The sequence below is a fragment of the Prionailurus bengalensis genome, chromosome D1, assembly GCF_016509475.1.
Source record: "Prionailurus bengalensis isolate Pbe53 chromosome D1, Fcat_Pben_1.1_paternal_pri, whole genome shotgun sequence".
Classification (NCBI taxonomy): domain Eukaryota; kingdom Metazoa; phylum Chordata; class Mammalia; order Carnivora; family Felidae; genus Prionailurus; species Prionailurus bengalensis.
In genome coordinates this window covers 108,252,830-108,313,777 of record NC_057346.1, presented here as the reverse complement: position 1 = coordinate 108,313,777, position 60,948 = coordinate 108,252,830, and the positions used below count along the sequence as shown (strand labels likewise).

At 54.9% G+C, this 60,948-nt stretch overlaps 1 protein-coding gene across 14 annotated transcripts; it reads right to left on the bottom strand.

Moving 5' to 3' along the window:
- Nucleotides 1-9,978: 9,978 nt before the first annotated feature.
- On the bottom strand, nt 9,979-26,942 carry SLC22A11 (solute carrier family 22 member 11). Of its 14 annotated transcripts, none has more exons than XM_043581570.1 (10): nt 26,205-26,941; nt 24,625-24,728; nt 20,864-21,018; nt 20,595-20,763; nt 19,487-19,610; nt 18,415-18,530; nt 15,241-15,455; nt 14,131-14,269; nt 12,940-13,143; nt 9,979-11,674 (listed from the first exon to the last, which is right to left on the bottom strand). In XM_043581570.1, the coding sequence occupies exons 1-10, from the start codon at nt 26,604-26,606 to the stop codon at nt 11,611-11,613; spliced, it is 1,692 nt and encodes a 563-aa protein (XP_043437505.1). In that variant the 5' UTR covers nt 26,607-26,941; the 3' UTR covers nt 9,979-11,610. The 14 variants fall into 14 exon arrangements, 13 of the variants coding, with proteins under 13 accessions (XP_043437505.1, XP_043437506.1, XP_043437501.1 ...); XM_043581571.1 differs by having other exon boundaries at nt 14,131-14,239; XM_043581566.1 differs by lacking the exon at nt 9,979-11,674 and adding an exon at nt 11,983-12,397 and having other exon boundaries at nt 26,205-26,942.
- Nucleotides 26,943-60,948: the final 34,006 nt, after the last annotated feature.

Sequence of the window (60,948 nt, the reverse complement as noted above, 5' to 3'; positions counted from 1 at the left end):
CCTGGGGAGCGACCTTTCACAGCAAAAAGATGAGGTTTCAAATGGAGCCCTCGGTCTCCCATTTTTGGGGGCCCAAGAGGAGCATCCAGCAAAAATGGGTGGTTTCGATCACGGCGGTGGGCGAAGAGAGGGTCACAGAGCGGAGGGCGAGGCAACTGGGCAGAAGACAGAGGGGAGGTGGTGTCGCGGGAAGGCTTGTCGTGCCCCGAGCCAGCCTTGGTGAGTTTCAGGCGTTAGGAGCCTGCGGACCGTCCGCAAACGGGCACCGGCCAAAGCTGTTCGCCAACGTGGGTTTTTTTTCTCGGACCCGGGGATGCGGTGTGGACATCTTTCTGGCCGGATCGTTTGGCAGGGTTTTTTTTTTTTTTTTTTGCGATTCCTCCCAACCCCCGATGTCCTGTGGTGACAGCAGCTGCCTCTGGTCCCAGGCCAGGCAGGAGAAAGGGCAGGCAGGACTGCTAACCGTCAGTGACTCAGCAAATTCCCCAGGCGGCTAAATTCCCCAGGCCGAATCCAGGCGGGCGGCTGGAGGAGGAGGCGGCAGCCAGAACCCACTGGGTTTGCTCATGCCTCCGGGGTCCCCAGAGTTTCCTTTTCATGTGGCCTCTGAGCCTCCACTCTCAAACCTCTTCCCTTCCCTCGCCTCCACGGGCTGGATTCTTTAAGACAGGATGGCTATCCCGGGACAACACTCTGGGTCGGTCCCTTTGAGGATGTCTGCTAGCCTCCAGCTTGTCGCCTTTGCCCAAAGCCTTCGCTGATACCCTGGTGCTTCAGAGCCAAGGCCAAGCCACCTGGAGCCCTCCTCCCCCCACCCCCACCCCCACCCCCATCATCAGAGCCCTCGCTTAGCTGCCTCTTTCACGTGGCCTGGGCCCGGTCCCCACTGAACACGCCTCGTTCCAGAAATGCCCCGCACCCTCTCTTCCCTTGTTTGCTGTTTCTTCTGTCCAAGAGCCACTGCCACCAACCCCACCAGCCCGAGCCCACCCCTCCCTCCAAGCTTCTCCCCTCCTGCCCCTGCACAGCTCCGTGATAGCCCTGCCCCTGCCGTGGTCTCGAGCTTTTCTGTTTGTCAGATAACGGGTTACATGCCTCCTAAGGGCCGGGTCTGAGTCATCGTGTCCAGGAAAGTGCCTAGAACGGGAACAGGCACGCAGATCAGAGCCCAGGGCAGGGCAGGGCAGGGGCCACGCGGTCTCCATGGACTTGGCTTGATGAGCTTCTAGTTCGCCACCTGGGGAAAGAGCATCATGGACCCCCCCCTCCCCCGCCCCCAACCTCACAGGGTCGTTTCCAGGACAAGAAGTCGTGTTCTCAGAGGGTCCTCACCTTCTCCAGAGACCCCCCCCCCCCAGCGCACACGGCGGTGTTTAGAGTTCCAGCTTCTCCAGAACGTCTGAGGATCCGGTCTCCCGCTTGTGTTAACTTGTTCCAAAATGCTATCCTGGGCAGTTCTGAAAGGCTGGAGCTTTCCTCGCTGGACAAACACAGCGGCCCCTCTCCTCCTCGTCGCCAGCCAGATGTGCCCCAAACGTGGCCACGGGCTCAACTCAGAACTCCCCCCAGCACAGCTGAGAGACGCCTCGGCGTTCCATGACGATGTCGCTTGGGGGGATGACACCCGATGGTCGCTGAGTCTTTACTATGTGTCGCACACGGTCCTACGTTCTCTCCCTGCGTTAACTCGTTTAATCCTCCGCACAACCCTTCCAATTCGGTATTCCAGTCTTACATCCATTTTTACAGATGTGGAAACTGAGGCTCAGAGAGGTGAGTCTAGGCCACCCAGGTACTCTGTGGCAGAATCGGGGCTCCAACCCAGGTCCGTCCAGCCCCAGCAGCTATGCTTTCGACTCTATTTATTTATTTTGAGGCGCGAGGGAGGGGAAGAGAGAGAGCGCGGGCAGAGAGCATCCCAAGCAGGCTCCACGCTATCAGCCAAAAGCCCGGCTCGGGGCTCGAACTCTCACACCGTGAGATCGTGACCTGGGCTGAAACCAAGAGCCAGTGGCTCAAGTGGCTGAGCCACCCCGGCGCCCCCGCTATGTTTCCAACTCCTGAGGTTGGCCGAAGGCTGGAGGGTAGCAGAGGAGGATGCTGGGAAGCCACTGAAAACTCCATGGCAAGCGTCCCAGCCTCGGCGCCCCTGTCCCTCTCACGGGGGCCCCGCTCCCCTCCAATGAGCGGCCTTTCCCCCCTGTCCTCTTCTCCCTGAGCGCCAGGGTCCCCATCTCCTAGCTCAGCACCTCCCTAGGGGAACCCCTCCTCAGTCCCTGTCAACCACCCTCCCCCCCCCACTGCCCCCCTCACCGGGGACCAGGAAAAAGATCCCTTTTCTTTTCTATGCTGCCAGCTCAGCCTCCCATCCCACTGGACCAGATTTTAGCTTTACTTTAATCTTGCCAAAAAGCTCAGTAAGCGGTTTCCTCGGACAGAAACGGGGCCTTCCCCAAGCCGACTTCCAGAGCCACCCCCAGAACAGCCCGCGTCTCCCCCCCCCGGCCCCCCCACGGCTTGCCGCACCACGAGGGACCTGCCTCGTACCCAGGTGGCCCTCGTCCACAGAAGCCCTGCTTCCTGTCCCTTGCCTCCGAGGCCCAGGAGCCCCCCTGGCCCATTGAACAAATGCGCTCTAAATAGGTCAAGGAGAGCGCTGGGCAGCCTTCCTTTCACGTGCCTGGCGGAGCGGGCAAGTCTGGCCTTCCTTCGCCAAAGGGACTTCGCTCTCCTTGCTGCGTCAAAAAGATATTTCGTGTTAAAATTCAACAGAGAGATGTTAACCAGCCGTCGGAATAAGGCTCGTCAGAGCGCGGGCTGCTCGGACGGGCTGAACTTTGCCTCGCTCTGTGGAGGGTCTCACCCACCGCTGGCAACCACCGGCTGGCACATTTTAACAAGGTTGGGTGCAAACACCGCCCCCCCCCTGCCCCCACCGGTGCCCGGGGCCCTGCCTCGGGGGGCCCCCAGAGCTCAGGATTCCAGCATCCTTCCTGAAGAAGGCAGAAGCAGCCTTAGCTGCATTTTAGGAACACCGAATCCTCTAGCAGGGCCCCGACCCTGTTTGGTTTTGCGAGTTGCAGCCTAATGTTAGGAGGAATCATTTTAGGCGGATGCCAGGACCAGCTGGGGGGAGGGCGCGGGAAGGTGTCCCGCGGATTTTGGCAAAATCCCTCTCGTTTGGCCGGAAAGCACAGCGGCGGGATTTGGCCGGCAGCGGGCGAGCACACTGGGCGGTCAGGAGTTTTCTTTTCTGCCTCTGGGGACGGGAAGCGCACAGCCTGCCATCGGAGTAGCCAGCGCCAGCCGTGTTTTCAGCAAGCCCACGAACTCCCCCCAAACGAGAGGCAGTTAGGCACACAGCCTCTGGAACAGGCCGCCTGGATTTCGAATTCCTGTTCTGCCCGGGCTGTGTGGCCTTGGGAAAGGAGTTGAACCTCTCTGTGCCTCAGTCTCCTCCTCTATAAAATGGGGGCGAGAGTGGTTCTGACCTCGCAAAGCTCAGGACAAAGCGAGTTGGCGCGGATCACCTGTAACAGTCCCCAGCAGGCGTTAGTAATGTCCTTTTTTTTTTGTTTTCCTGGCAGTGAGGACTCGGGGAGACACCTGGGCTCCCCTGGAAGCTGACCTGAGAAGGGTTCATGGGCAGCCGGGGTTGGCCCCGAGTCAGATCAAGCGGGGATAGATGCTGGCTGAAGGACAGGCCCCGACACACCGTGGAGTGACGCTGCTGTAAATCTGGGTCAAAATGTGATTCATCTTTTCACATACGGCTGATATCTGCTTGGCCGCTTTAACGAGGAGCTCTTACTTTTCGAGAAGGAACACCTGTGTGGATGTGAGGGCGGCTGGACCTTCGGGCTCACTCCGCGTCCAAGCTGTTTGAACAAAAGGCAGGAGGGGGCGGGGGTGCGGAAGGAAGGTCGGGCCTGCGGGCTCCTGGTTACGCCGCGTCCCCTTTGGCGTCTCTGTCTGCCACGGGGCTTGCGACTCTTCCTCGGTGGCTCTGCTCGAGGGCTCTGTAGCCTAGAAACCTCAGGTCAGTCTCCAGCCTTTATCTGCACACGCTCGCACACACGTATGCACCGTCGGCCTCAGCTGGTGAGGGTTGAGGAGACGGAGGCCGCGTTTGGCCCGCAGCGATGAGACCACCCTGGCCTGGGTGGGGCTGGCCAAACCTCTTGCTCAACCTCCGAGCACGGAGACGACTCCCCAGCTGGTATCGTCTGAGTCTGCGCCTAATCAAGAAATGCCACTGATCGCCGTACGCCCTTGAGAATTCTCTGGGCCAGGCAGAAACCTCGGAGCCGGCCTTTGGACGAGAATCAGGTGGCCGGCCTCCGGAATAGAGCTTATCCTCCTTTCCAGTCGAAGCCCTTCTCTGGAGTATTGGCCTTTCGAGCCACGAGCAACGGCAGCCAAACTTGGGTTTTGGTAACGGGAGGAGGGGGCGCCCTGGCGGTGTGGCGCCTTGGGGCTGCAATACTACCTCTGTCCCCTGCTTCTGCTTCTCTCGTGGCTCCGGTCTCGCTGCACATCTCTTTCCTCCACACACAGTGGAGAGCACGGCGGCCAATGCCCCCAAATGTCAATCTTTGCTGCTTCACTCCCAGAGAAGGGCCGATTGATTGATTTTCTTTCTCCATTTTGGCTAGAGACACCCTGGGAGGGGTTTCTGGGGGGCCCAGTGAGGGCACGTGGCGCCTCCTGGACCCAAAGAACACAGTGCCTCCCAGTGATGCCATGGGGGGCACGAGGGACACGGGCAGGGAACCCGATCTCATGTCTGTGCCCGGAGGGGGAGCGGAAGAGGGTATTTGTGGGTGGGTGCGGGGGTCCCTGGAGACTTGGCCACCCGCTAACCTTGGAGGGGGGGGGGGACAGGGCTCTAGACTTTCAGCAGGTGGAGGCAAAGGGAACATTGGAATGTTCTCTTTGGCCTCTTCGTGCTCTCTCTGCTCCCATTCATTCGTTCACTCACTCATTCATCCAACAAACAGTAATTTACAAAAATACCTTGAGTCAGGCCCTGGAGCAAAGTTCTGGAGACGTCTGAGAATAGATCAAAAGCGTTCCCGCCTGTGAGGTATAGGGAGGGGGGAGGCGGAGGCCCAGTGTCAGCACACCCACCAACCGCTAACCCTAGGAGGACAGATTCTAGGAAGATAATGAAGGAAATCGGGAAGGCAGGGGAGTAACGGGGAGGGGTGGGAAGGGGAGGGGTGGGAAGGGCCACTCAGCTAGCAGGGGGGACGGCCTCCCTGAGGAGGGACGGGTACTCACACCTCGGCTGCCAAGGGGCCAGGGGTTAAAGGCAGAGCAGAGCAGGAGGGGAACAACGCGCGTGAGGTCCCCGTGGTGGGCAAGGACCTGCCAAGTTCATGGTGCCGTGAGCCAAGTGAGCGAGAGGGAAGCTGGCGGGGGGGGGGGTTGGGGGTTGAGGAAGGTCCTAGGGGTCTCGTGAGAACCCACGGAGGGTGGGGATCCCCTGGAGGGTTTCCTGTAAGGCATTGGCACGAGCCCTGGGGAGCACACGGCGGATGGTGTGTGCGGAGGGGCGGGGCCACGAGTGGCAGCAGGGGCCAGTGAGGAGCTCCTGGGGTCCCCACGGGAGAGGTGACAATGGCTTGGGTGGGGGCGAAGGTGAGGACAGACACGGATCGATGGGAGGTACATTTTGGACAGGGAGGCAGTGGGACTTGGCGACCAGTTGGTGACAGGGAGGCTTTAAGCACAGCTCCTAGCTTTCTGGCTTCACCACCGACTGGATATGGGGCCATCTAGGGTCTGGGGGAAGGTCACAACGTCACTGTGGGCCGTGTTGAGGTCCCGACACCAGGGAGGCGGCCCAGGCGGCTGGGGGAAGGGTCCCGCTCACCACACAGATGACCCCAGTCCTGGGAAGGCTGGCCGGAGGGGCCTGGGAAGGTCCGGGTGACCGCTCTGGCCACGGTGTCCTCATGTGGCTCCTGACGCAGCTGGGAGGGGGAGTGGCTTGGCTCCTCTAGACACACCTGGTGTGGCCCAGATGCTGTGTTCTAAACAAGAGAGCCAACGTTGAGTATTTTGGAGATTTCACATAAAAATTGTGACTTAAGGGGCGCCTGGGTGGTGCAGTCGGTTAAGCGTCCGACTTCAGCCAGGTCACGATCTCGCGGTCCGTGAGTTCGAGCCCCACGTCAGGCTCTGGGCTGATGGCTCAGAGCCTGGAGCCTGTTTCCGATTCTGTGTCTCCCTCTCTCTCTGCCCCTCCCCCGTTCATGCTCTGTCTCTCTCTGTCCCAAAAATAAATAAAAAACGTTGGAAAAAAAAAAATTGTGACTTAAGAACACTTGGGAAGTTTGGCAATCCTGGGCTCAAAGCTTCCGGGCGACGCTCTCTGGGCCCCGAGTGGCCTCGTCGCCCCCCGCCCCTGCCCCCCTGGGACTGAGCCCTATCCTGCGCCTGCCCACCGGACTCTCCCCTCCACCGCCTGGTCTCCCCAGATGACTCTGCCCTGGGGGAAAAGGTGTCACCCATGCGGGTAAATCCCCACCAGGTGGGCGAGCAGAAAAACCTCGGTCTTCCTCGGTTCCTCCCGTCTTTCAAGTTCCATCCTGACCTTTCAGCAAATCCAAGGGGCTCCATCCAAACCCCACCCTCCCTGCCACCACTTCTCCGCACAGGGTGCCGCCGGCACCCTGGGGACACAACAGCGGCCCGGACGGGGCTCCCCGCCCCCAGCCCCGCGGCCCTGTCCCCCCTTCTCCGCTCCCAGGCAGGGCCATCCTTCGGAATCTCCATCAGGTCACGTCAGCCCAAACCTTGCAGGCCCCTTCTCGCCCGGCATCCGGGCAACACTTCCCACCACGGCCACCAGCCCCGGAAAGACCAGCCCCGTCACTTGTGTGACCGCAGAGCCACCCGGCACCTCGCACTCACGGCCCCGGGGCTGCAACGGCCTCTGGCCACGCACGTGTGGCCTTCGGGCCTGGGCTGGGAGCTGTCTCCCTACAGATAACGCGCCTTCTAGGCTTTCTTTCAAGCTTAATAAACGTGCGAGGGAGTGAAATGCGGCCGCGCCATCTCCGTAATCAGGAGAAATGAACATACCCATCACCCCAGAGTCCGTGTGTCGCCACTGACTTCGAAATCCCTCCTTCCCTCCCCCACCCTTGGCTTGAGCACCCGCAGATCGGCTTGCTGGGCCCCCGGCTTCGCCTGCGTTTTCTAGCACTTCTCATGCATATATTTTACACGAATTGTAATTCGTCGCATAGACACACTGAAATCTGTCTGCTCACCCGTTGATTGACGTTTGGGTGGTTTCCAGCTCCCGGAAGTTGCAAACAGAGCCGCGAGGACCGTTCACGTGCAAGTCCCCGGACGGGCTCAGTCTCCCATCTCTTCTGGGAAATATTTAGAAGCGGAGCAGTTGGGCGGCACGGCTGGCGTGCGTGTAATTTTTTAAGAAGCTGCCACCCTGTTTTCCAAAGTGGCCGGACCATTTTGCATTCCCACAGTCGCCCCACAATCTCCTCAACACCCGGTCTTTTCAATCTTTGCCATTCGGGGTATGTGGTGGCATCTGTGTGGTTCACGTTTGCCGATGTGACGCCTCTTTGCACGCGCTTGCTTGCCGTCCGTGTATGCTCTCCGGTGAAGCATCTGTTCAAACCTTTTGCCTGTTGAAAAAAACTTTTTTTTAACGTGTATTTGTTATCGAGAGACAGAGCCTGAGCAGGGGAGGGGCAGAGAGAGGAGGAGACACAGAATCCGGAGCAGGCTCCAGGCTCCGAGCTGTCAGCACAGAGCCCGACGCGGGGCTCGAACTCGAGAGATCGTGACCTGAGCCGAAGTCGGAAGCTTAACCGACTGAGCCACCCAGGCGCCCCTTGCCTGTTTTAAAATTGGATTATCCTTTATATTACTTAAAAAATGTTCTTCCCAACGTTTATTTATTATTTTTTTTTTTTAGAGAGAGAGAGAGAGAGCACGAGCTCGTGAGCAGGGAAGGGGCAAAGAGATACAGAATCCGGAGCAGGTTCCAGGCTCTGAACTGTCAGCCCAGAGCCTGACTCGGGGCTCGAACTCACAAGCCATGAGATCATGACCTGAGCCAAAGTTGGACGCTCAGCTGAGTCACCCAGGCGCCCCTAGAAATGCAATAGATTTTTGTATCTTGACCTTGTATCCTGTAACCTTGCCAAGCTCATTTCTTGGTTCTAGTAACATTTTTGTAGATTTCTTAGGATTTCCTATAATTTTGGCATCTGCAAATTAACAAGTCTTGTGTCTTCCTTTCTTATCTATTTCTTGTCTTTTATTGATCTTTTCCTTCCTTATTGCCCTGACTAGAACCAATATTGAGAAGTGGTGAGCTTCATTCCTGATCTTGACAGGAAAGCATTCCGTCTTTCACTATTAAGTACGATGTTACCTGTAGGTTTTTCACAGATGTGCTTTATCGGGTTGAGGAAATTCACTAGTTTTCCTAACTTGCTGAATGTTATCAGCAATAGATGTTGAATTCTGTTAAATGCACTTTCTGTGTCTATTGAGATGATCATATGATTTTTCTTCTGTAGTTTGTCAATAATTTGGTTTGTTAATCTTGAGTTTTGAATGTTAAACCAACTTTGTATTCCTGGGATTAACTCCACTCTGTCATGATGTATTGCCCTTCTTAACATAATGTCGGATTTAATTTTCTAAATGTTTGTTAGGAATTGTTAATGTCTTGGGGGCATCTGGGTGGCTCAATCGGTTAAGCATCTGACGTTGGCTCAGGTCGTGATCTCGCAGTTGGTGAATTCAAGCCCCGCATCGGGCTCTGTGCTGACAGCTCGGAGCCTGGAGCCTGCTTCGGATTCTGTGTCTCCCTCTCTCTCTGCCCCTCCCCCGTTCATGCTCTGTCTCTCTCTGTCCCAAAAATAAATAAACGTAGAAAAAAAAATTAAAAAAAAAAAAAAGAATCGTGTCTTAAAAAAAGAATTTTTATGTCTATGATTATTAAAAATACTGGTTTATAGTTTTCTTGTTATATCTTCTTCTGATTTGGGGATTAGGGTAATGCCGGCCTCAAAGAATGAACCGGCAAGTGTTATCTTTTGTTTCAATCTTCTGAAGGATTTGGGTATCACTGGTATTATTTTTTTTTGCTTAGGTGCTTGGCAGGATTCATCAGGGAAGCCTTCTGGGCCTGGAGTTTCCTCTGGAAAGGTTTCAAACCACAACTTCAGTTTCTTTAACAGACTTAGGGCTAATGATGTTATCTATTTCTTCTTAAGCAAACTTTGCTCATTCGTATCCTTCAGGAAATTTGTTAATTTCATCAGCGTTGTCAAATGTGTGGGTAAAGTGTTGCTTGTAATATTCCCTTATCATTTTAATGTCTGTAGGGTTGGTGATGATGCTTTCTTTTTCACTCTTGATATGTAATGTGTATCTTTTCTTCCTCCCTTCCTCCCTCCCTCCCTTCCTCCCTCCTTCTTCCTTCCTTTTCTTTCTTTCCTTCTTTTTTTCCTTCTTTCCTCCTTCCCCCCCCCCCGCCCCCGATCAGTATGTCCAGAGATTTATACATTTTATTGACTTCCCAAAGAACCAGCTTCCGGTTTCACTAATTTTCTGTCTCATTTTCTGTCTCTCTGATTTCTGTTTATTTCCTTTCCTTTACCTACTTAAGTTTTAGTCAGCTCTTCTTTTTCTAGCTTTTTAAGGTGGAAGCTGGGGTATTTGAGACTTTCTTCCTCTCTAATATAATCCCCTAATGATACAAATTTCCCTTGAATCACTTCTCTAGCTTCATCCTGCAAATTTGGATATGTCCTCCCTCTTTTAAAATTCTCATTCAATTCAAAATATTTTCTAATTTCCTTGGCGATTTCTTCTTTAGCCCGGGGGTTATTTAGAAGTATGTTTGAAGGAGTTTTCCAGATATCTCTCTGTTACTGATTTCTGATTGATCTCCATGAGGATCCAAGAACATACTTCCCATGATTTGAATGTTTAAAAATTTATTACATGCGAAGCAAGGCTAGGGACCCGTAGGAGCCTGTGGGCGGGGGAAGTGTGATCTTTATGATGAGACACCAGAGGATTTTAAGCAGACGGGCAGCATGATTTGAATGGTGTTTGATTAGCCTGGTGGGAGTCGGATGTGACAGAGGGCTGTGGGGATGCCCGGGGTGGGGAATCCACGGCCTGAGGTTTCCCTGGGTCGCCCGAGGAGTGGGCAGTTGTCTAGAGGGTCTGGATCTCCAGGGAAGGGTGTGGGAGTAACGATGTGACAGGGCTGCTGATGTCAGGCCTGGACGGCTGGAGGTGGGGGGTGAGGAGCCCTGGGTGCGGCATAGAGCCCTGGACTGGGAGCCGGGCCAGGGATCGGCTGTGGGACTCTGAGCTGGTCACTCCACCTCTCTGAGCTTTAGTTTCCTCACCTCTAAACCAGGGGGTCGGCCTCAGTGATCCCACAGTTTTAGCGGCACGGGCTGCTGCCCCCACAGGGAGGGTCTTTATGTGAATTAGGCGAAGGCGACCCACTGAGATAGACAGACAACCAAGGGGTGCCCTTGTGGTGTAAGGGCTCAGATTAAAGCCTGATGTTATGGGCCGCCTTGACAGGTAGGGAATCCAGGAGGGTCTCGAGTGGCCGAACTCCAAGTCCCGCCCCTCCTGCTCCCGCGGATAGGGTCCCGTGGCAAAAGCATCAGTGCCCTGTCAATGGGTGGGATTCCTCAGACAAGCCGATCACATCCTCCCCCGGGAACCAGGGGTCACTCTGCCTTCTTGGTGCTGCAAAGCCTTCCTCCCACAGCCCCTGGTGGTTCACGCTGTTCCTGCGTGCAGCCCCACGCGCCTTGCGTGCTGCATGGAGCCACTCGCCCTGAGCCGTGAACACCTGTGAGCAATGAACGCTGCTGGCCTGAGCCGTCCAATGTTAGGCCATCCCCATAACCATGGGTGAAAAGCCCTTCCTCCCCAACGGAGAAGTAAGAGGGGATGAAAACAACTCCTTTCTGCGCCGGCGGAGCCCGGGCTGGATTTCAGCCCCCACGTGCCTCCTTAGCTGGTGTCTTGGGCAGTGCACAACCTGAACACCGGTACCCGGCAGCCCCGTTAGCAGGTGCTATTTGTTGGACTCTCAGCCGTGCTAAGATCTGTTAACCCTGCCCCGTGGAGGAAGGTTTCATGATTGTTTCCATTTTACAGATGAGGACTCTGCAGAGGATGGGGGAGAGATTGGAACCTAGGTCTGTCTAGACCCTTCCCTTTCTGCCCTGTGATCCACTCTGGTAGCCTGGAGGTGAGAAAACTGTGGTGTCCGGGTCAGTGAAGTGTCAGGAGTTCTGAGCGAAGGTGTGGAGACGGGAGCCTGACGGGGAGGAGAAAGGACCCGTCTTGTTAGTGGTGTGGACTCGATCAGCCAGCCGGACTTGGCTCTGCAGGGCTGAGGTGGGGGGAGAACAGAGGTGAGGGGAGAAAGCAGCCTTCGGCCTCAGCGCCCAGCCGCCCAGCCCCGGCCCCGCCTAACTCTCAAGGTTCTTCCGATTTCTTCCACGCTCAGTTGGAGAGGAGGCGGTTCCCTCCGTGGGGATCTTTGGCCAAAGGGGCTCCACGCGGGCAGAATTTCTAGAACGAGGTACTTTCGGTAACGACCACCTCTCGCCGGTTGCCCTTGGCCGCTGCCGATTTCCTAGGATAATCAAAAGACAGAGTGGTGTGTGGTGACATGGCTGGGGGGCTTCAAGTCTCACGAGCACGTAAGCGCTATGAGATCACGGTTTTCTTTTCCGCCGCGTGCCCCATGCGGAAGACAGTGCCCGAAACACAGTAGGTCCCCCCCCAAAGTGAAAGAGTAAGTTAAGTCCCGGCTTCCCTGCTTCTTGGCTGAGTGTCCTTCGGCAAGTTACATGGCCCCTCTGTGTCTTCATTCGCTTGGCAGTGAAACTGAACATAACAGTACCTTGTGGGGTTGTTGTTTGGATTAAATGAGATGCTATATTGAAACAGTAAGATGCTATATTAAAACCCCGAAGCACCAGCGGTTATTATTACCTATTATTAGCATGACCTTGGTTCCGGCTCAGCCTGTGGGCTCCCCAGGACCACCCTCACCCAGGACACAGCAGCCACACTCCCGGGGGCCTGTGCTGCGGGCCAGGCGCTGTTCTCCGCGCTTTAACATAATCGCTTCAACTTGAAGACCTCTCTTTGAGCTTGGCTGGGTTTTGTGTTGTTTCCTTAACGCCCATTTTATAAATGAGGAAGCAGAGCGTAGTGGTGATTCTGGCCATGAAATAAACCAGAGGAACGTTTCCTCACTTCTGTTCCCTCCAAGGACGACGTGAGACTAGCATGATCTCTTCCCAGAGGGTCGGAGAGAAATGGCCTGTTCATCTGCCTGGGCCTAGAGTTCCTAGCGGAAGATTTAAGGAGCGCGGTCAGGGCCGGCTCCGTCCTCGTCCTCGTGAGCGAGTTTGGTAAGAGAGGTGAGTGGGCGCCTGGGGGGTAGGGATTCAGTCCCAGGCAGCCTGGCTGCGGGTCAGGCTCATAATCATCCCGTTTTCCTGCCGAAGGGACAGGGACGATCGCTTTCTACCTGCGAGACCCTGAATCAGCCCCTGCGTCTCTCCGAGCCTCCGGTAAGCGGGGTTGGAAATCGTCTCTTCCTGGCAGCGTGGTGGTCGTAATGGTTACGTGGTTTCAGACGCAAGCCTTGAGGCGCCCGGGTCGCGTGCCCGAGGCACCGGGCACGCGGTCAGCACGCAGCACGCAGGTGCCCTCTCGCTGACGAGCCCACAGCCCATCTCCTGCCCTCCTCGTCCAGCACGTCTCCCTAACCCCCTTGGGCTGTCCCGTCCCGGGGCTGAGGGGAGCCTGTCCCCACATCTGCAGCCCTGCCCCGCGACATCCTGGCAGCCCGGCCGGGGCGGGGGGGAGAGGGGGGCGGTCACTCACTGGTTCTCCAGGTCCTGGATGGTGTCGGGAAGTGGAAATCCCTGGGTCTCCGGGAGGAAGAGCAGAATGAGGCAAGAGGTGATGGGGAGAGCGCTGTAGACCACGGGGATCAGCAGGGGCAGGCTGTGCTGAGTCATCCTGATCAGGGGGTCTATCACAGACCCTAGACGACCTACCGACTGCAGGAAGCCATTTGCTGTCATCCTGTGGGTGGAGAGGGGCCCAGACCCTTGTGGCCGCCGCCACTTTCGAGAAGGGGGCTTTACGGGGTGGGGTGCGTGGTAGCATCTGGCTGGGCCAGGGGAGGGAAAGCTGGGATAAGGGAGGCACACAACGACAAGGTCTCTCCCTGCACCACCCTCTCCGTGGAACCCACATGGATTTTCCCATCCAGAGCGGGGTCTCTGCTTCCTGAGAACAACCAGGGTCTTTCTTGGATGCTCCAGGGCCCACCCCATTTCTCCTGGTCTTCGGTAAGTGGGGGGCTTGCCTCAGGCCTCCTGCTAGGCCCCTGAGCTCTCAGCTCAGGCTTTCTATGTAACATCAACAAAATCAACACACGAGGGTCCACACCACGAGTGGAAGGGGGGACGTGAGAGGGTGAGGGTGCGTGAGCACCACGATGCGGGAAAGAGCCCTGGGCTAGGGCTCTAGGGCGCTGGGTCCAATCTCACCCCTCCGCGAGTAGGTCCTTGAGCCTCAGTTTACCCAACCGCCCGATGTGGGGATGGTTTAACTCTACACCACTGGTTTTCCATCTGTGGCCCGTGGTGCCCTTGGGTTGTTGCAAGGTGACTCAGGGCTCTCTTGGGGCAGGGAGGGGACAGTGGGAAGCAAGTGGGGGGACGGAGGGCACTTCACTAGGGCAGCTCTTGGTCTCGCTGAGGGTTCTTGTAAGATTTCACCCGAACAGAAGGTTCTGGGGTTCAAAGCAGTTTCTGATCACTGAGGGCCCCATGACACCACGGCCTTCCCGGCGGAGACTCTGGGGGAATGCTGTTCTGGGAGCCCCGGCTGAGGATGAGCCTTTGGGGGAAGGAAGGAAGCTGGGGCCAGGGGCCTCCTCACCCTCTGCTGTGTGAGCCCCCTCTTTGCCCTCCCCGCTGGCCTCCCCAGGGACGTCCCCTCTGGCACACCCGGGGCCCGGGCCCCCTCCCCGGCCTCCAGGGCACAGCCCGCGGCCCAGCCTACCGCAGTGAAGTCGGGTAGAGTTCAGGCTTGTAGATGGAGACACAGGAAAAGATGATGCCAAAACATCCCTTTCCCAGCACAGCAAAGACCGTGCGCAGGGTCTGCCAATCTGGGCAGAGGAAGAGGGTGACAGTGGGGTCTGCCCGAGGGGGTGCCCGGTCACCCTGGAGAGGAAGGGCTGGGTTCCCCCGCAAGGCTTCCTTGACTGCGCCCAGGTGCCCATGGGGGGTGTGGGCAGGATGGTGGGTGGGCTGGGGGTGGGGGCGGGGCCTGAGCCCAGCCAGGCCTGGGGTGGGCCAACCTGGGGTGGCTCCGGAGGGCTCTCAGCACCCCCTGTGGGTACTCTGGCTTTCATGGGAGCCCTAGCCGGGAAGCCGAGGCCCTTGCCACACTCGGCCCGTGGGCTGGGCCTCAGCTTTCCCGCCCACATTTGTAACGCAGAGTCGCATAACCCGTCCACTGGCCTTTTGCAAGTTTTCTGCTTGTTTGGGCTCCTGGCAGACGGTCCGCCCCAACTCAGCCCCTCCTGGACGCTGGCCGCCCCTCTGCCTCCCTCCTGGCTTTGCTGCCACTGCCTGTCCCTGCCCCTCCACCAGCCTCCCTGCCTGGAGCCATAAGAGGAGACTTGAGAGGCTTTTTCAGGGCATTAGAGCCTCATTCAGCAGGAAAAGTGTAAGACGAGGGCCCTCCAACACTCTGCACACAAATGCCTCTGGCTTCTTTAACAAGGGAGAAGAAAAACCCCAAGGTGCACCAGACGTGGGGTTCCTGCCTCCCTTCCAGCAACCTAAAGCTTCTCACGGCCTCCCCCTCCTCCCACCTCAGCCCCAGCCTCTGGTCTGAAGTCTGGCCCGCGCCCGGCCCTGTCGCTTGCTAGCTGAGTGACCTCCGGCTCCTGGCTTCGTGTCTCCGAACCTCAGTTGCCTTGGGGGGGAATGGGTGGGGGGCCGATGTGGGGGGGGTTGGATGGGGGCGCCATGTTCTCGGGCCCGGGGAGGGGAAGGACCCAGGGGGTGAGCACAGTGGGCACAGCCAGGGAAGCCAGTGGCCCAAGCTGTCGGCCACTCGGCCCACTCGGGCCGCCCCTCCTCCAAGCTGCCTCGGCCTCACCTTGTGGGACCAGTTTGTTGGCCAGTATGGAGAGGCCAGCCACAGCCTGGAAGCTGGCCAAGGTTGTGCGGCGGCCCAAGAAACTGAGCAAGAAGGCGGTGATGGACCGGGCCAGTAGGTCCACGGCTCCAAAGAGAACCTGGAGGAGGAAGATGTCATTCCCCAGGTTTTGCAGGTCAAGGACCAGCCCGTAGTAGGATGTCACTTGGGAGAAGCTGCAGGAAAAAGGCTGAAGTCGGGTCCTTGCCCCGCAGACGAAAGGGCACCCGTACAGTGTCACCTCACACCTGGGCCGTCCCCAGAGGGCACAGCCAGCCCGGAGGGGAGCGGGGCGGGTCACCAGCAGAGCCCCAAAAGCCTGTCTGTCAGAGGCAGGGCGAGTCTCTCTAGAGCCAGCGGAGAACGGAGAACGGAACCCCCCCCCCCCCCGGGCTGACTGGGCTCTGGGGGGTCGAGCCTCAGTTCTGGCGCTAGCCCTCTCTGGCTTTGTTTCCCCGGCACGGCCTAGAATCACGACCTGGCCCTTTCTGGCCCTTTTCCGGACGCCGGTTTCTTTAGCTCTGAAAGGTGGGAGAAACAGTGGAAAGAGATGGGCTGGGTTGTCCCTCTCTCAGGGTGGAAGGTCGTATTTTCCCAGCCTCTGGGGGTGCTGTCCCTCAGGTGCGGAGAGCACCCCATGACACAGGCCAGAGGGGCCACCCCAGCTCCTGAGTCCTCCGTGGGTTTGCCGGGGCCTTTCTGAGACTGTCCCACAGTGATGGCACCCTTGCCCCATTCGCTTTCTTCCCCCCCTCCCCTCCCGTCCCCTCCCCCACCCCGCCTCCCTTCCCATTCCTACCTCCACCTCTCTCCCACCCCCTCCCTGCCCTCCCTCCCCTCCCACCCCCACCTCCCCTCTTCTTCTCCCTTTCACTCCCCTCCCACCTCCTCCCCTTTTTCCCCCTCCCCTTCCCTTTCCTCCCATTCCTCTCCTCCCCTCACCCCTCCCCTCGGCTTCCTCCTCCCCTCCCTTCTCCCCTTCTCTGCTCCTTCCCCTCCCCTTAGCAGGCCACAGGAAGGGATCCCAAGAGCCCTCTCTCCCAAGAGCTTCCTGCTCACTGACGTCCATCCCAGGCCTTCCGGGTGGGGGGGGGACACGGGAGGGACCCCCCTGCACAGGTTCCTCAGTAGCTGAACTTACAGTAGCTGGGTTTCTGAAGTTTGGATGTTGAGTTTGGATCCACAGGTGGCCACAATATGAAATTGTTCCCCATCACTTTGCAAATCTGTCCCCATCACTGCCTCAGGGACTCAGGGACACTCCTCCCAGCACTGCGCCCCGAGCCCCCAGCTGCACACAGAAGCTGTGGTCCCCTAGGAACGGCTTCATGGGGGAGGGGCTCAGCTCTGGCTCAAAGTAGCCGGTAGGTGACAGGGGACAGGGGAAGTCGAAACCCACCGGGATCGAGGCTTCCCAGCTCGTGATTTGAATAACAAAGCAAGCCAAGCCAGCTGCTGGGAGAACTGAGGAAGCCTTGAAGGTTTCGGAAGAATGGCCCTCGGGGCACCTGGGTGGCTCAGTCGGTTAAGCGGACTTCAGCTCAGGTCATGATCTCACAGCTTTCGAGTTCAAGCCCCGCGTCAGGCTCTGTGCTGACGTCTCAGAGCCCAGAGCCTGCTTCGGATTCTGTGTCTCCCTCTCTTTCTGACCCTCCCCTACTCACACTCTGTGTCTCTCGCTCTTTCTCAAAAATAAATATGGCCCTGGACCTTCGGGGCACCACCCCACCACCCGGCCCTCCTTCTAATTTGTCAGAAAAAAAAAAAACTTAAGCCAGGAAAAAAAAAATTCAATCTCTGTTCTAAGATGTAGCAACTATTTGCCATGAGAACCCATATGTGGTTAAATAGAGCATAAAATAAATGTTTTCCTAATCTTTAGGGGTTTTCTTAATGTTTAGTTTTTTTAAATGTTTATCTTTGAGAGAGACAGAGACAGAGCGTGAACAGGGGAGGGGCAGAGAGAGAGGGAGACACAGAATCCGAAGCAGGCTCCAGGCTCCGAGCCGTTAGCACAGAGCCTGATGCGGGGCTTGAACTCATGAACTGCGAGATCGTGACCTGAACTGAAGTCGGATGCTCAACAGACTGAGCAACCCAGGCGCCCCCCCTGATCTTTAGTTTTATTTCAAGATCAAGTCTCCATCAAACCTGACCCTCACTTCTTAGTATGCTCTCTGCAAGTCCCTTGAACTGAATTTGTCTTATTCAGGGGCCTTCTCCTGGTCCCAGGTGCCCTTGGGCACCAGGACAGGGCCTGCTGGGGAGTCCGTGCTCAGTGTGGGGCCTGGCGGGCCACAGGGGGCAAGGAAGTAGCTCAGCCAAGGTTCAGATGTCTGCTCTGGCCTCTTGGGCAAGTTCCCTGCCTGCTCTGGGCCCTGCTTTTTCATCTGTAAAGTGGGGATATAAATGAACTTGAAGTAAGTGGGTGGCCAGCCGCTGGTCAGCCCTTGAGGAGCGTGCCCCCCCCCGCCCCCCAGCCATCGCTGGTCCTGCAGCTCGGGGGACACGGGCTCTGCCTCTAGCCTGGGCTTAGTCCTCCCCTGGTCCTGCCCTATAGCTGGCTTGAGCTCCCATATCCTCTCCCCAGGGCCTGCCCTCTGGGGGAGCTGCCTGTCCCGGCCAGAACCGGGCCTCCTGAGGTCGGTGGGAGCCGTTTCTCCCTGGACACTGCAGAGGCACTTTTAGGCAACAAATTGGAGCAAAGGAAACCCGAGCAAGGCAGAAGGACCCACGGCCGGCCGACTGACCGCACGGCCAGGTTGAAGGTAAACAGGCCTGTTAGACGACCCACCTCCAAATATCCATCAACCCCAGCTGACCAATCAGCTACTTACTACCAGGCACAGGTAGCGAAGAAGAAAAATTCTGTATGTTCCCCCTACTTCCTCTCCTTCCTCTCCCCCCTCCTCCCCCCCCCCGCCAACGACACCCCCCCCCCCAGCCTCCTTGGCGACAGTCTCCCCTTTGCCTTCCTGCCCACTGCTACCTTGCCATGTATTCAAGAAACTTCTATCTCTTCTGTTCTGCCTTGGGTGAACTGTGTCACTGGGGGCCCTACCCCACCCCCGGCCTCCACGGGCACCCCCCCCTCCCACCCCCCCCCCAGCCCTGTGTCTGTGAGGGACAACATACAACACCAGGGACATGATGCAGGTCCGCCAGCGGAGCGTGGGCACGAGAAACAGTTCCAGCACCGACCTGCGGCCCTTCTCAGAGGTCATCTCTTCCTCCATGCTGGACATCAGCACCTACGCACAGGGAGCACCAGATGCCGTGAGTGCCGGGCGTCGGCCCCGCCCCCACGCCAGGGCACCGCGACCTCGACCACAACAGAGTGAGGGGAGGGGCCTGGCCTTGGCTTCTGGAGAGCCTCGGGGTGGGGGGGCTGCGATGGAGGCAGAAAGGTCTCTCTCTCTGGCCCCCTGGCCGAGCTCCCATCTGCAGACTTGGCCCATAGTACTCTGAGCCAAGGAGCCAGTCTCGTGTCCCAGCTCTGGCCCTCTGAGCTGTAGCCTGCGGGCTGTTCTGCTCTCGGTAGGTGCCATACAAAGCCCCACCCACCCCCCTTGTTCCTCGTGGCTGGTGTCAGGGCACGCCTACTCGGGCCACACTGGCTCCCGACCGCACCCAACTGCCCATCCAGACCCTTCCTGACCTTCTGGGCCCTGCCTGCCCTGTGCTCAGCTCAGCCCTGGTCAGTCACCTCCTCCTGGAAGCCTTCCCTGATCCTCCCACGCCCCTCCCCACGGCCCTAGGCTGTGTTTTCTGGTTTCTGGCTGCACCCCCCCCCCCACACCTGCTTCCTTGAAACAGTTGCCTTCAGATAAGCACGGCCAGCTGTCCCCAAACACCCTGAGAAGCCCTGCGCAGTGAGTGACTATGTCACGTATGTGGATTAAAGAGGCGGACAAACGGGGTGGGTGGGTCGCCCCTCATATTGCTGTCATTGGCGGTGGTGTTGGTGATGGTGATGGCAGAGCGGGTGGTGACAGTGGGAATGATGTGGCGGTGACAGAGATGGGCAAGGTGACAGTCATCGTGGCGAGGTGGATGTTGGCGTCTCGTGGAGCTGTGGCTGCGGGAACCCGTGGTGTCGATGGAGGTGGCGGTGGCGTGGCTAGTTTGAAGTTGGTCCAAAGACATCGGTGGCCGTCCTCTCCCGGTCATGTCCCACACTCTGGGGTCACCAACAGTAGCATCTCACCTCTATGGTTAGTGACTTTGTGGCTTCCTTGTGGCCATTTATCTTGGCCACCTTGTGGAGCTCCTGCAGCCCTTGCTCTGGTTTGCCCATGATAATGAGCCATCGGGCAGACTCTGGAAGCCACCTGTTAAGGAAACAGATGCTTGTGGGGGGGGGGGGCCTCCGCCTTCTTCCTTCTGCTTCTTCCCAGCCTCAGGGCAGGTGGCAGGGAGGAGCGGCTCCTGGATGAAAAAGACTGGACTTTTCCCAGCCCGGAGGGCCTCGTCCCCGTTTGCGGGGAAGCTAAGAATTTCCGGAAGGCAGTGTGGCATTGTGGTGAAAAGAGCCAGCCTGCCTGGGTTCAGATCCTGCCTCTCTGCTACTCGCTGGGCCGCACGGCCTCGGGTGAGTCACCGAACCTCTCTGGGCGTCAGTCCCTCCTCTGAAAATGGGGGTAATTGTATCATCAAAACTCCGTGTGGTCAGTGGCGTTTGGTCTGTTTGATTTGCTGACGTGTCAGATCAAACCTGAAACCACGTCTGGCACGGGGGCAGCAAATACTTGAGAATGAATGAATGAGTCCTTCTGACTCTCCCTACCCCACGGTAGACTCCCCTGGGCCCAGGTCTACCCAACTCCGGTAGGCAGAGGCGAGAACTCCAGGCGCCATGAACTTGTATCTGCCTCCCTGTGTCTCTTCCCTCAGCCCTCACCCAAACAACTGTTTCCAGACCCCAGGGAGTTTCGCGACACCCAAAATAATAGCGAGGGTGATCTCTTTTCGTATCTGCTGTCAGTCCTCGCCGACTCGGAGCCCACGGGCCTGGCAAGCAATGTGAAGGCTGCAGGGGGCGGGGCCGGTGGGTGCCAAGGACGGGGAGGGGCCGGGGGCCAGCAGTCCGGACGGGAGCCTCAGACCTCTGGCTAAAACGCCCACCCTGAACTCCGAACCCCCATGAAGTCTCCCTCAGCAAGGGCTCGGCACGCATGGCTGCCCTTCGTGGCTCTCGGCATCTTGGGGTCCAGGGCCAGCCAGGGTGGCGGGGGCGAGGGGCACCCTGGAACTCCAAGTCTCCCTCCTGGTTAGTGATGTTCTCCCCAAGGGAAAAGGCCCCACACCGTACTGACCAGCATATCAGGAAGATGGCAAAGAAGGGCGTCGACACGGCCACCTGGAGGGTGCGCCAGTCCCGCAGGGTGAAGGCCAGGGCCCCCAGGGCCATCTGGCCCAGGCTATAGAAGCATCCCAGGATTGTCATGGTGACAGCCCTCCTGCGGGTCGTGGTCCACTCCACCACTGAAAGGTGACGCAGGCATCCGCAGGTAAGGACCTCCCCTCCCCACCGCACCCCCACCCCACCCCACCCCGGTGGGAGCAGGCCAAGGTGGGGACTCACGAAGCATCCCCGAGGTCATGATGATGCCGGATATTGCAATGGCGCTCAGAACCCGGAGGCCACAGTAGACGAAGAAATGGGAAACGAAGATCACGCCGATATTGGCCAAAGCCACTTGTAGACAACACAAGTTCAGTATCCACTTCCGCCCAAACCTGGTCGGGAGACAAGCACAGTGGGGGCCTGGAGGGGGCCCCTGGGGGTTCGGGCATAGGGGCCAGTGCCTCAAGGTAACAGAGGGTTCAAGAAGGCAGGGGCACCTGCTGGGGCATCTCTGTCTCCTTCCCGGATCTCCCAGGGGCATGCTTGGCGGGGGGGGGGGGGGGGGGGGTGCTTATTACAAAAATGGCAGACGCCTTGGGGCTCCTGGGCGGCTTAGTTGGTTAAACGTCCGGAGTGTTGATTTCGGCCCAAGTCATGATCTCACGAAGCGTGAGATTGAGCCCCCACCCTGCACTGTCAGCCCGGAGCCTGCTTGGGATTCTCTGCACCCCTCCCCCCCACCCCGCCTCCGGCCCGTCCCTCCCCTGCTCATACACTCTCCCTCTCTCCTCTCTCAAAAATAAATACACATTAAAAAAAAAAAAAAAAAAAAAAAAAGGCAAACGCCTTGCTCTCAGGGGGCAGCATAACCTCATGGTCAAGGACGCGCTTTGGCTGGAGCAGCTGGGAGGCTCAGTCGATTAAGTGTCCGACTCTGGCTCGGGTCATGATCTCGCGGTTTGCGAGTTTGAGCCCCACATCTCTCTCTCCCTCTCTCTCTGGCCCTCCCCCACTCATGCTTTCTCTCTCTCAAAATAAATAAATGCACTTAAAAAAAAAAAAAGACAGAGAACAGGCCTCGATTGAATCACTACGTTGTGCACCTGAAATTACATTACACGCGCGACGAGGCATGTGGACACATTGGAACTTAGATCAAAACTTTTAATAAATGGGCTTTGACCTCAGAAGCCTGCGTCCGAGTCCGGCTCTGCCCTTCCTGGGTGGCCTTGGGCACAAGACTCCACGTCTCCGAGCTGCAGTCCCCCCATGTGTAAAACAGGGGGTACTCACGGAGTTCTGAAAATCAAGACACCGAGCAAGGGGGCGGTGCGGCCAGGAGGCTGAGCGCATGTGGCCTGGGGCAAGGCGGCCAGCTCCCGGCCAGTCTGTGCAAGGGGACCAGAGCGCCCCACACCTACCGCCCCGAGGCCAGCTTAGCCCGAAACCTCTGCCTGCATTTAGCTAAAGCGTGTGGCAGTCTGACGGGAGAGATGCGCGCAAAGCTGGGCCCTGCCTATCCGAGCGGGGTCCCCAGGAACCGGCCCGTTCGGCCCAGATCCGGGGCGAGGTCTGGATGCCGACACCCGGCCCTGGGCCCAGGCTCGCTGGGTCACCTGCAGACCAACTGCGATTTGGCTCCCTGTGTGGACAGCCCCCGGGGACTGAGCCATAGCTGCACGGCAGCGGGTCCCCTGGAAGTGCCATTTGGACCACTTCTCTCGCGTGCAGCGCAGCACAAGGCCCACAGGTAACGACCTTAGCAGAACCCCAGCACGGAGCGCTGACCCCGTGCCAGGCCCTGGCCCGAGCTCCGCGTGTGAGTAACTCACTTTATTATCACAACAACCCCATGCATAGGGCCGGGTCCCCACGCACAGGAGGAAACTGAGGCACGGAGGAGCCACCAATCTGCCTTCTAGGAAGCTCGGGAAGGACAGGTGGGGCTTGGAACCCAGGGGTCAGACCCCGTAGCCTGCATGGTCAGGGGAGTGAGTCGTTCGTTCATTCACAAAATGACTGAGCACACGCTGGATGCTGGGGACACAGCAAGCAAGCCCCTGCCTTCTCGGAGCCACCTGTTGTGGGGACACGCACAACAAACGAGCAAGCAAATGCTGGCCGAGTGGGTGTGGTGTTTGAGAAAGGAAGGTGCAGCCGTGGGGCCCACGGGGCCTGAGGCGGGAGAGCCGGGAGGCCTCTCTGGGGAGGCAGGCTGGAGTCAAAGCCGGCATGCTGGGCACGGAGAAGCAACTGTGGGGAGAGTCTTCTGGGCGAGGCACGGCCACCTCAGAGCTCTGCAGCCAGGGTGCCGCGGGGGCTCCGGAGGGGCTGGCACGGCTGTCGGGGGTGGGGAGAAGCCAAGTGCCAAGCAGGGGTGGGTGGGGAAGGGGGCGGTTAGGAGCCATCTTCGGTGCAGTGGCCCTGGGGGACTTCAGGCTGCGATCAACCAGATCCGCATACAGGGTTTTGCAAAGACACTCTTGAGTGGAGGCCAGAGACCCTGGAGGAGGCCGGGACCTGCCTGGGGCAAGAGAGGCGGGTGGGCGGGGCAAGGGGACTTTCAAGGAGGAGAGGCAGGGGCTGGGGGGAGTGTGTGGCCGGGCCTGAGGAAAGGAGAACAGGGTGGCTTCTAAGGTTGGGTGTGGGCCCCGGGCTGGGGGCTCTTTTCCAGGGTGGAGCCTGGTGCGCAGGGGCGGGGTGGGGGGGGGCGGCGGGGGGCGGTCAGCAGCTCAGCTCTGGCCGTGGCAAATGTGAGCCTCTCCCTCATGGAAACTCAGAGCAGGCAGTGGGGTTTACAAGCTGAGTGGGGGCAATGTAGACACCGCAGACCCCGGAGCAGCGTCTCAAGTAGCGGGGGGGTGTGGCTGGACAAGAGAAGGTGCGGGGCTAGGTCCTGGGGCGCCATCTCAGAAGGAGGGTGATGGGGGGACGGGGGAGGAAGGGCAGGAGGAGGGGGAGGCGGAGTTCTATTTCACGGCATGCCACGTACTCGGAGTCACAAGGGGTCTGTTTCTCCTGAGAAGCTTCTGGGCTCCCTGAGGGCAGGGACTGCACAGCACCCGTCACACAGTAGGTGCTCAAGAAGTTTGGCGTAATTGCCAAAGGAGAGAGCGTGGTGTCCAAGGGAATCTCTCAGAGCACAGCTTCATCCAGCGTGGGGTCCTTGGCCGTCACTGCCCCCTGGGGACCTGGGTCCTTGGCTGTCACTGCCCCTTGGCTGTCGCTGCCCCTTGGCTGTCGCTGCCCCTTGGGGACCTGGGTTCTTGGCCGTCACTGCCCCCTGGGGACCTGGGTCCTTGGCCATCGCTGCCCCTTGGCTGTCGCTGCCCCTTGGGGACTTGGGTTCTTGGACGTCACTGCCCCTTGGGGACCTGGGTTCTTGGCCGTCACTGCCCCTCGGGACCTGGGTCCTTGGCCATCGCTGCCCCTTGGCTGTCGCTGCCCCTTGGGGACCTGGGTCTTTGGCCGTCACTGCCCCTTGGCTGTCGCTGCCCCTTGGAGACCTGGGTTCTTGGCCATCACTGCCCCTTGGGGACCTGGGTTCTTGGCCGTCACTGCCCCTTGGGGACCTGGGTCTTTGGCCGTCGCTGCCCCTTGGGGACCTGGGTCTTTGGCCGTCGCTGCCCCTTGGCTGTCGCTGCCCCTTGGGGACCTGGTTTCTTGGCCGTCACTGCCCCTTGGCTGTCGCTGCCCCTTGGGGACCTGGGTCCTTGGCCGTCACTGCCCCTTGGCTGTCACTGTCCTCTGGGGACCTGGGTCCTTGGCCGTTGCTGCCCCTTGGCCGTCACTGCCCCCTGGGGACCTGGGTCCTTGGCCGTCACTGCCCCTTGGCTGTCGCTGCCCCTTGGAGACCTGGAACTCACATCTAGACCCCCGGTCAGACCAAGGGAGCCCCGTCTCTCCAGGAACGTGGACATTCATGGGCCACTTTTGTACATCTGTCCCCACAGTGCTCATTCTGTTGAGGAGGAGCCAGGAGGACAGATGATACTCACCGGTTGGAGAGGAGGCCCCAGGAGAAGGACCCTATCAGCAGCCCGGTCATGTAGAGGGATTGGCCGATGGGCTTCAGGCCCTTGTGGTCACACACTAGGTCCCACTGGAAGAGAAAGAGGGACAGCAGCTTGGCTCAGGGCACGTGGAATCGCAGGGCCTGGGTGGCAGAGGGAGGTCCGGGTCGGGAGCTCCCAGCCGGGAGCACCTGGTCAGCCTGGGTTTTGGGGGGCCCCAGATTCCTAGGGCCAGGTGACAGAGGTGGCAGGGGTATACTGGCGGGGCCTTGGCTCTGTACTTGCAGCTAGCTGAGTGGCACATGTGTGACTGGCCACCCTGAGTGGATGGCGGCGGTGGGCAGTGGCTGAACCACAGGCTGGGCTTCTAACTCTGCTGATCGCTGGCTGGGTGAGCGGGAGGGGGGGGGGTGGGTTTCCGGCCCCCGGCCGGGCCGTTTCCTCACCCAGAAGCGGGGCCCTGAAGCTGCTTCCCTCGCGGGGCCGCCAGCACCGTGGCAGGAGCCCCTTGCCCCCCAGGGCGAAGGCATCTCTAGAAAACGCAAAGCGGATCCCCTCAATTCCCTGTCCCAAGGCCTCCAGTGACTTTCCTTTGCTCCTCACTGACCTTCCCCACACGGTGGCCCAGCCCCTGACCCTTTCTGGCCAGACACGCCGGGGCCCCTCCCGCTCCTGCGACACCCCAGACCCGCTCCTACTCAGACCTCTGTCCCAACCGGGCTCTCGCCCCACCTTCCAGTCACTTGCTTCCTCGTCGCCTAATCCGGGCCTCGTCTCCGGAGAGGCCTTCCCCACCTGCCTCTCCCTCCGAGCTGCCTTTCTCCTTTGCAGAGGCAGGACAGGACATGCCGAAGACCCGGCTTCTAGCTCCTGCCCGCCTGGCTTGAGTCAGGTTCCAGTGCACTTGGGCTGTGTGTCCTGGGCAAGTTACTTAACCTCACTGTGCTTCTGTTTGGATGTATGTGTTAGATGCAGACGACAGTAAGAGACCCCCCCGGGAGATCGTAGTGACCCGAAGGGAAAGCACACGGAATGATGCCTGCCACTTAAAGGAGTTTGATCTCCTGTCAGCACTAGTTTAAATATTGACCCGTCTGGGGCGCCTGGGTGGCTCAGTTGGTTAAGTGTCCGACTCTTGGTTTCGGCTCAGGTCACCATCTCATGGTTCATGAGTTTCAGCCCCACATCGGGCTCTGGGCCGCTTGGGATTTTCTCTCTCCCTCTCCCTCTGCCCCTCCCCGACTCACTCTGCATCTGTCTCTCTCAAACAAATAAACAAGCTTAAAAATAAACAAAGAAATACATAAGTAAATAAATAAACGTTGGCCGGCTCTGAATCTGCCCGCGGAACGTCAGCTCCTCCAAGCCTCCCTGTTTATCCAGATCAGGGGGTCAGGGAGGTCTGACTCCGCTCACTTCCCCGTCGTAAGCAGTGAGTCAAAATGTGTTGAGGGAGTAGCATCTAATTTAACAGTGCTGATGGAAGCCGTACGATCCTTCCAGGCATGGGGGGGTGGCCATCGCTGGCCCCTGGGGAGGCCAGGTCGGCGGCGGGAGGCCCATACCTCTGACACGAAGGTGGAGGTGAAGGTACTGCGGTCGTAGACCCAGCCGTCCACGCACGGCTCCGTGGCGGCCTCGCTCCAGTTGGTGGCCGTGCCGTTGGGGTCCAGGAGCTGCCACTGGGGTTGGCGGAAGCGGCGACACGGATGGGGCTCGTTGTTGGGGCCCGGGGGGATGGAGACGGTCAGGAGGTCCTTGGGGCCCAGGGCCCCGGGGACACCGGCCTGGGCGGTGCTGTTGTCCAGGAGGGGCACCCAGCAGCGGTGGCTGGGCACGGCGGCCGAGAAGTTCTCAATGAGCATGTGGGAGGGCACCAAGACGGAGGGAAGGAAGAGAGTGAAAACCTGCAGGGCCTGGAAGAGGCCCACGCCCCCCGCTCGGTCCAGGAGCTCGGCGAACGCCATGGACGCAGCTACGGGCGGCCACGGCGGGTACGGAAGGGGCCAGGGAGCCAAGGAGTGATCCGCTGCCGTCGGGAACCGCTAGCAAGTGTGGGAACCCTGGGTCATCGCGCCTTCTGCCCTGGCCGGCCTGCAGCGGGACAGGGACAGCAGTCTGGCAACCCGGCCAAGTCAGTCCTGAGATGCCCCGGATGCTTTGAAGAAACTCCTCCCGACTCTGTTTCCAAGAATGACTGCCCACCAGTCTGGGCACCAGGGACAGAGCTCGAGGTACCCAGGCTGCCTGGGGCATCGAGGCCACGTCGTTTCTCTGGCTCCAGCACCAAGAGTAAAAGGATGAAGCAAATGTTTAAAAAAGAAAAAAAGGAAAAAAAATAAGGCCATGGGGTAATGTTACTGAATTACAGTTGTGGAGGAAATACCAACTGGGCTGTTGCCGCGGTTAAAGTTTAATCTCAGCGTGGGCTCCTGGGCCAGAAAGTCAGGTCTAGTTACCCAGAAAGGCTTCTGCAGCTCTCTGCGGGTGGCCTCCTCACATTCCTAAATCCGAACTTCCAGATTCCTCTACACGTGGCCCTTGAAATCAGGGAACCGCTGGCCTGACTTTCAGCCGTGCTGGGACAATTTCAGGCCGCTTTGGCTAAAGCACGGAGGTGGGGACTGGGCAGGGCCCTCTCTCCCTGGGCTCCGAGGCTGCAGGGAGGCTGGTGGGAGGGCCCCAGCCGGCACTCAGTTCCCTCCTTGCCACCCGCCAGGCAGCAGGGGAGACCAGCTTGCAGACCCACTATTTTGGGAAGCTTCTATTTCAAAGTTCCAGGTTGCCTTTGTTGGACTGGAGGCTCCGCCCAGGGTGGAGAGGGCGGCTACGATCCCCTGACATCCCTTCGAAGCCCCCGGTTGGGGCCTGGGGAAGTGAGTGGAGTCATACCTCCCTGACCCCGCTTGGTGTGAGGAGGGGCGGAGGCCCCCCCCCCTTCCCCAGCACCCCACCTAGGCAGAGCCTCTTAGTAGCAGCTGCTCCTGGCCCCGAGGACCTGCTATGTGCTTGGCTCCGTGCTCACCCTGCGGTCGGTACCCCTCTCACGCGCCCCTTGTAGCAGCCCGGGCGAGAGTTGGTGCTAATTCCTCCGGACGAGGAAACCGAGGCTCAGAGAAGGCAGGCGGCTTGCCCCAGGTCACGCAGCAGAGTGGGGACGGGAACCAGAGGTCAAAGCCCAAACGCGCTCTCCAGTGGCCCTGGCCAGCTGCCACGTGGCCTCTAGCCCCTCGTCGTGCATCAACTCCCAGTTTAGGGCTGGAATTCAGGATGGGGATCAGAATAGGGCCAGCCAGGGAGCCAGAAGTCACCTCCGGGGCTGTGAGGGCAACCGGCTGAGTCAGTTCTGGAGGGAAGTCTGGGAGGGTGCTAGAAGTGTGGGTGTGGAGGGGATAGGTGTCTGGGCCCCGAACTCCCCAGAAGGCTTGGACAACCCCGGCCGCTCTGGCACCCAGCCAGGAGGCCGAGGAGCGGGGCTTCTGGGCCCGGATTTCCAGGCCAGGGCTGCCTGCCTCCGTACCCTGCCTCCCAGGGCAGGAGCTCATTATGAATTTTAAAATAGCAAGTGGAGAGCGGTGGAGAGAGAACCGACCTGGGCGGGCCAGGAGCCGCAGAAGCCACAGGCGTTTTGGCTAAAACACGCAGTTTCCCAGGTCCTGCCTTGAGGGGAGGTCCCGGAATTTGCATTTAAAACTAAGCTTCCCGGGGGCGCCTGGGTGGCTCAGTCGGTTATGATCTGGCTCTGGTGATGATCTCCCGGGGGTTCGTGGGTTCGAGCCCCGCGTCGGGCTCTGTGCTGACAGCTCGGAGCCTGGAGCCTGCTTCGGATTCTGGGTCTCCCTCTCTCTCTGCCCCTCCCCCGCTCACACTCTACCTCTTTCTCTCTAAAAAAATAAATAAACGTGACGAAAAATAAAAAATAAATAAAAAGAAGCTCTCCAGGGGATTCAGCTGCTCGGGAAGCGCGCCTCACTTGGAGAGTTGGGCGGCTAGAGGTCGGTCGCCACCGCTATGGCCACCGAAACCCAAGGCATCTGTGAGAGAATTGTCGTCTCTTTCCATTTACCCTTTTCCATATGCTAAAAAAATGTTCTCTTCTCCCCTGCCCTTTGCCTGTCACGGAAGCCCCTAGGCTTTGCTTACAGCAGAAGGTCAAACCTCCCGGATTTGCCAGAAGGCTCCCGGAATCTCCAACTGACTGTCTGCATCCAGGCCAAGGAATTTTTAGATTTGTATTTTCTGTTTTTCTGGGGTTGCTGGGGGCTGGGCTTGGTGCAGCTGCGCCGCCACCTGCTGGTCGTACCCGGGACTGCAGGATTCCCGGCACCCTACACATCCTTCCTTGGCGGAAGACTTCCCAAGTGGAGGGGGGCTCAGGGGCTCGGGGGCTCCGGGGAGGGAGGCAGGCAGCCTTAGGTCACAGCTGCCAAGCCTCCAGAGTGTGTCATTAAATCGATTCGTGTAAAGTGGACCCCTGGTTCTTATAGAACTAGGATTGCCATTGGGCTGACTTTTCTAGACAAGGGCTCCACGTGGTAAGGTGGCAGGAGGGGCCAAATGACCTCAGGCAGTTCCCTTCCCCCTCTGACCCCAGGGTCCTCAGCAATAAGCGGAGAGCTTCTGCTTACGGTGGTAAAATTAAACGGGATAACGAATGTTCGCCACCACCGTCGGCGTGGCCATCTGTCCCCCTGTGTCCCGCTTCCTGTGTCCTTTTCCGCGTTTCAGATCCAGCTGGGCCCGCTGGACGTGGCAGAGCCTGGGAGCAAGAGAAGGTGAGCTTCTCCCCTGGGTTCACACCGCAGCCGGACTTCAGCTTGAGAAAGCTTGGCTTGCTTCCCTCCCTGGAAGATCTCCCGGGCCTCACACGCTATAAAACCTCATCTTTGCAAACTCTCCTAAGTTCAACCAAGGGCCTTGGCGGAGGAAGAGGGATAAAGGCAGCGTCTTCACGCAACTCCCCTGTCCTTTCTTGTCCTTTCTCTGCTTTTCCCCTGCTCGTTCTCTCTTTCTTTCTCTCTAAAAAACAAATAAATAAACATTAAGAAAAAAAAAAAAAAAACATTCCAGGGGCGCCTGACTGGCTGGGTGGGAGGAGCGTGCGACTCTTGATCTCAGGGGTTAGGAGTTGGAGCCCCACGTTGGGTGTAGAGATTACTTAAAAAATAACATCTTAGGGGCGCCTGGGTGGCTTGGTCGGTTAAGCGGCCGACTTCGGCTCAGGTCACGATCTCGCGGTCCGTGAGTTCGAGCCCCGCGTCGGGCTCTGTGCTGACAGCTCAGAGCCTGGAGCCTGTTTCAGATTCTGTGTCTCCCTCTCTCTCTGCTCCTCCCCTGTTCATGCTCTGTCTCTCTCTGTCTCAAAAATAAATAAACGTTAAAAAAATAAATAAATAAATAACATCTTAAAACAAAAAAAAAATTCCAGAAGTGGTATTGCTGGGTTCAAGTGTAAGTGAGCTTGTGGCTTTAAGAGGCACCCCCCGCTGTCTTCCCTGGGGACACAGCCACTGCTACTGTCCCCAGCTCCCTAACTCAGCGGGTTACTACAGGGTGTTGCCAATATCATGGGTGATGAGTGGTAACAGAGCATAGTTATATTTTCCATTTCTTACGAGAGAGGTTGAGCAACTTTAATGCATTTCTGATGTATTTGCATTTCTTTTTCTGGGAACTCTTTCTTTATGTCCTTTATCTATGTTTTGACTGCAGTTTGTGGTTTCCATACCAATTTCTAGAAGCCCCTAGACACTGGGGGGCGGGGAGGGGGTTGGCTCTTTGCCAGCTTTTGATAAAAGTTGCCAACGTTTTTTCCAGTCTGTCTTTTGATTTTGTGGCTGTGCTATTGTTATCGGTGTTTTTTGCACGTAAACAATGCTTTTGTAACCGAATTTTCCATCTTTTTTTTTTTACTTGGCTTTTGGAATTTATGTCGTGATTAGAAAGGAAGGCCTGCTCCTCTCCATGGTGATAAAGGAATTCTTTCACAGTTTTTAAAGGATTTTATCTATTTCTTTTTTTAAGTAATCGCTACACCCAACGAGGGGCTTGAACTTACAACCCCAGATCAAGAATTGCACCTCTATGGTTTGGGGGGCTTTTTTTTTTTAAAGTAAACTCTGTGCCCAACGTGGGGCTTGAACCCATGACCTCGAGATCGAGTCCCGTGGTCCACTGAGCGAGCCAGGGGCCTCTGAACAGCCATTCTTGATTTAAAAAGACAGGCCATGGGGCGCCTGGCTGGCTCAGTCAGTGGAGCATGGGTCTCTTGATCTTGGGGTCGTGGGTTCAAACCCCACGTTAGGCAGAGAGTTTACTTTAAAAACTCTTTTTGAAAAGGGGCGCCTTGGTGGCTCGGTCAGTTACGTGTCCGACTTCAGCTCAGGTCATGATCTCGCGGTTCGTGAGTTCAAGCCCCGCGTCGAGCTCTGTGCTGACAGCTTGGAACCTAGAGCCTGCTTCAGATTCTGTGTCTCCCTCTCTCTCTGCCCCTCCCCTGCTCTCTCTCTCTCTCTCTCTCAAAATAATAAATAAAACATTAAAAAAATCTTCTTTAAAAAATAGGATGCTGAATTTGCCACATGCCTTTTCAGCACCTATGAAGGTCACGATATGACTTTCCCGATTAAACTCGTGAATAGGGTGAACCACATTAATGAATTTCCTGAATCATATTCATGAACTTTCCAAAAACTGCTGACCCATCCTTTCATCCAGAAGGGAACATTCTAGACAAGTTATGCTATTCCTTTAATGCACTCATGGGTTCTGCTTGTTAAACATCTTTCCTTTGGAATCTTCCCACAAATCTTTGCGTGCGGTGCCGGGCTGTGTGGTTTTCTACCCCACCTCCCACCCTCCCTCTTTCTTTCCTTCCTTCCCTTCAGGTTTGGATACTGATGGTATACACACTTGATTGAAAATAACATGGCTGTGTTTCCTTGCGCCCTGCCTCAGTTTACATACTTTTCTCCCTGCCCCTGCCCGCTTGAACCATTGTCCCATAAACCACTGTGGTTTAACAAGGTCTTGGGAGGCTCTGGGATGGGGAGGAGAGATAGCGGAAGAGAGGGTGGGCCCAGCCTGCGTTTCTGGGAGGCAGGATTTTGACCAGACAGTCTCCTGCCTGCGCTTTATTCCCTCGCGTGGGTGCGGGCCGCCCAGGGCTCGTGTGCAGGGTTCTGTCCCCTTCTCCGGTGTGCCTTCCTCACCGTCCGCCCATCTGAGCTCCGGATGCAAGAGCTGTAATGCGTGGGGAGGCTGCTGGAATCCTGTCGTGACCCCCCCGGCCTTGTCCACTGGCCCTTCTCCGAGTGGGCGGCCTGACATCTGCACCCTCGTCTCTAGACCCTGTGCAGGGGATTCTATTCGGACAAAAGGTCTTTGCAGACGTGACGCAGGGATCTGCTGGGGAGGACGTCCTGGGTCATCCAGGTGGGTCCTAAATCCGAATTGACACCTGTCATGCATGGGGGCCCCATGTAGAAGAGAAGAGAGAGAAGGGAGAGAAAGAGAAGGTCACGGAAAGACGAAAGGAGAGATCGGAATTACGCAGCCACCAGCCAAGAAGCTCCGGGAGCCCCCGGAGACCGGCCGATGACCCCCGCCCCCCCCAGAGGCTTGGAGGGGGCATGGCGCTGCAGACACCCTGATTTGGGACTTCTGGCCTTCAGAACCGTGAGAGAATAAACGTCTGTTACCGTTTGTGGCGCTTTGTTCCAGAAGCCCTGGGAAACTCGTGCACACGTTTATGCATTCCGCTTAGTTCTTGAAATTGCTTTCCAGCAGTTTCCCTCCACTTACCGAGACTCCGATCCTCAAGGCAGTGAGAGAATTTGTCATCACTTTGGCTCCCAAACGCATATTAAATTCCTAGCAGGGGTCAGGCCCCATGCCAGGCCCTGGGGACCCGAGATGAATCAGCAAGGAGGCACATCCGGGGGGGGGGGGGTCGGGGGGACTGCTGTAAAACAATCATCATGACAGTCTGATCACGCAATGTCAGCTGGACCCGACGGTAGGGGGGACTCGAGGCAGAACGGAGAGGGTGCAGGGTCTGAGGGCAGAGCAGAGGAAGTGGGATGGGTGTTCTAGAAAGGACAACGCGGGCAAAGGTCCTGAGACTGGGGGAGAGAGACGGAGAAGAGGGGCTGGCCCCAGGAGGACGTGGAGGGCAACACGGAGGGACTGCGGGACCAGCATCTCCAGCAAGGGGGTGACGACATAGGTTTCCAGATCGGAAAGACCTTCTTGGCCACGGTGTGGGGAGGGACTCGGACGAGGTGGGGCCGGTGGAGCCAGCCCCCCAGGTGAGGAAGCATAGATTCAATCGACGTGAGGAGGTGCACTGACGTGAGCCACCCACAGCACGGCGTGCTGGCCTTGGCAAAATCTCTCCGGATAAGTGTTGTGGTTTGTTTTGGTTTTGGTTTTTTTTAATTTTTTAATGTTTATTAAATGACCTCGGGGCTTGAACCTGTGAACTGTGGGATCATGACCCGAGTCAAAATCAAGAGTCAGACGCTTGGGGCACCTGAGTGGCTCAGTCGGTTGGGCGTCCGACTTCGGCTCAGGTCATGATCTCACAGTTTGTGGGTTCGAGCCCCGCGTCGGGTTCTGTGCTGACAGCTCGGAGCCTGGAGCCCGCTTCGGATTCCGTGTCTCCCTCTCTCTCTGCCCCTTCCCCGCTCATGTTCTGTATCTCTGACTCTCAAAACTAAATAAGCATAAAAAAAAAAAAAATAGAGCTGGACGCTCAACCGACTGAGCCACCCAGGCGCCTCTTAATGTACAACTTTTTATCTTTAATGTACAATCTTCTGAAGATCCTGACGGCAGGCACAACATGTCAGAAATTTGAAGTGTCTCTTTTGGGTAACGGGGCAGCGTCCTGACGTCTGAGCCCTCCCAGCAAGCCCAAGCCCGTCTTGGTCACATGCTGGATTAAACTTGAAGCCCGTCAACCGTGGGTTAGCGGCCTTCCCCCCACCCCACCCACATCTTCTGCCTCCAAAACCCTCCAATCTCCGAATCTCTGCGGATGGGGAGGGCTTTTCCAGCTTGTTTCTGAGGACGGCCCACACCTGCTCTGGCCCTGAGCCGATGTCTGGGGCTGCTCACCGCCGCGCAGGGCTCTGCGACGGCCCTGGGGCCTTTACCTTGACCCCAAATGAATCTGTGGGGAGCCAAGGGCCAGGGCAGTGGCCAAGAGGATGCTGAGTTATTTGCCCCGAGATAACCAAGGGTTTCGCACCCCACCCCCGGGGCAGTAGGGATCTACAGCCTGGCTGGCCTACTAACAAGGCTCAGATCTGCTGTTGGGCCTACGGGAGGGCACGGCACCTCCCTCAGAGGCCACAGGGTCAGCTCTGTTCCTGGTGGACTTCCCACGGGTCCCCACGTCACCCTCAGCACAGCAGCACGTATGGAGCAGGAAACCGAGGCTTCCCTCTTCCCTCGCGACTCAAAGTATGGTCCGTGGACCACGCACGTCAGCGTCATCCAGGAGCCGGTAAAAATGCAGAATTTCAGGCCCCAGCCCAGACCTCCTGAGTCAGAATCTGCGTTTCCTAAGACCCTCAAGTAATCTGTATGCCCGCTCCAGGTCAAGAGGCACTGGCCTGGACCGTTCTCCGTGGCCATGGCTGTCCCACCCTTCCGGCCTCCTCAGAGAGGGTCCCCAAGAGGGGCTTTGCCGCAATTTACGCCACGGCCTCCCCACCAAAATATAAGCTCCTTGGGGACGGCAAACTTGCCTCGTGCTGAAACTCCCCAGCGCCCAAGCCCTGCTTGTACACAGGAAGCCCCTGTTTGCTGGAAAAAGGAGGGGCAGCGTGTCAGAAGGCACCAGACTGCAGAGGTCTACACCACGGTGACTTTCATCCTCTGCCTCATCAGACAGTGGCGCAGGGAGACTGGATGGCACGCGGGGGCCGTGAGCTGCCTTGCCCCTGCCGGTGACAAGCTAGGATTTGCTCTTTGCACAGAGAGCCAAAGAGACAGATGCCTGGGGACAGGTTCCTCACTGGCCCCCCTCTCCCATTCTCCCCAGCGCGCACCCCCTCCTCCCCTGGCAGCAGGTAGGTCCAAACTCAGCTCCTCATCCAGCTGCGGATGGAACCCGCACAGCCACTTCTTCCCCAACTCGGGAGCTCGACTTAAGGAACCTGCCCGGTGGCATCGCCCAGGGGACACGGGAGGCCCGAGGCCCTGCTTCACACAGGTCTCTCGAGCCTTGTTATCCGGTTTCCCGGGGCTCGAAGGTGGGCGGGAGGTTCAAAATGCTTGACTGGGCGCTGGATTCTCTCCCCCTCCCCAAGTCCAAGTGCACTGGGAAGCCGAGAAAAGGCAAAGGAGGGAAGGGGTGTGTATGAGATACGAAGATCGCGGACGGCTGAGCAGGGAGACCCACAGACTGAGGCCCGGTGAGATGTCTGAACTACCAGAATAGGAACGGGTTTCTACGCTGAGATGCCACCAGGGCTCTTGCAATGTATAGGAGACCTTGACCCTCCCTCCCTCGATCACAAGCCTGTCTTCACCTGCAAAGGTGAACAGGGCAGGTGTGGCCCCTGGCACACCAAAGCTCAGACGAGGAGACAGGGGGGCACCCAGGGAGGCAGGAAGTCACGGCCACACCGCAGCCACGGACGCGGGGCTCTGGATCCCGACGGCCCAGGTTTGCCTCCGGCTCCACCTCTCACCGGCTCTCTAACCTCTCTGGGCCTCAGTTTCCGCCTGTGTGAAATGGGAGTTATGATAGTAGCTCCTGTCTCGTGGGACGTTTCGAGGCTCCAGGTAAAGCTTTTAGGCCGTGACTGGCACATAGTAAGAGTCAACACCACATAGGTATTTGATACGGACATAAATACGGTGATACATGCTAGAGATCAGGGACATGGGAGCATCAGGAGGTGCCTGACCCTGCTTGTGGAGCCGAGGGTCCTGCGGGGGTGTGGGAGACCCCCAGAGGGCCAGGGTGTGGTCCCTGGTTTCAGACCCAGGTTCGCTGAAGCAAGAACCGGGCGTCCTCCCCGGGACCAGGCCTTGGCCGTCCGCCGTCCACCCAGGGCATGAAAACGCGTCAGGCAGGCCGCCCCGGGGCCCTGGGCTGTCACACGCTGTCTGGGTGTTTCACATTTCATTAGGTATGTTGCTGTCACCCGCAGCCTGATTTCCTTTCGGCCCATCACGCTTCCTCAGCCCCGAGGCCAAGGGCCAGGGCCGAGCTGTGGGGGGGGAGGGTCCTGAGGGGCGAAGGAAGTGGATGGAGGGCCGTGGTATCATCCAGAAGCGTGGAGGAAGGTGGCCCGTGAGATGGGCTGCCGCCCGGACTCCGAGTAGAAACAGGAAGAGAAGCTGGGCATCCGGGGCCCAGGCAGCCAAGAGAAGGGGCTTCAGGCCAAGTGCCCTCCTCAGGGCCTGTCCTTGGGGACATGGGGTGGGGCCAGTGCTCCCTGTGGGAAGACATCCGGAGGGGGTGGGAGGACATCCGGAGGGGGTGGGAGGCTGGAATCTCGATCTCCGTGAGGCCCCCAAGAAGAGGACAAAGCCGGGTTGACCTGATGATTCTCCTCTTAAAAAGTTCCATTTCCTGGGGCGCCTGGGTGGCTCAGTCGGTTGAGCATCCGACTGCGGCTCAGGGCATGATCTGACACTCCGTGAGTTCGAGCCCCGCATCGGGCCCTGTGCTGACAGCTCAGAGCCTGGAGCCTGCTTGGGATTCTGTGTCTCCCTCTCTCTCTCTGCCCCTCCCCCGTTCATGCTCTGTCTCTCTCTGTCCCAAAAATAAATAAACGTTGAAAAAAAAAAAAAGAAAAGAAAAGCCCGAAAGAGGACGGTAATACGAGGAACTCCCGACCCAGCAGGAGACCATCACCTTGCCCCAGAGCAGTGATTTCCACACTTCTGTCATTGTTGGCGTCTCTCTGACTTCTGTCACAGCTTCAGAGTCTTTCTGTTGCTCTTTCTTTCATTCATGCTTCCCCCCCCCCCACCCGCCCCAACAGCTGACTTCTAAATAACGTAGCTTCCGCGGGATGTCAACTACCAGAACTGGAAAATCAGTATCACTTGTCGCAAATACAAGGAAACTGTAAAAACACATCCTGTGGAAACAAGGCAAACATTACGATGTTCTGGCTGGATCCCCCGCCTGCCAAGCGCTCTGGGCCCCACCGGCTTTCTCTTTGTTTTTAAGAAGAAGGTATTAGCAAGGACGGGACGATTCTCTCACTTCATCAGATGGTTGGGGGGCGGGGAGGCTGAAAGAGAGTAGATCCAGGAACAAACTTCTTACCCTGTGAAGGTGCATAAAGAACTCCCCCTGGGACATCACCCTGCCACCCGGAATGATTGTTGCGGGGCCCGGCCTGCCAGAGGTGGGACTTTGGGGGGGGCACTACCAGGGAGTGGGTGCAGAGGCGGAATCCGCCGGGCGTGGGGACAGTCTCGGGCGCCCCAGCACCACAGACTGAGCAGGAAGGGAGGAGCAGGGCACCAGGCGAGCCCAGGACTCTGGATCGTGGCAGCTGAGCGCACACCGACTGAGTCTGGACCACATGTAAATACAGAAGTCTCATCTAGTAGCTGCAAATGGCCTGGGGCAGCCAAGCCACAGCTTCTGCGGCAATCCACCCCAGACCGCCAGGCCGTGGTCTGTACCTACCAGCTTCCCTCGTTTTTGCCCCCACTTCCAACTTGAGTCCAACCAAAGAAAGCCAAATCTGCTGTCCTAACCAATAGGACTCTGTTTTGGAAACCGGCAACAGGTGGAGTCTCACTTTATCACCGAGGGAGGGACGTGGGGCCAATTATTTAACCCCTTTAAGCCTAACTTGCAGCGCCTGGAAACTGAGAGGCAAACATTAGCCTCCTCTCGGGGCTGCTGGGGGGTTTCCACGAGAAAATACATGTGGCACCCGAAGCACAGAGCTCGGCCCCTGAAAACCCCCGGTGTCCGACTGATGGCGCTATTGGGTCTATGTTAACCTGCCGTCCAGCAATCCCAGGGGCCGAAGGGGCGGTGGTGTTTGCTCCCAACGAGGAAGTTGAGGCTGGAGAGCTTCATGTGTCTCCCTGGAGCCTTGGAGTGGAGCTCTGTGCATTCCAGCCCAGAGACTTTTCCAGGTCACTCCTTTCTTTTTTTTTTCTTTTAATGTTTATTTTTAAGCGCCAGCGTGTGTGAGCGGAAGAGGGGCAGAGAGAGAGGAAGACGGAGAATCCCAAGCAGGCTCCATGACGTCAGCACAAACACACTCTCTCTCTCGAACCATGAGATCATGACCTGAGCCATGAGATCATGACCTGAGCCGAAGTCGGACACTCAACCGACTGAACCACTCAGGCGCCCCCTCCAGGTCACGTCTCCACCTCTCCAGGGTCTGTCCTGAGTAACACCCCCCAGAGAAGTCTCTGGTTCCGCCTCTCTCGCCTGCGCCCTGCCTTCCACGGATTTGTCTACGTGGGTGTGTATGTTCTATTTTTCTTCCTTTTTACAAATGGTAGCCTCTGGCCGTTTCCACCACCAATATTTCTTGGAATTCATTCCCTATCAGGGTACCTAGAGCTTTCTGATTCTTCGCGAAGCCCGAAGAGTACCCTGCTGTATAGACGTACGTCATTTATCTCCTACAGACGACTGTATTTATAGGTGAATTCCCTGGAGATGTGTGGCCAACTTGGAGGGCATGTGTGTTTGAAACAACGAGCCGGTTGCCATTACAACAGACGATCTGCCCAGCTCACCACCAACCCGCACGTGTTGCCTAGTTTCTTGTTTCTTGTTGATTTGCAAATGCTCTTTACATTTGCAGATGTAGGAAAAGTAGGGCTACTGGGAGCAGGCGCCCTTGTTTGTGACATGAGTTACAGATATTGTCATTCTGAGTAGCACTTCTAACCTCCCTGCTAAGACCACACCCTCTGCTCACTCTCTTTTTAAAAATTCCCACAGCATCTCACCCAGTTCTTCGCCCACAGTAGGTGATCAATAAATGCTTGTTGATTAGACCGATGCTGCCGAAGCTTTCTTTACTCATCGTCTTCGTTAAGAGGCCCTAAAAGCGTGGCCCCTACCATTTGATTTTATGTAGTTATAAATATATACTCATACTCCTGTTCTAGTATCTTGAATGTAATAGAAAAGCTTTTTAAGAAATGGAAATTAAAAAAATAGTTTAATGTTTATTTATTTTTGAGAGACAAAGAGAGACAGAGCGCGAGCCAGGGAGGGACAGAGAGAGAGGGAGACACAGAATGCGAAGGAGGATCCAGGCTCTGAGCCATCAGCACAGAGCCCGACGCGGGGCTCGAACTCACAAGCCGTGAGATCATGACCTGAGCCACCCAGGCGTCCCTAACATTTATTTATTATTGAGAGACGGAGAGAGACAGAGCACGAGCCCAGGAGGGGCAGAGAGAGGAGGAGACACAGAATCGGAAGCAGGCTCCAGGCACTGAGCTCTCAGCACGGAGCCCGATGTGGAGCTTGAACTCACAAACCAACCGTGAGATCATGACCTGAGCCGAAGTTGGACGCTTAACTGACTGAGACACCCAGGCGCCCCAAGAAATGGAAATTTAAAAGAATGAGCTAAGAATAAATACAGGTGGAGTTGTGACATCACATCCCGTGCCCCAGAAACCTGTCTTGCACCCCCCACCCCCACCCCATGCATAGGACCCTCCTTTGGAGACCTCTGGACCTGATGCAGTGATAAGGACACACCGCGTCTACTGAGAACTTCAACTTAACCTGGACATGAATGGCTTGTCTCCCCCAGGCTAATGCCAGGTGCCTCTGGGTTGTGGGGCTCCCCGGACCATATCTGCCATGAGCACAGGAAAAGGGTTGCTGTTGCAGAGAAGGAGAGGTACAGGAGGAACCAGTCTGGGGTGCCACAGCCCGGGGCCCCCAGCGTACGGGGCACACCCATAGTGACAGGTGATGATGCCCCACCACGGTGGCCTGGGCCCCGTTTGCAGCCTACTCCACTACTGGAAGGAAGCCGGAGGGACAGGGCCACGCTAGGGACAGACGGGCAAAGAAGAGGCCCGACGTGCCCCTGCCAGGCCCCAGGGTGTGCTGCCTGCAGACACAGAGGGGCCCAGAGCTCATGACCTTGTTGGCCACAGCCGTGGACAAGGGCACCATCGTCAAGTTCAGGAACTCTGCACCAATGACTGAAGGTGGATACCAAGGAGTTCCCCACCAAAGGTGAGGTGTCGGCAGCTGCTACAGAAGATGATGCCTGGAACCCTCAGGCCTCCCACTCAGCCCAAGAGGTCAGCAAAGGCCCTGGGGCCCCAGGGCTGGAGCCCCGGCATCAAGGAAAGCCAAGAGCAAGGAACTCTCCCTGCAGGTGGACCAGTTTGCTGTTGCTCCGGTGAAAATAACCACCAATATGGCGGCTTACAACAATACCCGTTTCTTCTCTGACACTCCGGGGCCCAGAAGCCCCCAATCCGTGTCCCTGGGCTGAAATCAAGGTGATGCCGAGGATCTGCTACCTCTTACGCAGTGGGGCTGGGGGCGGGGGGGTGGCAGGGAGCGGATATCTGTTTCCTCACCTTTCCAGTTTCTAGAACTGTGTTCCCTGGGTCCAGCAGGGACCTGCTCGGGTGCTTACATTGCCCCTTTCTTTCATCAAATCTCTCTCTGCCTCCCTCTTCTAAGGAGACTTGGGATCATATTTAGGGCCACCCGGATAATCCCTTGATCTCAAGGAAATTAATTTAATCACATTTGCGAAGTCTCTTCGGCCGTGTAAGTAACCTTCGCGGGTTCCAGGGATTAGGGCATGGGTATATTTTTGGGGGGCCATTATTCTGCTGACCACAGAAGACAGCACCAAGCGGACGAGAGGCTTCAAAGACGGGGGTAGGGGTGGGGGTCAAGGAGTGTCCACGTTCGTCTCTTACAGACGCCGCGAAGCACGGGGGCAGGGACCCTCGGTGCCTCCCAGGTCTCTGCAGTGGCCCAGTGGCTGCTTTGGAGAGTCCCTTCAAGTTAGGGGTGGGGACGGGAAGGCAGGAGGCTGGGTTGGGGGCTCACATGACCCCCTGGTGGGCAGCACCCACCATACCTATTGTCCCTTTTGTCCCGGACATCGACGGGTGGGTGACCTCTAGGTCATCCTCCCTCAAGCCGCCGGTGTCTGACTCCAAGGAAGTTTCTGGTTCTTGAGGGCAGCTTTGGGTGGAGAAAAGACTTTCAGAAATATTTTATTACTTTTCATCTTTATTTATTTTTGAGAGAGAGAGAGCGCGCGAGCAGGGGAGGGGCAGAGAGAGGGAGACACAGCATCCGAAGCAGGCTCCGGGCTCCGAGCTGTCAGCACAGAGCCCGACGCGAGGCTCGAACCCACAAACTTCAAGATCATGACCTGACCCAAAGTCGGATGCTTAACCGCCTGAGCCGCCCAGGAGCCCCAGTACTTTGGTTTTTGAAGCTGGTTCTTCAGTCCTAACCTTTTGTTGAGCTTTTAAATGCAATTTACAAAGCCTAGTCTATGAATAGATCCAGACAATTTTCATGATCATCTTTAAGGCGAGCTTTGATTAATGTTTGTACCATTTACCTACTTAGTTAATTAAACTCCTTTAAACATTTTAAGCTGCAATCAGAGTTTATTATATTCCATTTTCTAAGTTTTTCAATTATCTGACTAACAAATCTTCCCAAGTCCTTAAAGCGATTCTTATCAATCAGATACATTAAACTTACAATTATGGGGATTTTTAAATATTCAAAAACTGTTTACCAACCTAGTAAGGTTCCACCTTTCAATCACAGCTCAAAGTCAACGACTTGAGCACATTTAAAATTAGAATCACAAGTCCGATGTGAACATTCAAACATACTCAGTTCTCTTAAACTTTCTAAGTCCTTAAAAGGCCAGAGATATAAGGGAGGTTTCTGACCTTCTCACAGAAAGATGAATATAACGGTTCCGATCTATTCCATCATACACTCCACTCGATTCTAGATTTCCCTGGGTTAAAACTCTTCCCCAAACAGATCTGGGGTTTCCTTCTCGGTTGGACGAGGGTCCCTCACGTTCTGTTTCAACCCCCAACGGCTGTACAGGGAGTCAATTCTGATGTGAGTTTTCTTTCCATTTTGAGAATAGTGTGAACTATTCATCGATCGTCCTGGACAAGGTTTCCGGTTTGGAGCCGTCGTGAATAAAGCCGCTCCCGGTGACATCCCGGTGACTGAGACGGTGACGTCTCAGTGGGCATGCACACGCATTTCTGTTGGGCACACCCCCGGGGTGGGGGTGGGGGGGACTTGCGGAGCCCGAACGAGCCTCTCGCCTTCCCAGACACGGCCGAACGCTTTCCCAAGGCGTGCACCACCGATCTCTTAGGACTCGGGGTCCCTGCCTCAGTTTCCCCTCTGTCTGCCTTGCGTTGGTTGTCCTCCCACAGCTCACAGATCCTCAGGTCCTCAGGGTTTGGAGTTTGGAACTGCCCCCTGAAATCCTTGCCACGTTCCATAATCCCCGAGCTGCTGTGTGCCCGGCACTGTGCTGACCCAGGGGGGAGCCCGAGTTGGGTAAGGTCCTCGCGGGGAGCTGGGGCAGTGAGGCAGGCAAGCCAGCCAGCCACTAAGGACTTCACGCGGTCAGGACCAAGACTGACATACGTACCCAGGGTTATGGAGGCCCACAGGGCACCAAGCCCATGCCCCGTGTCAGAGGGCACGGGAGTAGCCTTAGGCGGGGTCCCCAGGCATCCAGCATCCTTTCGCATTGTGCCCGTTGAGGGACCACCCCACCCCCATGTGGTCCAGTCCAAATCAGTTTCTGTCGCATCCGCGGGATCCTGGCTGATCCTGAAGATTTCCCAGGGACAGCGACAGACAAGCCGGGCCCTGAAGGATTAGGAGTTGGCAGATGAGGGGTGAGAGGAAGGGTGTCAGGCAGAAGGAACCACATCTGCAAAGGCCCAAGAGGCAAGAAGGCACCGGAACGAGGGCGGAGGGTGAGGGGGTGGGATGCGATTCTCTCCACACTCTGGGAAACGAGGTGAGAATCAGCCGCGTGTCCTGAGGGGCTGCTCTGTGAAGCTGGGGGTGTAGGGCTGCCTCCTAAAAGGTCACCCAGAGCCCTCACAGAATGTTAAACAGAGGAAGAATGACTTCCTTCGGAAAGCTCATTCCGGCCACACTGTGGTGGGCCAGATGGAGGCGGGAAACCGGCCAAGAGGCAGTTGGGAGGGACTGAGGCCAGGCGGACCAGCGGGGACGGAAGAGGACTGTCACCGGGGCATCGAGGACTTCTGCGTCAGGGGAGGAGGGTGGGGAGGAAGGCAGTGGGCCTCCGCCTGGGGCCCTGAGGAAATCTCCTGGCTCAGTTCACCACAGAGCTTAGCTGACAGCCATGCCCTGAGCCCAACAAGCCGTGGCCTTTCTCGAAGGTTCCCAGCTCTGCCCTGCCCCCAGATCCCCTTCCTTTCTCTCACTCCCTGCCCCACGCCCACAAGTTGAGTCAGCTGCCCTTCACCCGGGCAAGCGACATACCTGGTCCTAATCCCGGAAAGAAACCTGTTAATGTTCCCTTACATGCAAAAGAGGCTTTGCAGATTTGACTAAGGACCTTGAGATGGGGCGATTATCCGGGATTATCCGGTGGGCCTGAAGTCATCACAAAGGTGCTTATAAGAGAGAAATCGGTGTGAAGACAGAAGCAGAGGGACGTCTGAAGCTGCCACCCTGCTGGCTTTGAAGACGGAGGGCTGCTTGGCGCTGGACGAGGCGGGGAACTTCTCCCCTGGAGCCTCCAGAAGGAACTGGCTCTCTTAGCGCCTTGATTTTACCCAGTGAGACTTCAGACTTTTTTTTTTTTAATTAATGCTTACTTATTTCTGAGAGAGAAAGAGAGAGAACGAGTGGAGGAGGAACAGAGAGAGAAGGAGACACAGAATTGGAAGCAGGCTCCAGGCTCCGAGCTGTCAGCACAGAGCCGGAAGCGGGGCTCGAACTCACGGACCGCGAGATTGTCACCTGAGCTGAAGTCGGACGCTTAACCGACTGAGCCACCCAGGCGCCCCATCCTGCTTCAGACTTTTGACCTCCGGAACTGTAAGATACATGGGGTGTTGCTTTTCAGCTGCCAAAGTGGTAATTTGTTACAGCAGCGGGAGGCAAGTAATACACCAGAGTAACAAAAAGCTTCATGTCTCCACCAACGGGTGTGGACTCTTTGTCTCCATCCCCAATCTGTGTCCCCCATCTGGGCCCTGCAAGGCAGCACCGCGCCCTCTGCCTTCTCTCTGTGGGGTCAGGTAGGGGTGTGGCCAGCCAGTCCTGCCGGGAAGGTTGGACATGCCCCTCCCCCCACCACGCCCCCAAGGCTAACGGATCAGCTCTCGGTGAGAACTGATCGGCCACCTCTGGGAGTTCGAGCTGATGTCTTTTTGGTTTTTCCTTGCACCAGTGCCCCTGGCGGGGGCTCTGTCACCCCTATAACCCCACGGTAAGTAAATCCAGACACTAGTCCATGCGGGGACTTGAGCCCCCAATTTTATACCCAGCCCAAGGACAGCGTGATGATTCCAAACCGCTTAGGGCAGTCCACCGCATGTAGAAGTCTGCCGGGGGGGGGGTTCCTGGGGACCCTCATTTCCCGAGGCTGCCAGGCACCCCCTTCCCCGGCGCCTTCTTCCTGTTCTGAAAGCAGAAGGGAAGCCGGGCACTAGGGCGGCCACCCTGTGACCAGGAGGTGACAGGTGACGATTCAGGCGGCGGGTGCACAGAGAGGAGTGAAGGGCCCCACGGCATTGCCAGGTGGCCAAACCGACACCAGACACGGTCCATCCTGGATTTAGAGCTACGGATGCAAAAGAATCCTCCGCTGTCCGAGGCATAGATGGACGGGTTTTTTTGCTCGGAGCCAAACCCACTTGCACACTCCGTGCGTCGATGCCCAGAAGGCCAGTGGAACGGAACGGCCTGCCAGACACGATGGGTCCATCAGACTCAGCGGGTAAGGGTGGGAGTGTCTTTAGAAAGACCACCAGGACAACTGGCCATATGGGGGAGGAGGGTCGGGCCGGAACCTCACGCCCCACGGGAACATGAATCGCATGCACGGAGAAATAAACCACAAAAATCTAGAAGTGGACCAAACGACACGCTTCCCAATGGGCAGCCACAAGTAAAGGCAAGTCACAAATCCAGCGGACCTTAGTGGGCTGGCTGGGAGGGCGCCGGAGGCAGGTGGCGCCATCGCAGCGGGTTTTTCGTACCCCACAACCGAGCAATTCGCCTGCACCCGCTGAGCATCCCGCCGCGCAACTCAGTTCTGAAGCCGTCTGCCCAGAGGTTGCGTCGGACCCTGCGTTTCCTCATGGATTCAGTTGAGTCCCTTTGTGGAGCCCGAAGGGACGGAAAAAGTGCACACGTGAGGACACACGACTGGCTTGGGGTCTGAGACCCGGAGCAATGGGGTCTTTGACTTGTTTATTTATTTTGAGAGGCGGGAGGGGCAGAGAGTCCCGACCAGGCTCTGCACGGAGCCCGATGCGGGGCTCGAACTCACACCCTGTGCGACCGTGACCTGAGCCAAAATCTGGAGTCGGACGCTCGGGGCGCCTGGTTGGCTCAGTGGGCGGAGCGTCCGACTCTGGCTCAGATCATGATCTCACCCAGTTCTTGGGTTCGAGCCCCGCGTTGGGCTCCGTGCTGACAGCTGGAGCCTGCTTCGGATTCTGCGTCTCCCTCTCTCTCTCTCTCTGCCCCTCCCTGTCTTGCGCTTCCTCTCTCTTTCTCTCTGAGAAACGAAACATTTAAAATAAAAAGAGTCAGACCCTCAACCGACTGAGCCACCCAGGTGCCCCCCCCCAGGCTTTTGTTTATTAAGAAAAAAACAGGGCGGGGGGGTGGTTCAGAGCAGCCCCAGCGAGTGTGCTTAGCAGTGTTGTTATAAATCAGATAACAGTCAAGGCTTAGGCAGCAAACTCTGGTTTGTGGAGAGAAGGAATTTCCTGAAAAATTAGAATACCAGCTTGGGGTCAAGAAGACAGTGGCCAGAGACGCCCCAGTACTTGAAGCAGGCCCGTTTAGACACGACAACGTAACACGCCTCCCGTATACGGCGATTCTGTCACGTTTATAGATTTCTCTCGAAAAATGTAAATGTAAGGATCTTTAAGGCTTCATTCTTTAGGCCATTTCCTACTTAAATTCCTCTCAGCAGCCTGTCTAAACACAGAGACCCACGAGGAGGGGACCTGACCGGGGGAGAGGAAAGGCGACCCCCGAAAAGCAGGGACATATCCTACGGCTGAAACATTTAAGGGACGAAACGGGGACATGAAGGGCCCCAGGGGTTTTGGGTGCCCAGGATGCAGGGATAGGAAATGGGGAGCAGAGTCCCAGAAGGAGGGACAAAGGGTTTGGAGGAGTTGGTGGAAGAATACCCCCCCAAAGGCCACCCACTTTGCAGCGGTGACCCCTTCTGGCCCGCCCGTGTGCACAAACACGGAAGATACAAACACAGAGCAGTGTAACTCAGAGGGTCCCTTTGAGTTTTTCTGTCTCCAGCTCTCTCTTTAGATATAATCTGAGCGATTTAGAATCTGAATCACAAAAAAGGGGACCTGGAGTTCTCATGGCGTCCAGGACTTGAATGCCCACTAGCTTAATATCAACAATCTTTTAGGCCACACCGATTCCAGTAAGCTAACCACGGTAAGGAGGCTGATGGAAGATTGAGCCCCATATACCTCCCCGAGCAGGCAGGTGGACATCATTCACAAGGACAACCCGAGAGCGAAAAGAGAAGACGTATTAGAAAATACTAGGACCCACATAGAGCGCCCTGTGGCGTAAACGATGTTCAGGCAAAAAAAAAAATAATAATAATAATTAGATTATCTTCTTGTAGAGCACACATATGAGCAGTGATGGTTTCTCTTCCAGTCGAGAATAGTGGAGTTAGCATCTATGCTTTCATGGAACAGGGAGAGCTTCTCATTCCTAATCTTCCTAGTTTGATAGTTTACGGCCTATGCGTCCTCTCACACAGTTTGTTTCTCAGTAGATTTCATCGTTTCCCCCTTGGGCCACCTCGATGCATCCAAGCAGAGGAGAAAGGTAAGATTTTAAAAGGAGTACAACGTTTGTTCTCCGCGAAGGAACGCGGGGCAAGTGCATTGATAGCTGGGTTGTTTCGAGAGCGAAAAGAAGCAGGCGGCAAAGATTCTGCTGAGTGAAAATGTTAAGGCGGGAAGCAGGAAGGTAGAGAATGTCCCAGGTGAATGTTCTACTTTTAATTCAAGGGGGAAATTCTTTGTTTTCGAAGTCAGCCTGGCCAGGACACCTACAAACATGACCACAATTGTAGGAAATTTTCTAAATCAAAATCTGTGATTAAAAAGAAAATAACGTTTGGGGCGCCCGGGTGGCTCAGTCGGTTAAGGTCCGCCTTCGGCTCAGGTCATGATCTCGTGGTTTGTGAGTTCGAGCCCCGCGTCAGGCTCTGTGCTGACAGCTCGGAACCCGGAGCCTGTGTCTCCCTCTCCCTCTCTGCCGCTCACACTCTGTCTCTCTCTGTCTCAAAAATAAATAAACATTAAAAAAAAATTTTTTTTTAATTTTTTTTTCAACGTTTATTTATTTTTGGGACAGAGAGAGACAGAGCATGAACGGGGGAGGGGCAGAGAGAGAGGGAGACACAGAATCGGAAACAGGCTCCAGGCTCTGAGCCATCAGCCCAGAGCCTGACGCGGGGCTCGAACTCACGGACCGCGAGATCGTGACCTGGCTGAAGTCGGACGCTTAACCGACTGCGCCACCCAGGCGCCCCTAAAAAATTTTTTAATTACATAAAAAAATAAAAGAAAAAAACGTTCAAAAGCCGTCAAGCCCGAGAATAGTTGCTCTCCTTGTTCTGACTGCAGCCGTGTTCATGAACACCCCAGTGCCATGCTGTATGGATGTTTCTAGAAACAGAAAACAGTTACCATTCTCTTACCCAAAGGAGGACCAAAACCTCCCCCTTCTTCTTTTGTCTGGGTTTGACACGATACTATTCTGAGCCTGTGCTGCCATAGTTTGTGCTGAGAAGTTCATTAGCAGAGGTGTTTGAATTTCTTTATTAAGTTGACGTAAGAGAAAATTCTATACAACAGGGAATGATTAAAGGAGCCATGGTTGGAATTATGTTTTGAAATCTCAAAATGCACACGAAGCGTCCTTGTTGGCAGAGCTGAATTTAACCTTAGACGGTGGTAACGAGCAAGATGGGGTCAGTGGAAATAACTGTTACCATTTCAGTGGGGTGTCTCCATTTCTCCAGGTCCCGGGACCGTGGCTTCTCTGGTTTCCAAAAACACCACGCGGAGTGCCTATTTGTTCTTATCACAGAGTCACAGGGCTCAGCAGTTGAGAATCTTGCCTGAGGTCTCGGAGATTGGGTAAGACTTCGACCAATGTGTGTCTCTCCAGCTCGACGTCCTCTTAAATACACCCTATTATCTTTCCACTAATGCACCAAGCTGTCTAACTCTAAGGTAAAAAGATCTTAAAAGCATGCAGAGAGAAAAGATAGTATCAGCAAGAGGATGACAATTAGGCCGAAAACTGACTGACTTACCAACGGCAATGACGGGAGCCAGGACGCAACGCGAAAACATTTCCAGAACGCCAGGACTGTGAAATGAACACACGACCGATAAAAATCGAGAGTTCGCCAGCAGTAGATCCCAAGGCGGAGGTTGTACTTCAGGAAGAAGGAAAGCCATCCCCATAAGAAAAGGTCTGAGGGGCGCCTGGGTGGCTCAGTCAGTTAAGCGTCTGACTTTGGCTCAGGTCATGATCTTGTGGTCCATGAGTTTGGGCCCCGCGTCGGGCTCTGTGCTGACAGCTCAGAGCCTGGAGCCTGTTTCAGATTCTGTGTCTCCCTTTCTCTCTGACTCTCCCCTGTTCATGCTCTGTCTCTCTCTGTCTCAAAAATAAATAAACGTTAAAAAAAAATAAAAAATAAATAAAATAATAAAAAAGAAAAGGTCTGAGATGGAAGAAGAAATAGCAGGCAAAGAAGTTGGCAAACACGCAACGTGGAGAGACCTAGACGGACATCAGCTGCAGAAAATCGTACTGATACCACGCATTTTGAGAACTTAAAAACAAGTTAAAGCCAAGGCGATTTCAGGTGGCCACTGTAATTTGTCGGCCCGGTGGGAGAGGGAAGAGGACGGACTGAAGTGTGAAGCAAAAGGCTGTTATTGAATTACTGTCCCAGCTCCAAATCGCCCTCCTCTGTTCCGGGTATCTGCGCTGCCATGGTCCCTGTTAGGTTCTGCCGATAGGGGGCGCCAGAGAGAGAGAGAGAGAGAGACTGAAAAGCCAAAGGAGGAAGAGGGGTCTTGCTCCTCCCTGTTTGCTTCCTGTCTGGCGAGTGGTGTTCCAGCAAATCTAGTTCACCCCTCGGCCGCAGATCGTGCCCACGGCAGCCCTGGAATCCAGTTGAATGCTTCCAGCACGGGCAAACCGACTTCATCCTGCCCTCACCCCACCCCTCCGAGACACTGGTACAGCCAGCGGGGCTCATCAGAGCTGGCGTCCCAGGCCCCGCAGAGGGAGCCCCTCCTTAACGTTCTACTTGGCAATTCCAGCCCCTTCCCTCTGATTCCGCAGCTGCTTCCTGTGGTTGCCAGCCTCCCCCCACCCCGAATACTTTATAGAGTTCTCTTTATACATTTTCTGTTACTTGGTTAACCAATGAATACCTAGTTAAGAATTCCGTCCCTTAAATCCTCTCTGTTCAAACAAGGGGATGGTGTCTGTCTCCTGACTGTTCTGAAGCAGCTTTAGAAATTCATAAATTTCTAAGAATTTCTAAAAGTTGGAGACATAGAGACTATACTGGAAATGTAAAAAAGCACACTTCTCAAGTGAAAGCCCTTGAGTAAACCATGGGAGAATCATTTTATGACATTGGAGGGAAAGGGATTTTCCAACTATAACACAAAGTTAAAAGCCACAACAGAAGGGGCGGAAGGAAAATTTGACTATCTAAACCAAACTTCTGAATGGGCAGAAATGATCGTAAGGAAAATAAAAAAGACAAAGCCAAGCTGGAGAAAATACACATAATTCATACTATAACCCACGCCTAATATATAAAGAGCTTCTACAGATAAGCAAGAGACTAACTGCCCCAGAGAAATTGGCAAAAGAAATGACCAAACTATTCGTTAAACAAAAGAAATACAGGGGCGCGTGGGTGGATCAGTCAGTTAAGCATCCGACTCTTGATTTTGGCTCAGGTCACGATCTCGTGGTTCGTGAGTCGGAGACCCCTGTGGGGCTCTGTGCTGACAGTGCGGAGTCTGCTTGGATTCTCTCTCTCTCTGCCCTCCCCAGCTCATGCTTGCTGTCTCTCTCTGTCTCGCAAAATAAATAAATAAACTTAAAAAAAAAAAGACATACAAGTAACTTTTAAAAAACAAAACTTTTGGGGTGCCTGGGTGGCCCGGGTCGGCGTCCAACTTCGGCTCAGGTCATGATCTTGCGGTTTGTGAGTTCGAGCCCCGCGTCGGGCTCTGTGCTGACAGCTCGGAGCCTGGAGCCCGCTTCGGATTCTGTCTCTCTCTCTCTCTCTCTCTCTGCCCCTCCCCCGCTCACACGCTGTCTCTTTCTCATAAAAGAACATTAAAAAAAATTTTTTTTAATGAAACTCTTCTTGAGGAATAATTTTAGATTTACAGAGAAGTTGCAAAGGCAATACAGAGGTAGTTGCCCTGTACCTTTCCCCCACATTCCCCAGTGTTCACATTTTACGTAACTGACATATTTGTCACCACCAGGGTGATGACAGTAAGACGTTACGACTCGCTAGACTGCAGGCTTGGTTCAGATTTTACCAGTATTTCCCCTAATGTCCTTTTTTTCTGTTCCGGGGGTCCAAATCCAGGGCCCCACATGATAGCACACGCCTCCCAGGCCGTCTTTCTTCGTTTGCCACACCACCTTGACCATTTGGAAGAGTAGCGGTCGGGTATTTTGTACGATGTCCTTGAGTCTGAGATTGTCTCACGTCCTGTTTTCGTTCGTTTGTTCGTTCGTTTGTTTTCACGATTAGGCTGGAGTGACAAGTCTGGGGGAGGAATACGGCAGAAGGGCCCTCTGGCCACGGCAGATCGGTGGGGGAGGGGCGGTGGTGCTCGTAGCCAGATGACATCCTGGGCCACGGAAGCCTGGAATCCTGTGGATGAGGTGGTGGTGGCCAGATTCCTCCACTGTTCGACTTCGGTCTTCTCTTTACCCTCTCTGTTCGTAGCAAGCCATTCACGAAGTCCAGCCTACGCTCAGGGGACGGGGAATCAAACTTTACCTTCGGGAGAGGAGAGTACCTACCTAAAGGACCCAGAATGCCTCTCTCCGAAAGAGCTGTCCATTTCCCCCTGTGTACTTATTTATACAATCATTTATTTATGCCAACGTGGACACATGTATATTTAATTTATGTTTTTGTCTCTAGTGCAGGTATTACATTATTTATTTTGCTGCTCGAGTCGTTTCAACTTTGGCCATTGGGAGTTTTCCCAGTTGGTTAACATAACCCTGCCGGGGTGGCGCGTGGGTTGTTTTCATTTGTTAGCACTTTCTTCTTCTTTTTGTTTGTTTTTTTTTTTTTTTAAGGAGGCTCCCAGCCCAGGGCGGAGCTCGAACCCACGACCCTCCCTGAGACCCCCGATCCCTGAGATGGAGACCCAAGCTGAGAGCAAGAGTCATATGCTCAACCGACTGAGCCACCCAGGCATCCCCACACTTCTTTTCTTCAGATGCTGCAGGATACGCCGGGCTTAGCTTGCATTTTCCCAGTCCCGGGGAGTCAGCCAAGAGGTCCTGCCACCTTTTATTGGAGAATGGCAGTTAGGCACCAAGATCTGTATGCATGACGTGAAAACATGTGACAGATGCGGGACCTCATAGTAACAGAAATGCCAATTAAAGCTAAAACGATAGCGTTAGTCATTAATCGAGCAACAGAGGACCAGAATTTGCTAAGACACTCCACTGGCAAAGCTGAGGGGCAAACCTCACGCTGTGCCTGCGTGTGGAAAATGGCAGCGCTGGAAGGCATGGAAGGCCTTCAGCTGTCAAAATTCAAATGCATGTACACTTGACCTAGCGTTCCCACGTCTGGTGATACGCTTGCCCGCCTATGAAATGACATGGGGGAAAAAAAAGTTTTGGTTTTTTTTTTATGACAACATTGCTTACAAATTTGAAAAAAGCAGAGTCCACTGAAATGTTCATCAATAGAGACCTGGGTATTTAGATTTGGTAGGTCCCTTCAATGGAACATGAGGCAGCTATTAAATGAAGAGGGCACCCGGGTGGCTCAATTGGTCAAGCATCCGATTCTTGATTTTGGCTCAGTCATTATCTCACAGTCATGAGACTGAGCTCCACGCCAGACTCCACACTAGGCGTGGAGCCTGCTTAAGATTCTCTCTGTCCCTGGGAATGCAAGCTGGTGCAGCCACTCTGGAAAACAGGATGGAGGTTCCTCAAAACACTAAAAATAGAACTATCTACGACCCAGCAATGGCACTGCTAGGTATTTATCCAAGGGATACAGGTGTGCTGTTTCAAAGGGACACATGCACCCCATGTTTATAGCAGCACGATCGACAACAGCCAAAGTATGGGAAGAGCCCAAATGTCCATCGATGGATGAATGGATAAAGAAGATGCGGGATATAGATACAATGGAGTATTACTCGGCAATCAAAGAGAATGAAATCTTGCCATTTGCAACAATGTGGATGGAACTGGAGGGAATTATGCTAAGTGAAATTAGTCAGAGAAAGACAAAAATCCTATGACTTCACTCCTATGAGGACTGTAAGAGACAAAACAGATGAACATCAGGGAAGGGAAACAAAAATAAGACAAAAACAGGGAGGGGGACAAAGCATAAGAGACTCATAAATATGGAGACCAAACTGAGGGTTACGGGAGGGGTTGTGGGAGGTGGGGAGGGGCTAACTGGGTCAGGGGCACTAAGGAATCTACTCCTGAAATCATTGTTGCTCTAGATGCTAACTAATTTGGATGTAAATTTTAAAAAAATAAAAAGATTCTCTCTCTCTCCTTCTGCCTCTCCCCTGCTCGTGCACGCTCAAGAAAGGAAGGAAGAGGGGCGCCTGGGTGGCTGGGTGGTTAAGCATCCGACTTTGGATCAGGTCATGATCTCACAGTTCACGGGTTCGAGCCCCGCAGCGGGCTCTGTGCTGACAGCTCAGCACATTCTGTGCTCTCAGACATCTCTGTGTCTCAGAGCTCACGCTCTGTCTCTGTCTCTCTCAAAAATAAATAAACGTTAAAAAAAATGCTTTAAAAAGGGCGGAAGAAAGAAAGAAGGGAAGAAATAAACAAGCTTTTTTACCTACTGATGTAAGGGAATAGGATTTGTCTAAGAAGAGGGGAAGGAATATATATTTATATGTTCATCTATATACATTTTGCTTTATGCATAAACTATCTGAGGAAGGACCCTCAGTTAATGGCCAATATTAGTTGCCTATGAGTGGATGCCTGGGGGATGGGGTAGAAAGGTTAGTTGTCCGTGTAGATCTTTTTGGCTTTTTGGCCTCTGAAGCTTTTTAGTTTATTTTATATATTTTTAATGCTTTTATTTATTTTTGAGAGAGATTGAGAGCATGAGCAAGGGAGGGGCAGAGAGAGAGAGGGGGACAGAGGATCCGAAGCAGGCTCTGTGCTGACAGCAGACAGCCCGATATGGGGCTTGAACTCACGAACCCTGAGATCATGACCTGAGCCGAAGTGGATGCTTAACCGACTGAGCCACCTAGGCGCCCCCTTGAGGCTTTTTAAATGTATCCCCCAACCAAAAATGAAATTGTTGTAGCCTGATGCCTGTTTAAGAAACCATTCTTTTTTTTTTTTTTTTAACGTTTATTTATTTTTGGGACAGAGACAGAGCATGAACAGGGGAGGGGCAGAGAGAGAGGGAGACACAGAATGGGAAGCAGGCTCCAGGCTCTGAGCCATCAGCCCAGAGGCTGACGCAGGGTTCGAACTCACGGACCGGGAGATCGTGACCTGAGCTGAAGTCGGACGCTTAACCGACTGAGCCACCCAGGCGCCCCTAAGAAACCATTCTTAAGTCAACTGAGAAATGATCGTGGAAATTTAAAAATAAATAGAACTGAATGGTGGTGGAGATACTATCCGAATATATAGAATACGGATAAAGCAGTATTTACAGGGAAATTCATAACCGTAAATACATACACGAGCACAGAACTAAGGCAGAAAATGGGTGAACATTTCCAATGAGGTCACCAAAATAAAAAGTATCTCGGATGTTTGCCGAATCTGTACGTTAACCACTGTGTTAAATAATAAACAAACAAACAAATCAACTTTTGCTTCTATCCCCAAGTACTTTGACGAGCTTAAGGAATGCAACGCGTACAAACCACTCCTCTCCTGGTTGGAGCCTTGAGGCCGGGAGAAGTTCAGAGACTGTCAGTGCTCATGCTCAAGGCCTTGCCTTCTCCTGACCCCTGCCGTGGGCCTCCCGAGGGACCCCCTCCCCCCGTGTCGCCTGCCCTCCGCTGCCCCAAAGAGGAAGTAAAGTCAGAATGATAATCAGCACTTAGGAATACAGCTGACCAGGTGACATGCATGGCCAGCCTCGAGGAAACTGTATTCCAAGTACGGTGAACCCAAGCTAGGATGGAGATATTTCTGGCAAACGGTGAGGCAGCCCCAGAAGTCTGTTTTCTGGAGGACCAGGGAGTAGGAGCAGGTAGGAGAGAATGATCCATCCACAAAAGGGGGCATCGCAGGAGCCCAAGATCCCAGCCGGCGGCGGGGGGGGGGGGGCTACGGGGGGGGGGGGGCGGCCTACGGCCCAGCCCAGTTCCCTGCGCAGCCTGGGCGCATCTGGCTCCTAGACAGGAAATCCGAAAGAGCTGTTCTTGAAATCTGGGCACCGAGGGCTCAATCGCTAATCCCGTCTGCAGAACCAGGGAGAGGGGCCTTCTTCCCCATCTCCCCCCTGGAGCTTTGCAAGGGAGCTGAGACCCCAAACAAGGGATGGGGCAAGAACTCACCACAGCTTTTACCGGACCTGTGGCCCCCGCCAGCCCGAGGCACCGTGTGTGCCCACAGCTCGGATAGCACCCACAGCAAACGCTCAAAGCTTCTGAAGCCCAGGGAACAGCTCGGAGCCCGTCTCAAGCCGCATACACAGCACTTCCAGTCTCTCCAAAACACAGGGCAATTGCGAGCTCGGCGAATAGAGAATAAAACACTTTGTGATTTACAGGCCAGACAAGAGCGCGCATGAAGGGTTACTTTCATACTGAATTTAAAATTTACGCGGGTGCTACAACGTACGCATTTGCAAGTGTTTTCGCTTTAGAATATTACGACCACAATTTCCCGAGGACTTAAAGATTCCGATTTTGAATTACAGAAGGTATAATGGAAGAAGCTGCTATTTGCAAATTGGAATAAATGTCAGCCGAATGGCGCAAACAGCAGAACCGTGATTTTATGGGCAAAACAGATTTCTTAAAGCAATATCAAACGGCTTGAGTCGAGTAGTTACTTTGAATATCCTAATTTCAGAGAAATTTGCCTCCTCTTGGCTGAAAACACTTCGCGTGGTGGGAACACAAGAGCGCGAAGACACTTCACAACAAACACGTTATTAAGCAAATATTTTCTTGGGTCCGAGGCCCATACGTCTACCAAGCCAACCGCCAGCAAATTGCCAGAGCCCTTCTGGCCTGGGATCAGCAGGGTCCCACGAGTCCAAATCCGGGCAGGGCTGGGGCGAGGCTCGGCCGGGTCTCCCTCCCAGGGGCAGGTCGGTGTGAGCAGGCATATCCACGGACCGCCACGGGGCCCTCGGGGCCCTCGGGGTCCTTGACCACTGTTCCAGAAGCAGTTACCCTCGGCTGGTCAGCCAGGCTCCCTCTGCTGCCTTTACGCACAACTCCGGCTCCTGAGAGAAGGCCCGTGACCTTGTGTCTGGTTTTAGGGGTGAACTCAAGGGCCGCAGTCAGCCTCTACAGGAATTCTTACACCTGCTGCTCAGGGTGCAAGGTGGTATCTCAGTTTGGAGAATAGTTTGGCCACACCCGATAAATGGAGACGGACAGGCACTCAGGTCCCCACCTGAGTCTGTCCCCTAGAGATGGCCACACACACACACACACACACGCGTTCATGTTTTAGTGGAGAAACTGGAAACATCCAGAATAACATGGACACATCTCAAACACCTCGCTGCGTGAGAAAAACATATTGCTGACTGTACCATATCGTGTCTTTCTGTGAAATTAAAAGATACAAGATGATACTATTCATTCATATGGAATAGAATCTGTGCCCCTACCTGGGGTGGAAAACGCGAACGGGGCAGAGAGAATCACCCTGGAAAAGAAGGATGCCAAGTAAGGGCGCACAGAGGCTGTGGGACGCCGTGTGTGGACATTCGTTATATTATTCTTGTTACTTCTTTTTGCGTGCTTGAAATATCTCCTTACAGAGACAACAACAGGGGCGCCTGGGTGGCGCAGTCGGTTAAGCGTCCGACTTCAGCCAGGTCACGATCTCGCGGTCCGTGAGTTCACGATCTCGCGAGATCTCGAGTGATCTCGCGTGAGTTCGAGCCCCCCCGTCGGCTCTGGGCTGACGGCTCAGAGCCTGGAGCCTGTTTCCGATTCTGTGTCTCCCTCTTTCTCTGCCCCTCGCCTGTTCATGCTCTGTCTCTCTCTGTCCCAAAATAAATAAACGTTGAAAAAAAAAAATTAAAAAAAAAAAGAGACAACAACAGGGGTGCCTGGGTGGCTCAGTTGGTTAAGTGTCCAACTCTTTTTTTTTTAATTTAAATCCAAGTTAGTTAACATATAGTGTAATAATGATTTCAGGAATAGAATTTAGTGATTCATCCCCCACATAGAACACCCGGTGCCCAGCCCAACGAGTGCCCTCCTTAATGCCCATCACCCATCTGGCCCATCCCCCCACCCAACACCCCGCCAGCACCCCTCAGTTTGTTCTCTGTATTTAAGAGTCTCTTATGGTCTGTCACCCTCTCCGTTTTTATCTTCTTTTTGCCTCCCTTCCCTTACGCTCATGTGTTTTGTTTCTTCAACTCCACATATGAGTGACATCATATGATAGTTGTCTTTCTCTGGCTGACTTACTTCGCTTAGCGTAATACCCCTCTAGGTCCATCCACCTTGTTGCAAATGGCAAGATTTTATTTCTTTTTATCGCCAAGTAATATTCCATTGTGTGTGTGTGTGTATATATGTTATATATATGTGTATATATATATGTGTATATATATATGTGTGTGTGTGTGTATATGTTATATATATATGTATATATATATGTGTATATATATATATGTGTATATATATATATATGTGTGTGTGTATATATGTTATATATATATGTGTATATATATATGTGTATATATATATGTGTGTATATATATATATGTGTGTGTGTGTGTATATATGTTATATATATATGTGTATATATATATGTGTATATATATATGTGTGTGTGTATATATATTATATATATATGTGTATATATATATGTGTATATATATGTGTATATATATATGTGTGTGTATATGTTATATATATATATGTGTATATATATATACACACACACACACACACACACACATATATATATATATATACACACACACCACATTTTCTTTATTCATTCCTCAGTCAATGGACATTTGGGCCACATGGACATTTCCATACTTTGGTTATTGTCGATAGTGCTGCTGTAAACACGGGGGTGATCTGCCCCTTCAAATCAGCACTCCTGTATCCTTTGGATAAATGCCTAGTGGTGCAATTGCTGGGTCGCAGGATAGTTCGATTTTTAGTTCTTTGAGGAACCTCCATCCTGTTTTCCAGCGTGGCGGCACCAGCCTGCATTCCCTCCAACGACGCAAAAGAGACCCTCCTCCTCCGCATCCTCGCCAACATCTGTTGTTGCCTGAGTTGTTAATGTGAGCCATTCTGACTGGCGTGAGGTGCTATCTCATTGTGGTTTTGATTTGTATTTCCCTGATGATGAGTGATGTGGAGCATCTTTTCATGTGTCTGTTAGCCATCTGATGTCTTCTTTTAAAAAAAAAATGTTTATTTATTTTTGAGAGAGAGAGACAGAGCACGAGCAGGGGAGGAGCGGCGGGGGGTGGGGGGGGACACAGAATCAGAAGCAGGTTCCGGGCTCCGAGCTGTCAGCACAGAGCCCGATGTGGGGCTCGAACCCGCCAACTGCGAGATCGTGACCCGAGCCGAAGTCGGACGTTCAACCGACTGAGCCACCCAGGTGCTCTTTTTTTTTTTTTTTTTTAACATTTACTTTTGAGAGAGAGAGTGAGAGAGAGAGACAGCATGAGCAGGGGAAGGACAGAGAGAAGAAGACAGAATCCGAGGCAGGCTCCAGGCTCCGAGCCATCAGCACAGAGCCCGACGTGGGTCCCAAACTCACGAGCTGTGAGATCACAACCTGAGCTGAAGTCAGGTGCTTAACCGACTGAGCCACCCAGGTGCCCCGCCATCAGACGTCCTCTTTGGAAAAGTGTCTCTTCATGTCTTTTGCCCATTTCCTCACTGGATTATTCAGTTTTGGGGTGTTGAGTTTGGTAACTTCCTTACAGATGTTGGATACTAACCCTTTATCTGTCATTTGCAAATATCTTCTCCCATTCCGTCAGTTGCCTTTTAGTTTTGCTGATTGTTTCCTTCGCTTGGCTTCGGAAGCTTTTTATCTTGATGAGGTCCCAGTAGTTCATTTTTGCTTTTGTTTCCTTTGCCTCCAGAGGCGTGTTGAGTAAGAAGTTGCTGCGGCCGAGGCCAAAGAGGTTTTTGCCTGCTTTCTCCTCGAGGATTTTGATGGCTTCCTGTCTTATGTTTAGGTCTTTCATCCATTTTCAGTTTATGTTGTGTCTGGTGTGAGAAAGGGGTCCAGGTTCATTGTTCTGCATGTCGCTGTCCAGTTTTCCCAGCACCACTTGCTGAAGAGACTGTCTTTATTCCATTCTTTCCTGCTTTATCAAAAAATTCGTTGGCCATACATTTGTGGGTCCACTTCTGGGTTCTCTATTCTGTTCCATGGATCTGAGTGTCTGTTCTTGTGCCACTGCGCCCAGCTCTCGATAGCAGCTCAGGATGTGATTTCACGGTCATGGGATCGAGCCCTGACTTGGTCTCTGCCCTGAGCACAGAGCCTGCTTGGGATTCTCTGTCTCCCTCTCTCTCTGCCTCTTTCTCTGTCAAAATAAATAAGTAAGCAATTAAAAAAAAAAAAAAAACAGCTAAAAGGTGGAAACCATCCAAATATCTCCACAGGGTCCGTTGATGGATGGATAAACACAATGTGATCATGTTTAAATGTATTGGGGATTCGTTTCGATGAGGTTATGGTAACGCGAGTAGATTCAAAACCGATTGTCATGAAGAAGGAAACTTACACTCACAGATCCCTCGAAAGAGGAGGCGGGGCCGTGTGGGGAAGCCCAGAGCTGGTCAGCAGGCAGAGAAGCGAGAGCATGGCCCAGCGCCTTTACTGGGGTTTTTGTGGCAAGGAATGGGACAAGAGGGAAAGCCCCCAGGTAAGGTTAGGATTGTGTGGTTTGATTAATTCTGGTGGGCGCTGGGCTATAATGGTGGCCCCTCGTTGTCCAGAACCTGGCCTTGGGGTGATTTAGGGGAGGGGGGATATTGGCTTGGTTTGTGAGTTTGATAAAGGAGGCGGTTGGGGCGTGGGCTCTGGGTGGGTGCTTTGTATATCAGAGGTGGACTTAGAGGGGAGATGTTGTCTGTCTCTGTGAATTAGCTAACCCTGGGAGAGACAGTCTCTCCAGGACCAAGGTCCTAAATGCCAGAGTTTCAAAAATACACACACAAAAAATAGGGGCACCTGGGTGGCTCATTGGGTGAAGGGTCTGACCCTTGATCTTGGCTCAGGTCATAATCTCACAGTCCGTGAGTTCGAGCCCTGTGTCAGCCTCTGCGCTGACGGGGCACAGCCTGCTTGGAATTCTCTCCCCTTCTCTCGCTGCCTCTATCCCACCCATTCTCTCTCTTTCTCTCTCAAAATAAGTAAATAAACTCAAAAAATACCGAAAAAAACACAAGAAAATATAGTCAATGCAGTGAATTATACATGCAATGGAACATTACTCAGCCTTAAAAAAGAAGGAAATTCTGGCATACGTTACTAGGTGAATAAACCTTGGAGGCATCGTGCCAAGTGAAACAGGCCAGTCGCTAAAGGACACAGACTGTATGATTCCACTCATGAAAGTCCGAGAACAGTCAAGTTCACAGATACAGAAGGTGGAATGAATAGTGGTTGCCAGGGGCTGGGGGGAGGAGAGGGTGGGGAGACAGTGTTTAATAAGGAGACAGAGTTTCTGTTGGAGGTGATAAGAATGTTCTGGAGACGGATGGTGGTGATGGCTGCATAATAACGTGAATGTGTTTCGTGCGACTGAATGGTTAAAACGGCGACTTTCAGATTAGGTCTATTTTACCACGATAAGCAGAACCACCGAATGTTAGAAGACTTCTTTCGCATAACGTATGTGATTCTTCTTGGCTATTCTCAGCTGACTCTTCGACATGTAACTGGGATATTTTCTGAGATCACTAAATTTTTCAAAACCTATTAGGGACAACACACTGATGGAACAAAACAGAACAGAAAAGCACAGTGATTCGTGGGACTTATCGCTGAGATTGGGGTGATCCCTGTGATCCAGGATCCTGGGAGCAGGGCCTGGGATTTTTATGCCTTTTTCTTACTGGGGGGGGGGACTTCTGGACACCAGGCGATGATGTGCTGTCACTTCTCAAGGTCTGGGGAACACACACGCTCAGAAGCACACAGCATTGGCCTGAGTCTGTGCTGCCCATGCGGACCAGTGCACGTCAGGGCTGGGCTCTGTTCCAGGGAACAGCGAAGGTGGACCCAAGCCCGGCTGCTGCTCTCAGAGAACAAAAGACACAAAGATAGATTTGCCAAGTATTTCAGAAGGGCTGAATGCGTTAAGGGCAGGTACACAGAGCAAGAGAAGAAGACACGGTCCTTCCGGGCAAGGAGGGCTGGGGAGACCCACAGAAGGAGGCATTTGGAAGGACTCCGGAGGTACGAATGCCGCCCCCGGTGGTTAGCAGTGGGACAGGCAGGCCGGCTAACTGGGTCACCCAGCATCCGGCAGAGAGGGAGGGTGAACCGTTAGATCTGCATAAGGCAGAGGA

Coding starts and splice junctions, on each gene's coding strand:
- SLC22A11 (XM_043581566.1), bottom strand. CDS start 26,606: ATGGCGTTCGCCGAGCTCCTGGACCGAGCGGGGGGCGTGGGCCTCTTC. Junction 21,019..24,624: donor TGGGGCCTCCTCTCCAACCG/GTGAGTATCATC, acceptor TCTCCCGACCAG/GTTTGGGCGGAAGTGGATAC. Junction 12,398..12,939: donor ATCCAGGACCTGGAGAACCA/GTGAGTGACCGC, acceptor ATCTTCCGCTAG/GAACTCTAGGCCCAGGCAGA.